Below are 72,089 nucleotides of genomic sequence, written 5' to 3'. Positions count from 1 at the left end.
TATAGACCGATGGATCCGTGCTTTCCTCGTGCCAATATTCTTAGAGTCCATCAAAGAGTGATTACTTTCGGCTAACGTAACCGCAGTATTTTTCAGCGGCACCACCGCGTACCCGTCAAACCATGAGGCTTTCCCGGACTTCATGAAGATTGTGAAGCTGTTGTACCCCGCGGTGATGTGGCAGACAGATGGCTGTAATTCGGCTAACTGTTGCTTGACAGCTGACATATCCGATATGTTTATATCACGTGGTGTATCAGCTGCTTGCAGGTCAAGTGACGATGCCGTTGAAGACACATATGAAACACCCTTTTGGTCACGTGATGATGCTCTTGAACACAAAGAAGAATCACCCGTCTGTACAGTTGAAGAAGATGCTTCTTTCCAATTGAAACTGAGACATTGATGTTCTTCGCAGCTAACTGTTTAACCAATTTTTGATGCAGTCCAATTTTCTGGAATGTCCGCCCCAGTTGAATTTGTCGCAGTGATAGCGCCCTGGTTAAGTTCTGTATTGCGAACGCTGGTCAAACAATTAACAGTTCGTCTTGATATACGAGAAGCCATTGTGAGTTGAATAAACATATGATTCCCAAAAAGCGGAAAGTAGCATGTGTTATCAGCAAACAGAAGAAGGACTGTTTTTTTTTTTTTTGGTTTTTTTTTTGCCGCAAATAATGTTAAAAATTGAATGCAGCATCTGCACTGAATGGAATGCATCTCTACAGGTTTATCAGTTATATGAATGATGCCTAACTGACATAATATTTGATCACATGCTTCAACTTAGTCATCTGATTGGTTCAACATGACAACATATCTAAATTTAGTTACTAGCTTATTAACATATAATGGCTACAATACCATCATGTCTGGGCAGAGAACTATAGTAGACAAAGAGGGGCCCAGCAAGGAACCGGAGAAGGATGCACTGTGTATTACGTAAACTACATTTAACCAATTAAATTATAATAGAAATTCACGAAACGCACTTGTTATATCGGTCTGATAGTAACCATGTGCAAGAGGTGTATTATTCTTGGCTACGTTGGATGCCCAAGAAGGAGGTCAAAGGTCAAACGTTTAAAAATTTGAATCATATAGACCTGGTTTAAAATTTTTATCAAACTTTATATCTTTAATCATTGCACGAACACATTAAATGTCTTGATTTGGGTTTAAAACACAGCGGTCACTCTTCTAGGCTTTTGTGAGACTGGGTGGGATCGATGTAGGAAGGAGTAATGGACTCATATATTATTAAAAAATAATGAAAATGAGGAGACATCAAAGTTTTACTATGGTAATTCACTATCAGAACAATTTTATTTAAAATAAATCGTGCTACTTCAACCATTTAGGTTATTTTAGTTGAGATGTGTGTTGAGTTTTAGTTGAGTCGTATCGCTACAAAGTCTGCAGTGTGGCACTTTATAGCGATCTCTAGTGAAATGAATTCATGACGCAGACACGTGGCATGATGTCCAACCTAGTCACATTTGGTCGTGATTATTTTAGTTGAGATAACGCATCCGATAACACTACACCATACTCACTTTCCGTTCCCTGTGTAAATTTCATATGATTAGTTGAGATATAATCTGACAAGATTTCAAGGACATAAAGTGCATAATACACGGTTGTCTAAAATATGATATAATACTTCCCTAGATTCGCAGCACATCCTCCTCGACATTTTGCCAGGTCAACGCAATGTAGCATATAGTATTATTAGAACCGCACAGTTTGTCAATATATGCACGATTATCGCTACATATAAAACGTTTGTGGTTAAATTTATAGTTTAATTATTAAATTCCAAGGATGAAAATGTAACTTACCTCATTGGTACAACTATTAAGTAAAGTTCTTTTTAACTATTGTGTTAAAACTGGTCGAGCCTCAGAATAGTTATGATAATAGCCATTCTTATACTTATTTATGATAATTATTATAATAGTAATTTCCCTAGTGCAGATTATGAACTAAATTTCACTTCTTCTCTTAATTATAAGACAATATTTGGATTCATTTGATATAGACCTATTCACGTTCCGCAAATTGAGATGCCATAGTGATTAATGTGACAAAATCCATTTTTGTGATATATATATATATATATATATATATATATATATATATATATATATATATATATATATATTCTATATAATTTTACCTTGTTCGTAATGGTTTATAATTTTACATTTATCCGTGACAAGTAAAAACAATTTCTGGCGGAAAACACGTTTATAGAACTGACGCTAAGCAAGATAAAGACAAAATAAAACAGTATTTATACATTATACGTTTATATATCTCGACTCCAAGTCGCCCGATTTTCAAAAGGTCTACTTTCCAAACGTTCCAATTTTATTATTCTTATTGTTTGCAGCTTCTGTTACTGCTGAGTTCGTATCCACATATTTGCTAATAGAGACCAAAATGCTGCGAACCATAAAATATAGTTTCGGTTCTACATACACCCATTTGTAATTTATATTCTAAATTGGGTAGATTCTGTTTATGAATGGTCCTGACAAAAGTGTGACATAATTCAATACTTGACGGTATGTAATTGGCCCTTGACACTGGCTTTTCAGCAGGCAAAGGCTGCTGATAATATAACCCCCAAACATATGATAATGTCAGCAGAGTTTTCGCATTTTAAATGGTCCCTTATTCACGTGAATCGATAGTGATGGAGGACAGATAGAAGTATATATATCTACATTCATTTTTCAGCGTTACAGACAGTAGAAGTGCATAGGCGCCAGTTCATCGCGTACAACAGTTCAAATATTTTTTCTCAGATATTCAATACCTACAGTATTTATGGCATAAAGAATTTCCTTATGGTCTAAAATAGCAAATATCTAAATGAAGCTATATTGATGATAAGAAAGAAAGAGCGTTTGCCCAATCGCAGTGTCCAACGGAAGTGTTTCATTTTCGAATTAAGGGCGGAAAAGAAATTTCCAGTGAACCTAAATTACTCGTTAGACCATCAATATCGGTATTGATGGCACCGTTGTTAACAAAAGTAGCTGCTCCCATGTTGGAAGCGGTAACTAATCCTATTACAAGAAGAGTTTTCAAATCCCTTCGAAATCAAATGAACCGTTTAGTCTCGAATGACACAATGATAAAAAACTTGCCTCTATGGAATTACGAACATTAATTTTGGTCCATTACCAACGCTTGAAGGATCTCCGTCGCTAGTACGAGCACTTGCCGCCAATCCTGATGTGATTTAGGCGGCTGACTTGTAACAAACGTTGAAGGTTTTGACGGATCGCCGGGATTGTCACTTATGGGAATCTCGTAGTGTTAAGGACAATTTGTGCATTTTTTTATAACCAGAAAGCTTTAGACAAGACAGCAAAACCAACGTTCAGTGTAATTAAGAATTTGATGACTGAAAACAAGCGAATTCCACCGTGTGGACGTCAATCACAATATCAAAGGACTTTTTGAATAAACAACGCTTTACAAAAGCAAGTGGAGGAACGTATTCCAAAATGGATGCAAAGGAAAGCGTGTTCGCTTTAATGCATCCTAAGCGATCATTCACACATATCGTAACAAGAACGACTTCTCCTAGTGTATAAGGAAACACTATTCCCGGATCCATCGGTACTTTTGTTCAGCAATGTTTTCCAATACAACAAACAATTTTAACCTATGGAATATCAACAGTTCGTTTTGTGACTGAGCAAAGCCAATGTTCCGTAAGATACATTTGTTGTAATGGATTAAACGTCATCAACTTTTGTATAATCGATGGCAATATTTCCTTTTTTGTGGGGGAGGAGTGAGGAACACAAGAAGGAGGAGTTGTGGAAGATTTACCTAAAACACAGCCGGTTAAAACTCCCACGACAACAACGATTAGTTTGTAGCTACGTTCACACATACACAGACACACACGCAAACACACACACATGCACGCTTGCATGCGCGCACACTCCGGTTCGACAACAAGTGCGTTTCCAACCAGTAATGGAGAAGGAAAACAAACTTAAGAACCTATGAAACCGTACTCTATAAATCATATTTCAGTCTAGCCAAAGAATCTATTTATTTGTCTTGTAGTAATCCACAAATTTCTCGTTGAGGATTCCCCTGTAAGATCAAGAAAGCAATCTGCTTGAATTATGAGAAGAACCTCTCGCAATAGGTTTTTATTGAGACTGCTTTGTGTAGCTGCAAGCAATTAGGAAAGGACGCGTACTCGTGAGTGTAGTCACACTGAAATTAATTTGCTCGCATCGCCAGGCACACCAGTTACTATCGATATATCTCCTACAAATAATACCAATCGGTGCACCTACAATTGTTGATGTTGTTGTGATTCCAGTCACACCAAGACCGGCAATTGCTGCCGCAGCAAGACCGCAAACAGCAGCTACTATCATACACGCACGGTTCTCTTGGCGATTTCATTTCGCAACTGTTGATCCGCTTCGATTATTATTTCATTGCGGTAGTAATGATTGTCCGTTATAGTTCTATTAGTAATACAAACTCGTATTGCACAACAGGCAGACCTTATACAGTCTCATCATTACGCACTTCTACCAGTTATTCCTTTTTTCACTGACACAATTGTCATACATTTAAAACGAAACATCTGCCTATGGAACACTCAAATCTCCCGTGATTGTGCTTTCTTATGGTTTTTCTCATACAAAAACATACCGATTTACATCTTACGATCGTCTTTTTCTAATAACTGTCACTCGACCAAGTGCAACCTTGTAGAATAACAGTCGAGATCTTTTCTTTCTCAGTTGAGTCAATGTTGGTGTAAATTATTCGATGGTAAACGTAACTGGGATGGATACATCGGTGAATGCCGTTTCGCCATTGTAAAACAAGCCCGGAGTGTTTTCGCATCTGGTGCTGAAGTCAAAGCTTCAGCTAATGCTAGCTGGCATCGAGTTGGCATTGGTACATCAGGGTGGATCAAGCCATCAATTTCTATTATTATGTTTTAGTGTATACGATGGCATTGTAATAACACTCTAACGCGGATATTCGTTCAGCGGCGTCGCTAGGGTTGGTGTCACCCAGTGCGGTAAACTCATGGTGTCACCCCTCCAGACTTCCACCATGGATTTCTTCTTCTTAAAATAAGTCCACAGTATAAAAATGACAAGAACAAAAACAAATTAATTGAAGGTCAGAAGGTAAAAGTATTTAAGAACTGTAACAACGTTAAGTTATAATTATTTTATATGTGTGCTCTGTAAAATTTGCAATTTTTCATTTTGGTGGCACCCCTCTGAGATGGTGTCACCCGGTGCGGTCCGCAACCCCCGCACCCCCCAGAGACGCCACTGTATTCGTTGACAAGTGGAACAAAATTGTCATAGTGTTAAAATCCGATGCTAATTGGGCTAGCATCCCATCGGTAAATTCTGCAGCAATATCACCACGGACAGATTCCATTATAAATATACAATGATAAAATCTAGTCTTAAACACAAACGCCAAAGACAATTGAGTATTCTTATGGATAAATATGCATTGCCTCAAAGTGAATTCCATTTGTATCTATCAGTGACATTGCTGCCGTATACGTAAAGGGGTTTTGAAGACGGTGTCAAGTTCGTTTCGTATTATTACTCATTTACCGGACTGCATATTTACAATTGCTGTTATTTGACTCCATCCAATATAATAGCATGGTATAATAAATAAATACGATTCAGACTCGCGCGCTGTTAAGCTGTTAAAATTTTGTTTATAGAAAACATTTACTTTACCAGAAACAATTCGACTATTTTTTTATTTTACTACCATCAATCACCATCTTCACATCTTTGGTTTGTAATGTGCATTCTGTAGATGAACCTACTACACGTGGTGGTGTGGGCACATGTGCGATTTATTCTTGCACGTATTGTTTAATTGCAATAGGAGCATTTTCAACATAGTCTTTGATAAACGCAACCAAAACGTCGCTGTGTCTGTTTCCACCATTGTTAGTGAACTCATCCAAGTTCGTTACAACAAAGTCACCTTGAATGTCTACGTTTGACGTTTTATGTTTTCCAGTTTGATCTTGAAAAATCAGAAGCTCACCTAGATCAACACCAAAAACAACACGACTAGTAAACTCAGACAACTCCGCTTTGGCGGCAAAGATCGACATCAGCACCATGTGGTCGAAATGAATAACGTCCGTAAGTGTTAGTAGACATTGTTGTCTAATATCATGTGTACTTTAATGTGAAAATGATAAGTGTTTGCGAGGTTGGTGAACTCTCCCGTGTACGCAACGCTTTAATTACATGATGACCGCAAATGAGACCATCCAACCATGTTTGTACTGGAAACGTCGGATGAAACAAGGGCTGATGTCATCGCATGGATAAATAATTAACAACTTCAACTGGTTTGCATGTCCATACGAGTCAAAATACAAATTATGCCGAGGCGTTACCACGTATGCGACCCAATGAGTTCCAGGGCGTGTTGATGAGTCCAGATTGACGATGGCAGTTTCACGTGTGCGTGACACCATCGATGCATGTTCAACAATACGAAAATGCTTGGTCAAATTTGTTCAACGCACTTCCTAATGCAGCCCCGACAGCTGACGTAAACACCTTGATATTAAAAATTCAATAAATCTAAATTTCTGAGTGCTGATGATCAAACCTATATTTATCAGTATAGATGAAACATGGATGTCAGCTTCTGTGTAGAGAAAATGATATGAGCCGTGGCATATTCTGGACCAACATGTGTTTGAAACATGTGCTTTCAATTTCGCATCAAAGAGTCAGGTGCTAATTTCAGTGATGAGCGTTCCAGGTTCGAGACTGTTAAAGGACTGAAATTCCATCAAGATAACAATGCTTCTATTTTTTCAGTTACAACTAGGATATGATTATTTTTCCTATATACTAACTTTCATTATCAAGCAGTCCTGGCCACGCAAACCCATATATACTCTATTTTATGTTCACCCATTTCCAGGCTGGTTCCCATTTTTCCATACAATTAGTACCGTGTGTCCTTAAGAGCACACTTGGGATCAGAGCACAATTGATTTTATTATATATTATCTACATTTGTTTCTCAGTGCTGAACTTTCCTTGTGTTCTACTGATAATAAATCATATCCCATTCTAAAGTACCTTCAAAGATGAATTTACAGTGCAGTCCTCGTCCTAGGTACACCGGTATTTCTTTGAGAGGCTGGATTGTAAACAAAGCAATGTGCAATGAAACACAGTTTTCTCTTACTGTTCATCACCAAGGTCTTATTACTCACATTGTACAGTCGCCGAAACACGGACAACCAGACAATAAGCTCATATTCTAAAGAATAACCAATTACCTTTAAATCCATGCGAAGAAAGCCTCAATCTAACTCTGTTGTTATTACGTACTTCTAAAAGTGGGATGGGTGTCAGGTAAAGTTGTGTGAGTTTGCAGCAAGCACATTTGAGAGAATATTGGCATACCTCTGTGCGGCTGTCATGTGATGTGACTGAAATTTCTTTTTATGTGGTATTATGTAAACAATGCACTGCCCAAACAATAGAGAAGATCAAAATGGCTGCTCTCATATGCTCGAAAAACGAACTTGAGCTAATCCACGGTACACGAACTTTAAAAGTTATCGAAATAGGGAAAATTACTTATGTTAGAGTAGTTAATACTAAATTCTGATAATGTAATAAATGAAGAAGAAAAAGAGAAACTAAAACATTTATCAGCTAGATGTTTTTCTCCAAAGTACCTGAGGTCTAGGAAGTGAAAAAGACCACGTGGTGCTTCCAGTCTTTTCGAAAAGTACACATTTGAAGTAAGGCCAAGCTGTATACTGTAACCCAAACTACAACCATCAATCATACACCAAAAACAAAGGCAATTAAAGGCAATTAAAAGATATTTAACAATACCTATAATATAGAAGGTCTTTTTTGAAATAATTAAGGTAATTGTTGAGGAATACCTGGAAAATTCTTTTTCTCAAAATCAATCCATGTGCAAAGTACAAAACAGTAGAGTAGAACCTTCAGGGTAGCTAAAATAAGAAGAGGTGTAACGAAGAAATAGAGACAGTGAAATTTTATTTTTGTACCAATAATGACTATTATGATAATGATGATAAAATGATTGATGACTATATCATAATAAAATAATAATAATAATAACAATACTAATATCATTAATATCATTTTTGTTATAAACAGGAACAAATAAAAACAAATATAATGATGATTAATGAATGTATCATGACCATGTAGACACTAATAATAATAATAATGATAATAATAAGAAGAAGACATCATCATTATCATCGCCATCATCATCAGCATCATCCAAATGATATTTGTTTGAAATACTGACTGCTATTTTCTGTTAAAGTTAAGTATAGGAACGAAATAAATTAAGTTCCTCAAGTAATGAAAAAATTACTATATTATTAATAAGTAGTAAATAATTTTAAAACTTTTACTTAATAATAATGCTGCATAAAGTATTGAGTGAAAGAATCAGGCCTAAGCGTCCCACTCAGATGTGGGAGGTCTCAGGTTTGAACATCGGCTGATTTATATTTATAACAACGGTATTAACATCTGCCTCTCTTGGCGTTAAGAAATTAGTGTTAAGACTGGTCGGCCTTGTGTCAGGATAATGTAACTCGGTGGGACATTATGCCACGTGTCTACAGCATGATGACCCTGGACTAGACATCACTAGAAACTGCCACACTGCAGGCATCATAGCGATATTACTGAAACTGTTAAATCTACACACACACACACACACACACACAGAGTCGTACTGGTATGTGCGACATGATATTTGTGTTGATATGGGGATAGTTCACAATTAGTGACATTTAGATCATAATATCATTACTTTGTAACCTCTGAAAGCTTATATGTACTGTAAATAACTATATTTTAGCATAGCTAAATTGTAGCGAATTTCAGCATGTTAATTACCTAACAAATTACAAAAATAACAAAATTATTTTTAAAAAATTCTGCTAATGGTTTTAAGATAACAAAAGTGATGAAGATCATGAGGACTTGCCTGCAATTCAGATAATAAAATAGTATCAAGCTATAATGAATAAACACGGTGAAACTCCCGTAAATAAAACCCCATCCCGAATACCTTGTCGTACACACATATGTACATAACGTCTTTCTAATGATATATATGACATTACATCAAAAGAGATATAAATTGTCACACACATGCACGTAGATATTTTCTAATGATGCATTTATTAAATTACATCAAAAGAGATATAAATTGTCACACGCACACATATGAACACAGAGAAACAAAGCGGATAATGTGTCAGCTATATCATTATCTGTTTGAAATCACAAATTTATTGAAGAATTGTGCTTTTTGTAACAAACATTGAGTTTAAAATATTCCATGACTTGCATATGTTTGGTAACCATGCAGTTTATGCCAGTCTTAAACTTTCAAATTTGCTGCTCAGTGCCACTTTTTACACTCATGTATGTTGAAATTACACTTGTTAGTCAAATTCATTACCAGTGTATGACCAAAGGCAGGGCCGACATGAGCGGGAGGGGGGAAGGGGCAACCGTTGATATATCCATGGGGACTGGGCGCGTACGGGGCCTGGGCCGAACAGCACTTTTTAATTTTATAGAAGAAAAATTTTGTTTGAACAAGGACTAGGAGACGCACGGGTGTTTCTTACCCCAGGGCCCCTGACTGCTCTCTTCTTTTTTTCTTTTTTTTTTGGGGGGGGGGGCACCAGACAGATGCCCCCGCCCCACTTAGCCAAAGGTGTAGAAATGTTTATGTGTTGGTGTAACCCCCGAAGGTGTGTTGTATGTATTATTTATAAAAAGAATTTTAAACAAAATATTTGTTATTTAGAAAATTTTGATTGGGTATTTCTAATATCCCTAGTGTTTCTACAAGGTTGTTCATCCAGGTTAGGTTTTTCTCACCTACCTAGAATTCCAACCTCATGATTCGTTGTGACCTTTTCTAGAGGTCTCCTATGTCCCATGTGTGCTATATGTGTATGCTATATGTTTGTATGCTATATATATCTTCGTGTAGGGACAGCATTTAGATATCAAATCTTCGACCCAGTTGTCAAATCCTTATTTCATTGATTGTAATGCAATGTTTATTTACAGTTTTGGAATTTCGGCGATGAAAGCGGTGTACTACTTGATAATAAAACAAAGCCTTAGTGTATTATGCGTGAGGTGGGATTCATACCTTTTTTTTATTTCTAGGGTACTTCTCCCGTCTCGAACGGGTCTTCTCTTATTATTTAAGCCAGATTGCTGAAATCAGAGATATGGTACATCTGTATATACAGTTCCGGAGCTGTATATAAGAAATTAGTAGAGGGTTAGAGAGTGCGTTTGCTTGTGACTTTGTGTTTGTGTGTGTATGTTAAGTGTTCTATACGGAGTGTTTTTCCAAACTTTTCCATGGGCCTGTTCACTTCGCGTAGCGTCCTGTGATATAGCCCCATGGCGTCATCGAATGTACTTCTCCATATAATTCCCTGTCCTCCTTCGTTTTTATTTAGTCTAATAATAAATAACTTTTATTTATTTAGTATTAATATCGTTAAAGGGACGTCAAATGGTAAAATTCCCTCTTTTTTTCCCCCCGTCAGTCCCGTCCGATAGCAATAATTGGTCCACAGTCTTTCATCGTCTCTATTATAAAGTTGGTTATCTGGTATAAAAAAAATTGTCCCATAGTTCCCGTCTAGATATAGGATTGCCTGTGTTTTATATGTTTCTGTTTTCTTTATTTCTGTTATTATTTGCGATTGTTGGTCCTTTTTCGATTTGCAATGTATTATTGTGTGTACTTTTGTAAAGGTAGTTTTCTTACACAGTGGGCATAGCGGCGGTATTCTGACCATATGCCGCCTCACTGCTACCTCTCCTGTCAACCATGCATCATGCATGTATTTGAAGCACAGGCTTTGTATTTTTAGGGATCCTAGTTAGACCCAGTTTCCCCACCCTCTTTCCCAATTTACATATAACTTTTCCTTCTCTACTTTTGGTTTAATTTTACAAGTGATATCTTTACTGATCCAATTTTAGGTTTTCCCTCCAGCCGATTCATATAGCTCTTTTTCGTCTCTATATTTGACTAAAAGGTTTTTGATATATCGAAATTTTCTGGGTGTTTCTAGTAATTTGGTTAATTTGTTGTTATGATATATCTCTTTTTTGTTGCTTCATGGAAAACCCCAGCCAATAAATATATAACCCCTCCCATGGCAGTTTTGGCTCATCATTTAATTTGTTAATCCTATTAATACTGTTACTACATTTAATTATAAGTGGGCTTGGTATGGCTAAGCCCCCTCTTTCCCTGGCTCTATATAGTGTCTCTTTATTTACATAGTGGGTTTTAAAATTCCAAATATAGTCCACAATTCGTCTATCTATTTGTTGTAGTATTTCATTTTTAATTTCTATTGAATTCATTATATAGTTAATATTAGCATACATATATGTTTTAGCCACTTGGGCTCGTTCCATGAGGCATAACGGCGTTAGTGCCCAGATATCCACATTTTCATTGATTTTACTTTTCATTTGGTTATAGTTCTCCTTATCTCCATTTTGCCCAAAAAAATCCCTAAGGCTTTAACCTTCTCCTTAATCACTTGTGGTGGTAAACCGTAGCGGATCACTTGCCAGTTCCCTGTTCCTAAGATTTCAGTTTTGTCATGGTTAATTTTGGATCCCGATGTTTCACCAAATTCTTCAAATTCCTTCACAGGGTATTTAAAGGAACTAGGATCCCTGATAAAGTTTGTTCAATCATCTGTATGTAGCAGCATTTTGACCTCCTCTTTTATGTTTGTAACATTAATAAACTCAATTTTTTTGTTTAGTCTTATTTTGATACTCAAGATTTATATTGCTATTACATATAATAGCTTTGACAGGGGCCATCCTTGCCTCACCGATCTTTTTATATCGAATTTCCCTGCGTGAGTTTCATTGACCTGTACTCTGGAAGCTCTCCCATTGTACATGATTTTAGTCCATTTCTGGAAATTATTTTCAAATCCAAATTTTTCCAATACCTTCTGGATATAGTTATGTTCTAATCTGTCAAAGGTCTTTTCTTGATCGAAGAGCACCATGGCGCCCTTCTGTCCAGAGATGTTAATATAATCAATTATCGTTCGTATACTAAGTATATTATTTTGAATATTTCTTCCTTTGATCCCACAAATTTGGTTAACATTAATTATTTTATCCATTCCAATTGTTACGCGTTCCGCTAAAATCCAAGTTAATATCATGTAATCAGTATTTAGGAGGGAGATGGGCCTCCAGTTCTTTAGGTCTTCCCTGTCCCCTTTCCCTTTATAAATTAAAGTAATCATCCCCTCCCTCATACTCTGTGTCATTTCATTATTATTTAATAATATATTATTATATAAACATTCTAGTATTGGCGACAACTCGCTGCAAAATTTGATGTAGAATTCTGCAGTAAGTCCATCTCTCCTTGGAGTTTTTCCTTTGGATAGGTTTTTAATAATGTTTGTGATCTCTTGTGTCGAGATGAAATCATCACATAAGTTTTTATGTTCTGATGATATCATCTCGCATTTAATTCCTTCTAAATATTTATCAATTGTTTTATTATCTATTTTTGGGTTTGGTATAAATTTGTATAATACTCTTCAACATGATTTAAGATTTTTTCTTTGTCTTCGGTTATCTCATTATTACCTACTTTCAGACTCTATAATTTTTTCCCCTCCTCTCCTTAATGCTTCTCTTTTGTATAGTCCATCTGCTTTTTTGTACATTTGACTAAATTTCCCCGCTTTTATTTCCCTCCCTTTCCGTTCATCCTCTAGAATCTTAATTAATTTATCATTTAAATTCTGTTTATTTTCTGGTGTTTGTCATGTTTACCCCGACCCAGAGTAGCCCAGTTTGAAACATGTATAATCAAGGTAATTCTGACGGGTCATTGTTTGATGTCGAACATTGCCGAAGGCTAGCACTAATCCGTTACGTAAGACTGTTGTGGCTAGAATCGAAAAACCGGACATCGGAGTTGCGAGGCGCCCGATAGCCAGTTATCACATAGGTGTCGAAATGTTTCCAAGATCAAAAGAAATTGCCTGAAGAAGTGGGAGTGTCCTAACTTCTTTCCCCTGCAAACAGACAGACAGGTTGAACTGGCCGCTAAGACGATTGGACAGGGGCACAGCGCCACCCATTCAGAATCGAGATGGGGGGAGACCTTGATTTGGGTAGAGTGATATCCCTGCGTTTTCCGGCAAAAGTTAGTTCGCTGAGAGAAATTACCCAGAGAAGAGGTTAGCGTAACTCCGAATAGCCATTCGTTATTGGCGGGAAAATCTTAGAGCGGGAAATTCTAAGTACAGAAAGCTTCAAAGGAAGCTTTGAGGGACAGACCAGTTTCAGTTTGGTCCCGTAGTCTCAGATAGAGAGACGGAGGAAAGGAGAAGAAAGGTGAAGTTGAAGTCTGGGAGCGAAATTGGAGGAGGAGATAATAGAGAAGGAAAGGAGAAGAAAGGAGAAGTTGAAGTCTGGGAACGAAATTGGAGGAGGAGATAGTAGAGAGGGAAACGGAGACAAAGGAGGAGTTAGAGGAACGGAAAGAAGGAAGGAATCAGCGGAAAGAAATAGATGACCAGGTGCAAGGACAAGGGGAAAATCGAACTCACACTGTAAATCACGGGATGAATTAGGCTGTCACTTGGTCGAGGGAAAGACGAGTGATTGGAAGTTATCGTTTTTAAATTATCACATTTATTAAATTGTTATTGATTGAATTTCATCTTCGTGTTCTCTATAATTTAACCGTCGGCATTGCTGACCGGGGGCTCAGAGCTGTAAATCTACATCATCACTAATTTAACTTTCTAACCTAACGAGCCAGGGTGGAACTTTCAATTTAATTTAATTAAATTATATTGGGAGAACCCCACCCCAAAGCGACAGAACGCCACAGTGGGCGCTCCGTCCGAGATTTGAATTAGACATAAATATTATTTTACGATCTAAAAGTTTATTTGTTAGGAAGTATTAGTGAACAGTGTGAGATATTTTCCATCCTATGTATTTTGAATTTTTATGATTTTCTCATCTTGTGTTTGTTATATTTGATATTTGCATGTTTGGTAGATCTTTAATTACTTGCAGTAATTGTGAAGCAAATATCGAGCAAATATCTTACCTGAACGAAATTAGTTGTTGTCGACAGGTAAGTATTTGGCTGGGAACTTGTAATATCTGTCCATTGTTAGTGAGGTCGAGACAAGGTATCACTTCCTATTAGTATAACAATATGGCTACAGAAAGGCAAATGATCAAGGAGTACCGTGCCATGGGGTCGGAAGATCTCGGCTACGAGGGAGATCGCCTGGCAGCATTTATTGAAGAAAGAATCAAGGAATGGAAGGCAGAAAAAGCAGCAGAGAAGGAGCTGGCCAAGATAGCAGCGGACCGAGAGCTGGCCAAGATAGCAGCGGACAGAGAGCTGGAGCTGGCCAGACTGGCTCACACTCTCGAAATGGAGAAGGTCAGGTTAGCGGCTAGGGACACCGACGATCGGGACGACACCAGCACAAGTTCTGGAGGGACTGGACGACCTTTCATCGACCACCGAATGGTCCAGATAAGTATGCCGCGGTTCAGCGATAAGGAGGAATCTATCGACGATTTTCTTGTTCAGTTTGAGAAACTAGCAACGCTCATAAAATTCCTGAACAACATTGGGCGATTAATGTCTCAGCTTTTGCAAGGTGCAGCTCGTGAAGTCTACCACGGCTTAGCTTCAGACGATGCTGACGACTACAATGCGCTCAAAAAGGCCCTTCTCTGCCATTATCGGCTGACCGCCGAAACATATCGCAAACTTTTTCGGGACTCGGCGAAAAAGGCAACGGAGACCCACTCTCAATTCCACACCCGTGTTCGAGGGTTATTTGAGAAGTGGATGAAGATGGCCGAAGTCGAACAATCGTACTACGGGCTACGCGAGGTTATACTCAAGGAACATGCCCTGAGTACTTACCGTCGCGAGTTGACAGTCTTTCTAGCAGAGAGAGAGCACCGGATGCTCGAAGAGATCGCTAGCATGGCTGAGCGATACGAGCAGGCACACTCGAAAAGTGGAGGTTCCGGGGGTGCGGACCGACCCCGACCCACTGAGTCGCGCCGTGTGGTTGAAGTAGAGCCAGCTGTCCGTAACCGTCAGGGCGACGTGAGGGTCGGAGGAGGATCTACAGGTAGGGATGCCAACCATAGACCTGGACAGGCCTCACCCACGAAAGCGGGACTTGCAGCTCGGCGAGGGCCGCCGACGTGTTACAACTGCAAGCGCCCGGGGCATATTGCCAGGGACTGTCCCAAGGGCAGGCAGACCCAGGTGAATGCCGTCGCTAGGAAGGAGCGCGAGCCGGAGGCAAGCTGTAACCCAGCCAACCTCGCCTCTGCTACTGTCAACGGAGAAGGTGCCACAATCTTGTATGACACTGGGTGTAGCGTCCCAGCCCTTGTGGACAAGAAGTACGTTAAGCCCGAGGATTACACAGGGGAGGTAATCGAAGTTCAGTACGCGAACAGCGCGCGTGACTCATTGCCAGTGGCTGTCATTGACCTCGATTCACCGTACGTGAAGGGAAAAATTGAAGCTGCATGCTTGGATGGTTTGTCGCATGACGTCATACTGGGATGTCGTTATGTGTTGCCACAACCGAATCCCGAAACCTGCACACCGATGCCGGTGAGTGCTGTGGAAACCAGGTCCAAGAGTCGACAGACGAAAGCGAAGCCGATGGAAGTTACATCGACACCGGTGGGTAACGTTCTTCCGGCCGAGCTGAGGAAGCTGCAACAGGAAGACGCAACTCTGGCGCAGTTGCACCAACACGCTGCAGCAGGGACGGAGAGAGAAACTCCGAAAGTTCGCATACAAGAAGGGGATCTTGTATCGCTACGCCAGGAATGGTAACGAACACTTTAAGCAAGTCGTCGTACTAAAAGAGAAGCGAGGGGAAGTGTTGAAACTCGCGCACTAGAGTCTCATGGGTGGACACATGGGAATTGCCAAGACGCGTGACCGTCTTGTCAAAGGATTCTACTGGCCAGGGGTCCAGGGAGACGTCAAACGGTTCTGTCTCTCCTGTGTCAAGTGTCAGAGAATGGCAACGAAAACGGATCATCGACCCGTCCCCTTGGGGAGTACACTCCTTATCGATGAACCGTTTAGACGCGTCGCGATGGACTTGATCGGACCGATAAAACCCGCGTCGTCGCACGGAAATCGGTATATCTTAACGGTCGTAGATTACGCTACACGCTATCCGGAGGCCGTTGCGCTGCGTAATATTGATTCGGAAACCGTCGCGGAAGCGCTGTTTGGGATTTGGTCAAGAGCTGGAGTGCCCGACGAGATCCTGACCGACCAAGGGACACAATTCATGAGTCGCGTGATGGCAGAGGTAAACCGACTGATGTCAATTAAGCACCTCACGACTACACCGTATCACCCTCAATGTAACGGACTGGTCGAACGGTTTAACGGGACCCTAAAGAACACGCTCAAGAAGCTGTGCGAAGGCCGCACCAAGGATTGGGATCGGTATATTCCTGCCATACTTTTCGCCTACCGGGAAGTACCTCAAGCGAGTTTAGGGTTCTCTCCCTTTGAACTCCTGTACGGGAGGACCGTACGCGGCCCAATCGCCATACTGAGACAACTGTGGACGGACGATCACGCTGTGGAGGAGGTACGCACCACCTACCAATACGTTGCGGACTTGCGCAACAAACTGGAGGAAGTTTGTTCCCTCGCACAGGAGAACCTCAAGCGAGCGAAGGAGCGTCAGGCGAAGAATTACAACAAACGCGCAAAACCACGCCAGTTTGAAGTAGGGGACAAGGTGTTGTTACTGCTGCCCAAAGAACACAACAAGTTGAAAGTTTCCTGGAGGGGTCCATACGTTGTCACCGAGAAGGTCGGAGGTCAAACATATCGGATACGGCTACCAACGAAGGAGAAATTGTACCATGCCAATCTCCTTAAGAGATACCGGGAAAGAGAGACCGTCAGCGATTTTGTTATCGCCACGATAGTCACCGAGGACGCCGAAGGCGATACGGAAGGTGCCAACACTGTTCCGAGCTGTCCGTTAACGAGGGCTGAGACACCCTCGGACGTGGAGTGCGACCCCATGTTGACTGCGGTACAGCGGGGAGAGATTGATACGTTGCTGGCCGGGTATTCCGATGTGCTTACGGAAATACCCGGGAGAACGTCGCTTGTCGAGTTCGGGTTAAAGCTGGTGGATAACTGGCCAGTCCAGCGGAAACCCTACCCCTTGCCCCACGCAAAACGACAACTCGTAAGGGAGGAGATCGAGCAGATGATTGCTCTGGGAGTGATCGAACCCGCCGACTCTCCGTACAGCTCTCCGGTAGTCCTAGTGCAGAAGAAGGACGGCACCCATCGGTTTTGTGTCGACTACCGGAAGCTAAATCAGGTGACAGAATTTCAAGTCGAAATGCTACCTGACCCGGAACATATTTTCGCTTCTGTCTCGAAAGCGAAATATTTCTCCAAGCTGGATTTGTCCAAGGGCTATTGGCAAATTCCGCTAAGGGAGGAGGATAGGGCAAAGCTAGCTTTTGCTACTCCCGACGGGACCTACCAATGGTTGGTCATGCCGTTCGGGGTACAGAACGCGCCCAGCGTCTTTACTAGGATGATGCGGAAGTTGTTGGAACCCTTGCGCGATAGGGGTGTCCACAACTTCATGGATGACCTCTTATTAGCCACAGCGACGTGGGGTGAACACCTCACTCTGTTAGCTGACGTTTTGGACCGGCTGCGTCAGGCGGGATTGACAGCTCGCCCTTCCAAATATAACCTAGCGTTCCGGACATTGGACTATTTGGGACATACCCTGAGCCAAGGTACGCTGTCCCCAGAGAAGTCGAAGGTGGAGCAGCTGAGAAACGCCGCACGGCCCACCACGAAAACTGAGGTGAGGTCATTTCTGGGATTGGCCGGGTATTACCGGAGGTATGTGTCCAATTTCAGCGCGATTGCGGGACCGTTGTCTGACCTAACCAAGAAACGTGCCCCGACTAAGGTTATTTGGACAGATGCGTGTGAGCATGCTTTCCAAACGCTGAAGGATAGACTTACATCCGACGCAGTTGTCCGTCTACCGGATCTGGCAAAAGACTTCGTTCTTCGCACCGACGCATGTGACACGGGACTGGGAGCAGTACTACTACAGGAATACGATGAGACGCTTTTTCCTGTCGCGCACGGCAGTCGGAAGTTGTCAGCTGCCGAGAAGAACTACTCCGTATCGGAGAGAGAATGCCTCGGAATCGTGTTCGGTATATCACGGTTCGAGCGGTACTTATACGGGCGGAAGTTCATATTGGAGACCGACCACCAACCACTCGCGTATCTCGCGCAGGCGAAATTGTCGAATGGACGATTGATGCGATGGTCGCTGTTCTTACAGCAATACCAGATGCAGATCAGGAACGTGAAAGGAACTGAGAACGTAGGCGCCGATTTCATAAGCAGGAGCGCTGGAATGGTATAGATCGCTGTATATATATATATATATATATATATATATATATATATATATATATATATATATATATATATATATATATATATATATATATATTCATGTTCGCACTCAGTGTGTAGTGTCGCGATAATTTTGTTCTTTATTTCGTGTATTAATGCCATTGCATTTGAAGTAATTTTGAGGGAATAAAATCCCGATTTTATTCTCAAGCGTGGGGGGGGGGTGTGTCATGTTTACCCCGACCCAGAGTAGCCCAGTTTGAAACATGTATAATCAAGGTAATTCTGACGGGTCATTGTTTGATGTCGAACATTGCCGAAGGCTAGCACTAATCCGTTATGTAAGACTGTTGTGGCTAGAATCGAAAAACCGGACATCGGAGTTGCGAGGCGCCCGACAGCCAGTTATCACATAGGTATCGAAATGTTTCCAAGATCAAAAGAAATTGCCTGAAGAAGTGGGAGTGTCCTAACTTCTTTCCCCTGCAAACAGACAGACAGGTTGAACTGGCCGCTAAGACGATTGGACAGGCGCACAGCGCCACCCAATCAGAATCGAGATGGGGGGAGACCTTGATTTGGGTAGAATGATATCCCTGCGTTTTCCGGCAAAAGTTAGTTCGCTGAGATAAATAACCCAGAGAAGAGGTTATCGTAACTCCGAATAGCCATTCGTTATTGGCTGGAAAATCTTAGAGCGGGAAATTCTAAGTACAGAAAGCTTCAAAGGAAGCTTTGAGGGACAGACCAGTTTCAGTTTGGTCCCGTAGTCTCAGATAGAGAGACGGAGGAAAGGAGAAGAAAGGTGAAGTTGAAGTCTGGGAGCGAAATTGGAGGAGGAGATAATAGAGAAGGAAAGGAGAAGAAAGGAGAAGTTGAAGTCTGTGAACGAAATTGGAGGAGGAGATAGTAGAGAGGGAAACGGAGACAAAGGAGGAGTTAGAGGACGGAAAGAAGGAAGGAATCAGCGGAAAGAAATAGATGAGTAGATGCAAGGACAAGGGGAAAATCGAACTCACACTGTAAATCACGGGATGAATTAGGCTGTCACTTGGTCGAGGGAAAGACGAGTGATTGGAAGTTATCGTTTTTTAAATTATCACATTTATTAAATTGTTATTGATTGAATTTCATCTTCGTGTTCTCTATAATTTAACCGTCGGCATTGCTGACCGGGGGCTCAGAGCTGTAAATCTACATCATCACTAATTTAACTTTCTAACCTAACGAGCCAGGGTGGAACTTTCAATTTAATTTAATTAAATTATATTGGGAGAACCCCACCCCAATACGACAGAACGCCACAGTGTTTGATTTGAATTAAATAAAATATTCAATAGTTTCTTTTTCCAATTTAATCCTACAAACTCTCATTTTAGAATAAGTGATCGCTTTCGTTTTAAAATTATTTTTTGAAATATCCCATTCTCTGATTATATCCTGATTCCCTTTTTGTATAAATTTTTTATATCTTCTTTAATTTCTCTAACAAATTCTGGCTCATCTAGTACTTTACTATTTAATTTCCATTTCCCGTGACCCCATCTGTTCTTACTTTAATCTCAAATTCCAAATAAATTAATTTATGATCTGATATTTTAAAATTTAAAATCCCTGCTTCCTTACATATATTTTTACCAAAATTGGTGCCATAAAATTTGTCTAGCCTGCTTCCATTCTCAATTTTATATTCATAAGTAAATTCCCTTCTAATTAGGTTTAGATTTCTATATATATCCGTAAATTTGTGATTGTTTAAAAAAATTCCATTTCCGGTTTCAATCTTAAATCGTTTTTTGTTAACGGCCCAACTCTATCAATATAATCTCCCACCCAGTTAAAATCACCGCCTAAAACAAGGTCTTCCATGGTTTATTTTTCTAGATATTTAGATAGTTTATTTAAAAATTCTATTTTTTTTATATTTATTCGCTGGCACATAGACATTAACAAAAAGAATACCTTCAATAACAATATGCATAAGTCTCCCCCTGAAAAATTCTCCCTCCTCTTTCCTTTCCCATTTCCCCCTTTTTTATTATTGATCACTATGGCTACCCCTCCTTTTATATCATTCCCTACATAGTTATTTAATAAAACAATCCCATTCATTTTCTCTTCACAAAGAGCTATTAAATCCTTCATGAAACCATTCTGTGATTCTTGTAAGAATATGACATCATAATTGGTTATTTTACTTAGATCATATATTTTCTCTTTATTAATTCCATTAACATTTATGGGCAAAAGACGAAAGTTTTTTCCTTCCATTTTTGCCATCCTCTCCAGGTTGCCGCTTTAAAATTTTTGAAACTTATTTATTTATTTAAAATTGTTGAAAACAAATGTGATAATTTAGACCGTAGTAGAGTTAGTTGATTGCTCTCTTCGACCCCGACCAAAGGCAAGGTGCTCTTTTTAGAAATTGTTCATTGCTCTCGGTATTTTATTGTGTCACGTGCACGCTTCCTTCTTATAATGCCCATTAGAATATGTCGTTTTTATGTTGATATCGATCTTGCTAATTCGTCTCATAATTGGCAATCTTTTATCTCTACCCTCCATAATAAAATAAACATGACAAAGTATTTGATATTAAAGCAGCAAACGTGCCAGAACACAAGACATCACACAAAACAAAAGTTGTTTAGGTGGCACGATACAGTTACGTAAATTGGCCCCTGGCAAATTTCTTATCTTAAGGCTATGGTGTGGCTTTATCAGTTATTATTGTTTACTATTTAGAGATATGGATATATTTATGAACTAGGTGTTTCGGGCTTGTATTGTTCTTGAAATTGATGTCAGGCATGTACACCTTTCATAGATACTCTGCAGTATGTTGATAATGAAATACCAATAGTCGGCTAGGAAGAAGAGCTAGCCTCTCATAGCAGTAAACACATGGGTTTGGGGCAAGTAGAATATCTCAAAAACGTTTTGGATGACAACTATTTTCAATTGCAATTGCACTGTGAGCATCAAATGGTGTCAAAAATGACCTTCGGACATACAAATTGCAGGTAGAAATTTGGGATTGGGGTGCATAAACTTCTTCTGCTATGAACTGCCATTGACTTCTTTAGTCAAGTGGATAATATTCTTATGCTTTGTTTTAATATAGGTATCCAAAATTATGGACCTTTTGACCTTACTTGTATATTTGATTTTTTATGATATTTTATACTAGGTCGCTGATTGCGGCATTAAATTTGTACATAAAAACTGGCCCCTGCCGCCTTAAGAAAAACTGATAATTTTATGGGTGCAGTCATCCATATCTATTATACTTTTCTGTTCCATTGTGTATATTTAAATACTTTTATGCAATAGCTTCATTATATTTCCTTCCAGTTTCCATATATCACTTAGTGTTGCATGTAATACTCTTTGGAGAGGGAGGTAACTGTGTTTTGTTCCTCAATGAGAGAACTGTTTGCATCATGACAATGTAGCATATTTTGGGTCCAACTTTCTAAATATGGAAACAAAATGGTGACCATAATGCATTGTCTTGCTCTTTCTGTAGTTGTCAAGGTTTGCACCCCTATTTTTATGAGTATTATTCACATTTCAATACAGACACACAGAAACAATTGCATAACATGTCAACTTGTATTCGTAAAAGTAATTTAACTCCACAGGAGCAGATATACTTCAGAGGAATCATACATAAACATACTGTTGTGAATGTTGAATGTCACCCGTGGAACGGTCTTAGAAATAGTGATGCATATGGCATATTGTTTGCTATGTTTTGGCGAGGAGAATGAAAATTTTAGCACACCGACATAATTTATACCATCATGACCCCACTGTGAAGTTGACATAAGATATTAATATCTCACTCTTGAGTGATATTGGGAAATGTTTCAATGTTATGTATATATCTTGAAATTTCTAGGTTCAGTTAACAAAGGGAGAAAAGCTTACAATTAAGTGGCAGTTTCATGCATTTGACAATACACATAGTTTCTCTTCTGAAATTCTTATGTTTTCACTGAAAGTTAAAAGTACATCAATATCACTTGTTTCTTTTCTTTTTGCAGGTCTCAGGTTGCATGGTAAAAGATTAGGATTAATCGGTTAGTCATGCTGAAAGAAACAATAGCTTGATCTAAGTGCACAAGAGTGTGACTTTGACGGACAGATTTAGCTTCCACAGGAGTTATTTTATGGTACGTGCTTATTAAAGCCAAGTAGGTGAAATGCTTTCTAGCTTGAACTGAAGTTTCCACTGTAAATATTTGTCTATATCATATCTTATTATTTACTATGGTTTTGTAAACTCCAGAAATCATTAAAGTCAGTTGCAAGTGAATTGGGGTCTCAGAAGAAATTTCTTTGCTGAATTGTATTGAGTAATTGTACATGTGTGGTTAGTTTCAGTGGCTATGTATCAATGAATTTATCTGAGATGTCACTTTGTAAGTTTAACATTATCCCACACATCAGTATATCAATATTCCAGCATGGTCTAAAGTTAATTGATTGATCGTTGATCTTTACAGATTAGCTATACTGTTGTTCTGATTACCGCCCCCCCCCCCCCACCGGGCAAATTTATTAACTTAAGGCTATTGTGTGACATTTTCAGCTATTAATGTTTACTATTTAAAGATACGGATATGTTTTGAACTAGGTTTGTCGGGCTTGTGTTGTTCTTGAAATTGATATCAGGCATGTACAACTTCCATAGTTACTCTGCATCTCCAGAATGATAATGAAAGGTAAGGAACTTCTTGTTTTATATCAGTCTAAAAGTACTTCTAAAGCACATTGTTTACTTAAACGTGTGATTTCTTTAAGTTTGCTAGAAGAATTTATAGAAACTTTTCACTTCTGTCACTGACAACTAACATAGCATTTCTGTCATTCCCTCTTAAAATTTATAACTTCCAAATCTCTTCTTGACATTCATGAAACATTGTAAAGAAATTATGATTCTGTCCTGATGCTATGGTGGTAAACAAAGACCAAAAGCATTGTCGTTTGCAAACAATTTGAACTGCAGTCAGTGATAACTCAAAATATAAATAATGCAGTGCTTTTTGCCTCAAAGTAGTCACATTTCTAAAAACGTAATACCATTTTTAGTGTTGCGCACAACAAGTCTTTTTTTTGTACCATTTTAATAGAGAATGCCTTAATATGTGATATCTACACAACGTTTGACACAAACCATTTTCAGCCAAATTTTTAAGGTCGCAGGGCCCAGTTTCGTAAATTGGCCCCTGTCAAATTTATTAACCTAAGGCTATGGTGTGACGTTTTCAGTTATTATTGTTTACTATTTATAGATATGGATATATTTGTGAACTAGGTTTTTTCGGGTTTGTGTTGTTCTTTAAATTGATGTCATGCATGTCACCTTTCATAGTTAATCTGCAGTATGTTGATAGTGAAATACCAATAGTCCGCTTGGAATAAGAGCTAGCCTCCCATAGCAGTAAACACATGGGTTTGGGGCAAGTAGAATATCTCAGAAATGGTTTCGATGACAACTATTTTCAATTGCATCAGCCTGTTTAGTACACATATTTTGGCAGAAGTGTCATCTAGGAAAAGAGCTTGTGTTTGCACTGTGAGCATCACATGGTGCCAAACATGATCTTCGGACATGACAATTGCAGGTAGAAGTTTGGGTTCGAGTGCATAAACTTCTTCTGTTATGAACTGCCATTGACTTCTTTGGTCAAGTGGATAATATTCTTATGATTTGTTTTAATATAGGTATCCAAAAATATGGACCTTTTTGACCTCACTTGTATATTTGATATTTTATGATTTTTTTTTTAAATAATACGTCGCTGATTGCATCATTAAATTTGTACATAAAAACTGGCCCCCGCCCCCTTACACACAAAGCGCTCCCCCGACCGCGGCTGTTTTGAAAGGCACGATTTATAATAAGGGAGAAATCCTTTTTTGCACCATGTTTTATACCTGTGATCTGTATACATAGTTGAACAGTCATGTTTAATGTTCACGGAAAACTCCCTTTGGGGCATTTTGAACAGTTGCTTTCAATAGTTCATTATTTACAAGTTTATCATCTGTGACAACATTTCTTTCGAAGTCAGATATTACTCCATGTATCTTTCCTTAGTTTAATTATGTGAAAGTGTGATTAATTTTTTAAGGTCTAACGTTGAAATTCAGGTGTGATTTAGGGAAGGATGAGGCATGGACAAAGTGGGTAAAGCCCAGCAAAACTAGAGTTTGAAACTTCTGGTTGATGAAGTATAGCAAAAAGGGGATCTTATTATTTATGGAGCATACTACAACCACCATATTCACATTATGCATTCTGGAGTGTATGATATCCATCTACATACACCACCCATCATCAGGACAATGTACAAATGCAGATTTTAATTGCGAAAGAACTTAACATTGTTTAAACATTCTAACTAGTATGTTCATTGCATGTTTGACACTCAATCACAGCAATGCCGATGCAGAAGGATCATGTTGTTTGATGAGTAAAATTCAATATGATCTTCAGGGAAGTTGCAACAGCCGTCTCTGAGGGGTGCAAAGATGAACTCTAATGACACTTGCATCACTTTCATAGCCCCATTGATCTATAACAGCAGCAAAGAATACACCTAATTAAGATAGTATTCCACTCTCCAAAGGAATTAAAGACATAAACTCGGTGTATATTTTTATTGGATGTCTGTGTGGATGTGATTATGCATGTATGTCAATTGGTGGTAATAATTGACAATTTTAGTCTACCATCAATTGTTTGTTTGTAAGTGGACTAAATGCTTCAGAGTAAACATATTTTCTTTCACTCTAATTTTAGTTTGTAATTGTCTATAGTTTTATGTGTTTTACGTCAGTAGATATTATATTCTAAATTGTACGATGTTGCTTTTGTAAGTTACACGTACTGACCCCCCTTGGCACCTCAATATACACAGTTTGGAATCTTAAAATACCCCACCACTGCCTGGGATTTTAGCAGATATGTAGCAAAGGTATCCTCAACATTAAAACTCCTTATCCTTGTAACACATTTTGGCATACTGGAATTAATTATATGGCTACCGATGAGAGTCAGTATTGCACAAGAATAGAGAAATGGCTAAAATAAATTAATAACAATTAAATGAATAAATACGTGAATTCAAAGTCAGCTATTTAATTGTATAAACCTCATTCTGAAGCCAAGGATTAATTTACTTGATGGGAAAAGATGCTGAAATACAACAAAACTGCATAGCCAAATAAATTATTTTAAATACAAGCGATTTCATCAAAATTAATTTAGAAATAGACTAATATTTTATTCGATCATACAATCAGTTACGAAGGTGACCATAGTTCATGATAAATTTATATTAACTGAAGAACTTACTTCAACTAATGATTATTAATAAATGTTTTAAACTCTAGACCTACCATCAGACAGTCGTAATCAGGTGAATAAAATCTGTCACTCTACTTATTTTACAAATGTAGTATAGTAACTAGTCTAAAAATATAAAGAACTACGACAACGACGACGACGACGACGACGATGATGATGATGATGATGAGTTTACTTTCTAAAGAAGAATTTATTTTTAGGTTAGTCGTTGCTGTACAATGTTGATTGACTTTGATGAGTTCTTTTTACTGCATCGTCATACAAGCTAGACATTTCTAAACTTTGGACGCCTGATATATTGTTAGTTGGAAATTAAGTTTGATCAAACAAGTGGCATTGGATAGATGATTTCATCATAACTGGGCCCATAGCAGGGTTACTAGATTTACGGCATCAAATAGTTTTTGCAGCCAGGTAGAGGAAAATTTTGTTATTGATGGGTCTGCAATGAAACAAAAGAGACAAAAAGCCCTAATGATTTAGTTTTCACAAAAAAAGGCTTATATAGCTGCTATATTTCAAGAAAGTGTTGTGGAGTTTGTGAGAATCCAAATGTTTAGAACACCGGCATCCATATATTTCTTCTGCATGAAGTTAGGAACTGATCATTAAGTTTTCAGAGCAGGGGTCTACGATGTTTGAACAATCCGGTTCTTAGAAAGCTTGCAAAATATTTTCATCTTTCGTTCTGTAGAAGAAAATAAAAACGATATTCACCGCATTAGTTGAGCTCATTTTATTTTAAAATTAATAGAAAATAGTATGATGGGGAAAAGACAAGCTCCCTTCCCCAAAGAGTCTGTCCGGTCCACTGGATAGATCTAATTCCTCCTTACTGAACAAACACTCACTTAAGAGATTGCATGCATAACCAGAATCGGACTGGCCCATCAATATACGGGGATATTTCTTAACGGGGTGGGGAGGCTATGTGGCTACTGGAGGTGATAAGATCCGATATAAGCACAGTTTTCCGTTGTGGGACTTGATTGGTGTGACTTATACATAACGTATTTAAAACGTATAAGATAATCCTTCACGATCCCTAGCATACACACACTAAATTAGAGCTGACTCGAATTTCAAACACTCTTATTCAAATATTGTTTGAATGTATTTGATTAAAATATTCATTGATGTTAGTAAGGTACCAAATCCCTCCTCGTTTATGTGTCTACTTGACATTTATTGACATCCCCACTCCAAGCCAAGCCACACTGAAAACAACGAGAGCAAGTTTTTAAAAATTCATTAAATGAAATTTAAGTGGTCTTATGTAAAGATTTTGAGGATTTCAACGAAAATTAAATGAATGCACGTGTCTTTGTCCCTGTTTATCTTCAAACTCAGTGCAAATAGGAACGTTTCGTTAGTACTGGAGCCGGACGGTAAATGACAGGAACTCGATTACATGTTCAATTAAGTGCTGGATGTTATGTCTATTTGATTTAATTTTATCTGATTTAATATATATTTATTTCAATTTAATTGTTTATTTGTCAGTTTTTTATTTTTTTATTTTTCATTACATTCTATTGTAATGTAAATTGTATTCACTGGAGATCATACTTTCTCCAGAAAATAGTTTCACCTTCACTGTTCGTTTTAGTTAAAACCAGGTGTTGACATTGATCCTGACCTTGATTCAAAATTAGTAGCAACCACGTAAATAAGTTCTATTTTTATTTTAAAATGATTGGTTGTTGTCGAGGTTATGATGGGACTACGTAACTTCAGATGTAAACAAGTTTTTTTTTTCTTAGAGTAAAATGATTGGTTTTCGTCAAGGTCATGTTAAGCGTACGTGATATAAACACGTTCACGTGACCCCCTTTTCGATTTCGCAACTTGGGGATTTTCGAAATTTCGTTTTAATACGATATAACCTTTGTTTTGGAGAAATAATCTCAGTTGGGCTATTACACTGGAAAGTGACTGTTATGCCGTTTGGATTTATTTCAAATTATTTGGATTCAAAAGGATTAATTCTTTTTTCCTGGAAGATACGTATGCTCATATGATATTCTTGAACAAGAACAGTTTTTATTAAATTTACTCAAATTTCCCAAACCGGACTGATTATTCTTGTTTCTACAAGGAACTGTAGAGTTCAAAACACTATTATATTATTCAAAGCTTGTTGTTTTCACTCTTTCTTGTGTTACTGTTTATTCGAGCCTAAATACGTAACATAAGAGGGAACAATCCCAGAAATTGCTAACACAGTCGTTAGATTTTAGTAGATTGTTATTTCCATTGCCGTTTAGTGACTTCCAAAATGCGAAATTATACTGGAGTTCATTTTCCTAGGTAAGATGACCGGTAGTGGTGTGGTAATGGTTTGTCGGATCGACTGCAAATATTCCTGATAGAACAAATGTCCGACAACAGCTCACAAACTTTTCTATGCTCTGATTACTACGAAAGATGTTGTCGACTTTGATAAGACCCCTTTTTTATAACACGTTCTTGATCAACTTGCTGTATTACACGTTATGATTTCAAGGGTATATTGAATAGAAATGTCAATATTGGGAGCAATCTGACTAATCAGAACTTTGACATTATTTTTACCTTGGGTGTTCGATGCTATTCTCAACACAGCTTGCATTATTTGCAAACATATTAACTAAAAAAAGGCCTTGCACTAGCTAAACATAGAAGTGGGGGACCACATGATAAATTATATGCATCAAAAACAATTTCAACATTTTGTAACTAATTGGACTATAATTAGACTAACCAAAGGTCTTATGGACTTTTAGGCTTTCAACTCTTTTCTGTTTTTCAACTTCGATTAGGCTTGGTCAGGTTTCATTAACGGATAATTTATCTCCCCATCTGAGAATAATAAATCTGTAACCTGAAGAAATGTTAAAGTATTATATGTATGTATTAGTTGTGCTATTCTTAATATAATCCTAATTCTTAAAATAACCTAATGAAACATTTTAAGTTTATCTTAGGCCAAATAAAAATATACGTGGTCGTAGTTACGTTGGAAAACAAATTATGGTAGTTAGTTCAGGTACAAACTTTTCTCTTGTTGGTCCGGACTTATATAAAAGAAGCTTGAACTTGAAAATAGGTTATTCGCAATAATGAATTTAACTTCGATCGTAGCTGTATCATTTATTATTTTTGTTTATGCGGAATTATTTTTCGAATTATTTTTTAATTTTCCAAATGTATGGCCGACAGGAAAATATGGAACCTGTCAAGTAACCGGAAATACACATACTTTTGTATATGTCCTTAAGCGTATCAATGGGAATTACGTTTACCTTTTAGCGTGCATATTACAAGTGGAAACTTTTTACAATAATATATCTATCGGATTTTGTCCTGTAACTATGATCAGCACTTTTCCCTGTTGTTTAAGATCAATTAGTTCCATTTTTTATAGATTGTTTTAAATATTTAAAAAGTAAAGAGTAAAGAGTCATCGCTGTTTTCTGGTTTTTCGCAAAGGACTGATGTATAGATTTCCTGTATTCTAGTAGACCAGATTGAAGATAGAAGAATTAAAAGTGGTCTGTTTCTGCTTATAGAAACACCCACGTGTCAATTTATCTACTGAGTTATTTTGGTATAGTACTAGCTAATTCATTTAGCCTGGTGTGGACTTTGCAAAACGAGCATAGTCATTAGCTTCCGGCACAACAACCATAGTTGCGCACCAATCCGTTGAGTGATCTACGCCGGATATGACGTCTAATTTCTCCATTGTTTGTAATTCCGAATTAACGTAATCCATTACTGAAATAAGCACATTTGTACATAAACGGAGTGCAAAACGAAAAAGCAACAGCTTTAAGTCTTAGCTTGTAGTCTCAGTCAGCTTTTCTAATAAAGTGAATACTTTGGGATTCACTTTTTATATGTATGGTCTGTACCCATGACCTCCTCTACGGTTCTTGTCTCTTTTATCGCTCGTCTTCTCAGCGGAGACTGCTTGGGGCATTACATATACGTCACTTAGTGTACTTCTATTGAGTAATTTTAGGTAACAAAGTTTTCCTAAGACAGTCAGCCTTTTATATTCATGTCCAAACAAGATTTGGTCAGCTTTCTTGAGCTAAACTTTCTGCATTATTCTGTTTAAATCCTTTCTGATGACAGCAACGTTAGCAACGATGACAATTTTCATAGCATATTCCTGTCATTGACTATGCCATTTGCTATTCAGGATTTGCTATAGAATCAATGCCGCAAAGGCAGACATACTAGTCAGGTTTAACGATGTCATCTACCCTCGAAACATCTTTCTTTAGTTCTGCACATCAATGTGAAATGTCCCATCTTGGAATATTTATTGCATATTACTTTTCCTGAAGAACATATCCGGTTGCAGCATACTATCAGCGCTAGAGTTCAATTTGTCACTTCTTTGTAGTTGACTGGAACTGGGTTATTGAAAAGTAAAATTTTCTCCTCTTAGTGGATTGGAGCTGTGTTTACACGATACTTTCTCTTTAGTTAATCAATCAGCCATTCAGCCATTCATTGACATTTTCATTCTAGTATTAAAAACAGTTCCTTTTTAAAGGAAGATTGTTGTAATTTGTTTGAATTCTCACTTTTCAGTTCATTTTTTATCATTCCACCTTCTTACTTCATTGCCTAACAGTTTCCTAGTAAGCCCACAGCGGACTTCAGAGAAACAATCCTGCTTTCAGATCGGCCTACCAGAGTACAGTTAGAGACGGTGATAATGCAAGTGTGTGTGTGTGTGTGTGTGTGTGTGTGTGTGATTAGGATTTTTAAAGTAGCTTTAACAATTTTTCAGTCATATCGCTACGATGTCTGCAGTGTGGCAGTTTATAGTGATGTCAATGATTGCAATGTTAAGTGTTCAATCCTGTCAAACACCCAGCTTGTAAATTTTGTAACCTGTCTTTATTTCCTGTCCAAATTTGTAAATGTGGAATCAACGTTCAATCATTGTTTATTATTTACATAAACGTCATCATGTATTGTGTACATACGTCGCAGTTTATTGTGTGCCTTTACTTTTAATGTGTTGATGTATGTCATAGTTTTTTGTGCAACTTAATTGGAGTGCACCGTTAACATATTTCAATACTTATTTGTCCAATATACAGTTTTCAAGTCAGACTGTCATACACTTTGTATCCATTTTCTGTACTGTGGTTTGAGATTATATCTCGTACCAATCGGAACACTACCTGCCTATTCCATTCTTTTTCTATACTGATTTTCCCAAAATACATTTTTCAAGTCAGACTGGTGTATACCATTCATTATTTTCCTACATCGATGATTCTAGTATACAAGTCTAAAGCTAAATTGGTACACGTTGTATTTTCGTGTTCTACATTGATGTTTCCAATATATATGAACTAGATTTGTCACCCCTGCTGTGTTTCGAACTCAAGATATTTTACTTTGAATTCTTACGCTATCGTCAACACCATGCTGCCAATATATGCGATATAATACTGTCTACCTGTGAAATCTTGACGGGCGACATTGTTTTGCTTAACTTCAATCTTACTGGTCTAGTAAATATGTCATTTTAAATTTGATTTTAATTTGTGTTGCTCTTGTGGGAGATAGTGATGCACAACAATATGAATGGATTAATGGTTTTCAATTTCCAAATTCAAAAGACCATTAGTCACACACACGCATGTATATATATGTCTGTGCGTGTGTGTCTCTGACCCAGTCCTCTGTTAATATATACTAACGATTTGCTTAATAATTGTGTAGCCAAAGCAAAGTTGATAACTTTTCATGATGTATTGAAAGGTATGTCATTTTGTGTCATTTTCTTTGTACATATTCAAAAATATAAATTCGTAAAAAGTCATTAAAGTTACGACATACAAGGGCTAGAAGTTGGTACTATATATAATTATTCATGTCGCCGACGTATTCATAGATAATATATGTGCCTACGGCCTTGTATGCGTACGATATTAGTCAACTTGACCTAATTGTAGATAATGCATGACCTGTATAATGCGTATTTTCTTAACTTTTTTCCATTACGTTTTCTTAGGCAGGGCACTTGACTGGTACTACTTGGCACGATATAACCATGCATGTGTTTATGTGCTGTTGAACACCAAACAAGGTTGGTTTAATGCTTTCAGTTACACTTTTAACCCGTTTCTGGGTATGTCATACAGCGGAAATGGGGGTTGAGAGACTTTCGCAAGAACACACCGACGCAGCCGACCCAGGCTGACATGAGCGGGTATCGAGCCCGTAACTCTTGGATTAAGAGTCTGCCAGCTGAGCTACCACCAGAGTTGTATAGATTACTATATAGATTACGGCTGTAAATGTGATGAATTAAAACGGTAATTACTATTTTAAAAAATTGTAGCAGCTGATTACAATTCAAATTACTCTGACACACTGAAGCAATAAATTCCAGTTACTATTTTACCAGGGTGATTAGAATAGAATTACATTATTTATATACAGCCTGACGCAGATTATCATTTCTTATTGGTTAATTCACGTTTTGTACAGAGCAATGTTCTTCGCACCAAGAGTTCAGTGTAAGACATTGAATATAATGTTGAAAAACTAATTTCACACAATTTTTAAACAGGTCTCCTCTGTTCTCATTTTTTCTCCTTTATTCCAATCGTGCTGTTATTTTTGTAAGTAACTGTCACTACGACAAATAGTAGTTGTGATTTAAAAGAAATTATTAATTTGCTTTACTGTTCCAAAATTTGTAATCAGTTACAATTATGATTGCTTCCAACAATATCGCGGGTTCTTTGGTATCGCGGTATTCGAGGTTAACACTAATTTGTTTCTTGAATAGCGCTACATATCAATTGTGTGCTCACCTTACATCTGCTGTATGTCCACAAGTTACCAGTTCTAAATCACCAGTTTTATTTCATGTTGGAACTGCTGGCGAGTGCACTTTTGAAAATGCACCAATGAATTTCGCTTTTTTAAAATATGGCCGTACCCCATGTTCTCAGATCAAACCTGTATCTTGTTAAAATTGATATCAATGTCACGAATCGGTTACCCAGTTTATCTCCTTTATAATGTATATTGATTTTATGCAAGAGTCAGGTCACATGATTACCACATTTGTCAAGAAGCGAGATATTGAATATATGGTAACAAATACGAGCCAAAATATGAAAGATGTTCATGTTCTTGTTTTCTGGTGGTTTTCGCAATTGACAGGTGTTGACTTAAAAATTTTGTGGACACGATTTATTACTTTTCTTTGTAAAACATGGGTTATTTTTTAAACAGTATGTGGTTGACACATATTTCCATGTTTATGATGGTGTGCCCATTTTCACCGGCAATCTTGGCGCCACCCGCCGTCACAACTGGTTACATATGCATTGTTTTAATATAAATTAGGAAGTTTCTGTTGTTGGCAGGTACAGGTGACAGAACGAGAGACGTAGAAAGTAGCATCCTATTTTCAAATTGATTTATAATTTGTGCAGCGTATACATCAAGTTCCTAACATTAGGACAAGTATAAGCTATAGTAAAAATATTGTTTCGGTATTACCGCGATATCAGATTAACGCCCCTCGCATAACCTGGAATCTACATGGCTTCCCACAATCATTCTATCTAAGCTGGGAATTAAACGTATGTTAACGTATGTTTATATAGAGAAAAGAACACAAAATATACATATCTCGAAAGTCATTGACTTTATTTGCTTATTCGCCGATCGCTAACTATAAGACCAGCGATAACATAGTACTCAAGTATACAGAATACTTTTTCGCAGAAACTGTTTACAGTTAAAATTTTATATTTCAAGTAATTAATTATTTATCTGACTCATTACTTCATTACTTCAGTACTCTACAACACTGTCTACCGCAGCACGATAAACAAGAAACAATGCCAGACATTGAAGTAAAGTCTTATATTAACAGCCAATATCATAATTACTCTTGCGCTCAGTGTTGGTATACACAATGAAGCTTAAAGCCGTATTTCCTCGCCACAAATTAGATAATGGCATGATATGATTTGTAACTCTTTTGATGAAGAATGAAACGAAAAATATATATAAAATAGCAAACTAATGTCAGGAAAAATGGGAAAAACATGATCACAGTGTCGGGCTAGCAGAAAAAATGTGAACGACCTTGAGTGATTTCTAGCACGTTACTGGTCACGTACGCGAAACAAATATTAACAATCAGGCAAAAAGGTCATCGTGATACATATAACTGTAAGCAGCACACGGATAATTCATTCGAGGGTTCGGAAAGTCCAGTGTAGTGCATGTGCACTCAGTTTCTCACCTCTATCGACAATGCCATCTTTACTTTTATTGTCCCAGGCTGGTTACCTCCGGTCGCTCGTCTCGGTCTCCTTGTCAGAAGAACGTGCTAATAGGTTTCATCAAATCAAATCATATTGTAACTGACAACCCCCAGTCTGACTATATCATTTTCGTTGACAAATTATGTCGATTATGTGCGCGCGCGCGTGTTTGTGCGTGTGATTTGGATTTTAAGGTAGCTTTTAAAAAAATTCAGTCATATCGCTACGATGTCTGCAGCGTGGCAGTTGATAGTGATGTCTAGCACTGGGGCATCATGCCGCAGACATGTAGCATGATGTCCCACCCAGTCACATTATCCTGACACCAGGCCGACCAGTCCTAACACTAACCTCTTAATGCTGAGACCCAAGCGAGGCAGCTGCTAGTGCCATTTTTTTAAGTCTTTGGTATGACTCGGCCGGGGATCGAACCCACGACCTCCCGCATCCAAGGTGGACGCTCTAACAACTAGGCCACCAGATCGGTCGATCGCTTTCCAGCCACCTTCAAAGAGCACTCATAATAAAATTAAAATTATTTATTGAAATAATTCTTTTAAAAAATAAGATAATCAAACGTGTTGATAAAGTACGGAATGCAGGGTTTGGCACCTTGACGAAGACGTCCCAGGGATTTGATACCAGTGGTGATGCGTCTTATGAGATAGATATCCTGTTGAGCAACAAGAAAATAAAGTAAATTTGAGACATATATTAGTTCCAGTGCTGACATCAGACGATTGCTCAGTCTTAAACCTAAAATGACACTTGTTTCACCTAAAAATAAGATGTCACCTCATAGGTTCTATCAGAGTTGAAAGAAAATCAAGGAAACGTCTGAACACAGCGAACGTGTAAAGAGATATTAACAATATATTTCGAATGTATTTGGGGAGAAAATGCAGCCCTTGCCTTCAAGTCGTTCTATTTAATATGGGGTATAGAGTTTGCTTTTCTGTAATTCAAAATTATAGGCCGAATCAGGAAGAACACTGCCTGCCCTACCCCTTCCTAGTCACAAGTTGATAGTGATAATTGACATATAATTAAGCATTAACACACTGTTGAAACACTATCATATATGGATTTTTTTTGTTGCGGGAAGCTGCGATTCCCAATGTCTAGCTGCCTTGTCGCTCGGATACATGACTTACATGGTGAAAAATGCTTTTAAGTTATTAATCTTTCTAAAACAATCACCTTCAGTCACCAACATATTTTGTCTCTTGTTTTAATTTAAATCATGTTTATCGAGTGAGAAAGAAATTGTTGACACACACTGTGATGAAGCAAAGTACAAATATAAATTATTATAGGGATTTCTTTGTATATTTCGCCTGTAATATGAAACCAATGATCTTACCTCTATGAAAGCCTGCAAGGGTCATGTCAAAGTAACTTAATATCTCGTTATCATGGCATACTCTCTCTTAGTCAATAGAACTCTATCTCGTAAATACGACATTGCATTTCTTAATTAAGATAAACTATCTCTTTATTTCGAGTTAGAATCTCGTGAGTTCGAGTTAGCTATCTAGCAATTACGACATTCTTTCAAAGTGTGAAACTTCCAAATATTAGTGAATTTCCAATATAACATTCAACAAACTATGGTCCTAAAACGTATCACGTTCGCCTAAAACACGAAGGACCATCGGAAAGCACATAATTATTTCCGTGCATTGTACGACGTAAGTACTGAACATTTCTAGTCGTCTCGTTCATAAATTGCTGTGCTTTCTTTGTTTTATTGTCTTCCATCTATACTTCTCTGTTCTGCAATGAGCGTTGAATAAATTTTGAGAATTTAAGTTTGCCATGGAGCACATAAACTTACTGAACAGGATGAGATAAATAGATCTTTTGACCTAACATATTTTTTTAAAAATCGAAATTTTCTTTTCGTAAAAAAATTAACATATTTTAGGGACTAAAATGTCATATATGTAACAGAGAAAAAGGCATCGTCGAATGAACATAATGCAGCAAATGCAGTGCTTGAAAAAGACAAATCGTCACGGTGATAAATAAAGCAACTGTCTGTCGAAATCATTCTAGGACCGTCAAATAGTAAAAACAAGAAATATTTGTTGTTTAAAGTCTTGAACTTGAACTCCTTATTTTGCACTATGGTCCTTTAACAGACTGAGCTAACAGATCTTGCTACTTATCTGGCTAATTAGTTTTGCTTTAAAAAAAAAAAGCAGCAGCAACAAAGAGAACAACATAAACCACAAACACCTAGCACAATCTGCTATCAAAAAAAACAACTTGGATGGTTATATATTTTTGTTCGCAATGCTGCTTACATGTGCATTGCAATTTATTTCGTTTACTGGTATGTTATGATACTATGAAAATTAAATCAATCATGCACAAGAAATGCATACACAATACTATAACAGAATAGTTAAGTTTATTCAGGGGCGTAGTAAGGGTAAATGACGCCCAGGGTGACAATGATGGCTGCGCCAAAGATTTTCATGCAATTTAATTTTTATTAGCTATTTTGGCATCCCAAGATCTCTTGTGCCCGGAGTAACCACCCGTCCGCCCCCCCCCCCCCCCCCCACACACACCTCTTTAGTAATCTACTGAGTTTATTGGTGTCTAGTGAGATACTGTTGGATTGCGAACATGCAATTGCGGGGTTTGAATCTTGGAGAATATTGTTCCTAGATATATCTTTCACAACAATGTTAAAGTAAGACGAGAGAGATATTAAACTGTATTTGTAAATGGAACTTTGCAACATTATTCCATGGACGGTAAAGTGTTTGAACTATTGGGCCGTCTAATCACTGAGTAAGATTTAATTTAAGAACATATTGACTTGAAACTTGTAAACAGGCATGCTGAGAACATTGTTGACAACCCATTTCTCAGATGTGTACAACATACCGTAATCGACCGGTATCGGATAATCTAGGGACGTAGTTGGGAAAGTGCACTATTGCAACAGGTACAGCAGGCAGAGTGTATTGATTTGCAATACAGGTATAAAACTCTTGCTTGACAGTAGCGTGGGGCTCTTTACCCCAGGGCATCCTATGTCTATTTTGGTAGTTATATCAAGACTTATAGAAATGATGAAATGGAGCATATGTTCACAGACGTTTTTTGACAGGATATACAGCTCCTTCAAATGTGTCATTAGCGTGCCTTCCCTATTTTTTAAATACAACGATCCATCAAATGTTTACATAAATACTGTCTACAAAGCGTTGGGGAGTTATGCTATGTGCATTTATGCACCGAACACATACACAGCGAGTTTTCATACGAGTTGAGACAAACCAAAAAGGAATAAGTTATTACTAACAAGACGAAAACCGACGGGAAAAAAATGAATAACGGATCTACAGACATTGTTGATCCACCTACAAGTTCTAAAAAGGTATGCGAAATGTTACGGTCTATATCACATACTTTTCTGCTCTCCTGACTGCTTTACCAAGTTTTAGTGTTGGTATGATAATCCTATGTCCGTCGTATGTCCATCGTGTGTACTCAGTCGCGTATCTAATTTGGTTGTTTGGTTGTTTTCCTATGCTCCTTAACAGCTGATCGTCAATACGAATCAAACAGTGAGAATTATTATTATTGTTCATTGACTTTAGAAATTTCCACTTACCACAAATTATATATATATATATATAGTAATGTCTTATATTAGACAGACACCAGCTAGCAACGTCAGTCCTGATTTTAAAATAAAATTAATATCAATCAGTTCTCAAATAATTAATCCACTCCAATAACATAAGTGTACTTTTTCCTGCAGTTATCGGGATTATAGTTTCATACGAAGGCTTATTGCTTCCAACAGTAAAGTTCTTTGCTTCCGTCATAATAAGTACTTTGCAGACTATCATGATGATGTATGAGCTTTTGGTGCAATACAAGCTCGATTGCGTATTTTGTTCGTGTAATTAGGTTTCTGAATACCATGATAACAAATCAGAACTGACGAAGAAGAACTCGTTTGATTGGTCGAGATTATTGGGAACAGGGGATCGAATCAGAGTGAATTCTAATGAGAGTGAGTTCCTACTTCCGGTTGTATCGTCTGATAATATATATGCCCTTTGAATTAAGTCACAGAATGAGAAATTATCCACAGAATGGAATTAATACTTAATTTCCATAGGCGTACATATATAACTCTCGTCTTCTTTATAGTAATAAGTTAATAAGAGCACTGCATCATTGTATACGATGGCAAGTGTGTTTAGATTTCTGGATTCTAGGTGTAAGTTGATAACATGATATAATTCACTGCTCTTTGGTTAGCTTTAGGACGGAGCGTGTGGTGTAGGGAAGGTTAATATTTTATAGTTTACGGATTATGAACACTTAAGTATTAACTTTTACTTTTTAATATTCCATTTCTGAAAACTTTTCCGTACATTTGTCCTCATTTCGTTTAGTATTAATAAAGTAATGAACATTATAATCCTCCGAACAAATTCTTTCTTTGTTTTTAAACCCCTTTCTTTCCGAATTTGCCAGGCTTTCTTGATAGCAGCTATTTAAGTGATGAGAGCATTAGCATGGATGACGTCATTCACAGTAATAATGCAGCCGTATTTATTTTCATGAACAGTTCTTAGGAGGGGATTTTAATGTTATGAAAAGGGGCCTCTTTCAATGCCAGATTAAACAGACTTTAGATTACGATACCACCGGTATACAGTTTTGAGAACATATTGACTTATAAGTCTACTTTATAACAATCACATATGCTTCGCCAACATTTTATACCGTCTACATATGTCCTTCGTTGTCATTCTACATGACAGCTTGCTCATAGATGCAGTTGTTTTCTTTGTCATTTAACAGAAATTGGACTACACATTTTGTTGATAATACTTCGCAATATTAGAAATTCCTCATAGTTTCATTAAAATTATTGTGCTTTTGTTTCCATTTTTTCTTTATTTATATTTTGACATACATTTTTATCAGGAAATTTCAAATTTATTCTATCGTGAAAACAGAGGGCGGACAGACGTCGGATTAAAAATGTCGTATGTCATTGACGTACGAGTCATTAATATGCCAACCGCAGGCAAAGTTTGCCCACTGACGTCATAGGATCGGTAAATCCATTTTAACATCACTAAACATCTCAAGCAACAAATAGACCCTTGTTTTACAAAAATAAATGCTGTAGAAAATCCGCGACTCCAGAATTAAACTTGTAGTTTCAGCAATGGATTTTGACGCACTAGTGCAATATTGCAATTGTTTCTCAAGTTGCTTGTATAGGAACCACATAAACGATTACTTTTGACTTTAACAGAACGATCAAGCTACCTGCGTTCGATTTTGGTAAAAATGTGTTTACAAAACTTAAAACAGCTGTATATCAAGTTCGTTTCCAAAGCTACTTCATTAGTAACATCATAGATTCCCAAGAAAACAGACTGATAAATAATTTTTCAAAGTTAGAATTAGTTTGATCGCTTAGGCAATTTGCAGTTCATGCAATTTACAGTTCAAGTGTATGATTTCTTATAATATCATTACACTCACTTTGTATTTCATCAGTCAAGATATTTCTTATCTAAGCAGATCCTCTATTTATACTCTATAACATATTATATATTTATACTTGCATAATAGATAAAGTATACATTGCTCTCGTTGAATATTGAAAAACGTTTGATTCTGTAGATATACATGTTCTTTCAAGTAAACACTGATAATACCCCCCTGTCCAAGCAAACGAAACAAGAATAATGTACGATAAAATATTTATCAAATACGTGTTATACATTCAATTTAATATGTAAAATACTGATTTTCTTTTCGTATCAAATTTTGTTATGCGGCAAAGAAAAAATCTGCAGGCAGTTATGTTTGCTATATTTCTGAATGTCTCGAACACATTTGTGTATTTCGTAAGTATGAGAGTTTAACATGTATATAATTAAAATGGTTTATGATATAGGAGATGATGCTATTACTGCCGTAATGCTTAAAATGTTATTGTCATTATATGATGTTATTATATGCTGATAGTACTGTAAGACGCACAGGTTCTTACAACAGAGCTAATCAAACAATACATGTGTGAGTCTGGCTTGAGTTCCACGTTTCCCTCTTTTCATGGTCCTTACGACAGCAATTTCAGTCATTTCAAAGGTTTTTTAAACGAATGAATACTAGAAGTGAATATTCTCTTTAATCACATGAGGAATACACATCACGAAACTCAAATTGTACAGTGCATGACTTTTTCTTGCTTCATATTTGTATGACAAATCAGTAATTATTTCCAAGCGGTAATACTGGTACTTTATGCCATGCATCACAGAACACGACCCATGCACCCAATACACAAATTATTTTGGTCTCAAACTGCTAAGCACGTATATGCAAAATATACATAGATCTCCCCATGTTTAAAAATTAAATAGGGTCTATTTTACGAAACTAATCGATGCTACCATAAAGTCATGTGAATACTATATAGTGTGACGTTCGCTCCTAGAAAATGGCTAATTACGTTGTTTGAGAAATATCGCCCCAACAGCAATTCCCGATAATGAAGCAATAATCGCTAAAATCTAACAAAGCTATACACAGAAACGTAGATAAAAATAACACATAGACCATATTTATTACAATACAGTACATTTTACTGGAAATAAAACATAGGGAGTCAGCACACAATGCGATGCTTCAGACTGCGACGAGTGGAAATTATTAGCTGATCCTGAATAAACTAAGATTGTCTTTAACCAAAGGTAAGAGAACATATGGCATTGTTTTTATGGCAGTGTTTTATTACTTGTATTCATATATAGAGAATTCGACTTATAATTTGCTTTGCTTTCATTTTAAGAGGTTTTGAATGTATTCGACACTAAAACACATTATTACAACCCAACTTCACTGCAGCTGATCAGAAGCAAGTAGAAAGAACCAGTGCACGTTAGATACGGAAATAGTGAAAAGCGCAATTAGTTTTGACAGAGGCTAAAATCGATGTAAAATCAAAGCTATTTCCAATCTCAAATTAATCAGTATAATAATTTCATATATTTTTCTCACTTACGCTGTTATATAGTATGCTAGATATATTTTGTGTCAGAACCATCAAAGTTGACATGCCTTCTTTTTGTTATTTATTTGAAAAGTAAACATCGGGTGTGTTTAAAGTGTGAGCACGCCAGTCGTTGCACATTCTACTGCAGGTTTAAGATATGAGGGGTTAACTGGTTTCCCGGCGTTAATTAGCTTCTCACTGAATTTAAACTAAACTCGTTTCATATTCATTTCACATAACTTGATTCTTAATATGATTTACTGTATGTAATTTGCCTTTTGAAACTTCCCTATTAGTGCTGTTAAAACACACTTCTACATTCATGGCTATAAATAGTACTGTATATAGCGTACACTCTCGCGTTTATTAAAAAACAGATAAACTGATTCTAATTGTGGCATAAACTTATGCAAACATTATATTTTGTTTTTTTTTTTAATTTCATTAAATTGAACGTTCATTTATAAAACCGGTTTGGGGGAAGAATCTAAAGAGAATTTATGAACTTTGCATGAGCTGCACGTTATTAACAGCACAAAAACTGTGTAGAAACCTATTCAAGCGACATGCTTCTCCTTTGGACGTAAATTAGATTTGAGAACGATTCGTTTATGACGAGTAATTAGTTGGAGGGGGGGGGAGGGAGGGAGGGAGAGAGAGGAGAAGAGAGAGCGAGCAAAAACATTGTTTCGCTAATATAAAATGGGGCAAAATTCCATCTTCTTTAAATCCATGCATTTAAAAATTCTCAATGTTTCGAAGATGTTTGGAACAGGACGCATAAAACCCTTTAAAAACTCTACTAAATTGACAAGTACAAAATTATTTTGTTTGCTTCAAAACATATTAAAAATGTCCCAGTTTTGTAGGCCATACAAGCAAAGCACCCTCTAAGAATGTATGCAAACCCCAGTCTACCCATCCAAAACCAATTATTAGCTATCAAATGACTTAACTGCAGAAGATACTAATTCATCGTTTAAAGTATATTATACCATAACAAGTAATTTTATAGTTTCCGCAATGGGACCACTCCGATGGCCTAGTAGTTAGAGCATCCACCTCGGAAGCGGGAGGTCGTGGGTTCGAACCCCGGCCGAGTCATACCATAGAATTACAAAAATGGTACTAACAGATGCCTCGCTTGGCGCGCAGTATTAAGAGGTTAGTGTTAGGACTGGTTGGCCTGGTGGCAGGATAATGTGACTGAAAAATTGTTAAAGCTACCTTTAAAACAATCCTAATAACACAACACAATTGCACTTTCCGCAATGATATAAATTCGTTTATCTAAATCAAATATTTAATTGTTTAAAAATTGATTTAAAATTGTTAAAGACGACCACCAGTGCATAAATAATGCATTCTTAAACCCAAAGGATGGAGTTATTCTTGGGTTTTATGGATGGACGTAACGAAACCCCACTACATTTTCGTACTGAAAAATAAATTTCTTGATTTTGATTTTGATAGTGATTTTAAAGTATTTTTATACGTGTGTAATCTTTTATAGTATTATATACTAACTGAAACATCATGTGCTCCATACGTCAACTGTATTTCGCAATAAATTTTTCTGGTGCAATAGCCATATTGAACATACGGGAACAAATAATAAATTGTAATTATTCACCTCTTTCCATGTGACATTCGGATGCTGCTAAATGAAACTTATACAACGTTTTAATCCCCAGAACACGTTTCATTTATTTCCAGGACTATGGAATCGACAACAAAAGTTTCGACGTTGGTGATGAAACTATGGAAGGATACGATGTAAGTTCCCAAACATTTTACAAAATATCAATAAGGGTACGCATAGCCTATAAAAGACATATATCTGTTGTATACAAAAAGAATTCGTTCTCTATTTGATCATGTCAAAAAGCAACTGAAGACGCCATTAGATATTTTATTCATCTCTTCAGTGCGATTTTACGCTATTAGATTTGTTCTCGATTGTTGTTTGTCTTTTTGTCTTTTAATTGTTTTATCAATTAATTTCATCGGTATTTGATATATAAGTACAGTAACATTATATACACATGGATTACGTTTCGAAATTAGTAATATGTCGTTGATCCGTTTCTCATCCCCATTCATACCTTGAATCAGAGCATTGGTGAGAATAGTCATATTTGCGTTAAGCTAAACAAAGTTTATTTATCTCTGTTTTGACTTTCAATATTTTATATTATAAGTGGGATAAGTTATTCCTCCTTCTTTTCTTTGCAGACAAACGTTTATGTTGCGGCTGTTGATCCATGGGCCCTCCCGGAGTTAAAAGTTAATTTCACACCATGGTCAGGTATGATATAACGCCTTGGCCAATGTTACCGCTAGGTACCAATAGCGCAAGACACGAGTTAGCGACGATCCTACAATCTGCATATCAGTCGAATCTAGCTTTTGCTTCTCTGTCTTACGATTCACTTTCTATACAAAACAGTCATTATCAGAAAATAAGGCGATGGTGTAATATCACATGCAAATACATACTTATGCTTCCAAAAGATTTAAGATTGAAGACTCAAAATTGCATTAACGGAGAGAGTGAACCCTCCACATCCTCTCCCAGTGTCTTCGCTTATTGGTTTGCTCTCTGTTCGATCTTCTATTTCCATTAACACTGATAATAAAAAAAGGAGGCGCTTTGGATTTAGGATAAAAGTCTGTTTAAATTAATAAAGTAGAGCACTACAACATTGCAAGGCTAGAATCCCGAACAGCGAAAGTGCGGTCATTCGATTACATCGCTATGATAAGCGAAATGACAGACCAAAACGAGGCAAATGAAACATATCGAGTTAGTTACAGTTAATGTAATTATTATACATTTCTTACCACTGATACTAACCATAAGATTGTTTTTATTGTCCATTTATTTCTATTCCTCTCCATGTTGGTCGGTTTTTTATTTAGAATTAACATCAGAGGTGTGGAGACATTGTCGCATGCGACAGTCTTTTTCACAGAGAGAGAGAGAGAGGGGGCGGGGAGGGAGGGAGAGAGAGAAGGGTGGTTGAAAGGATTCTTATAAGATTTATTCATTTGGAAAACGCTAATTATTCATATATTTATTTTTATTTTGTATATGATTATTACGTGGAAATTCATAATTTATATAATAATAATAATAATAATAAGAAACCATCTTTAACGAGGATAACACATTTGGTCATGGCTGACCCATCTGCCATGTGGTCCTCAGTTTTTGTAATAAAATAATAAAAATAGAAGTTCATGCACATAATATATGTGTGCTGCATGCGTGTGTTTGTGTGCGCGCGCACAAATTTTATCAAACCACCACCACTGTGACATAGGTAATGGTTTATATTTATATGAATCGATGATGTTTGTAATTAGAAACGGGAATGCAACGAGATCTGGAGGGCTGGTGGGTCGGCCACCAAACTGACTGCAGTGTTTGGGATTATCGAATAGCAGTAATCAATTAGGGAAAACGGGCTACTTCAACTGCAGCAATTGCCTCAATGGTGAACATAAGTTGGAAAAACCACGAACGAGCCCGCCTCTGAAATCGTTTACACCGGTGACTGGGCGCGAAACCTTTGTTTGTTATTTCCAGTTTTGTTCTTTACATTATAGGGAACTGAACTTGTCTACAAGGCTAATACAAGGCTGTCAGACTGGGGTTTTGCTAAGATTTATGTCAAAAGTTCAATATATTCAGTGGTTTCATAATATGAAATTTATAGGAAAATTTAATGAATGAGATTTTTTTAATTAGCTTAATTAACTCAAATAAAAATACATAGTATGAACATAATCTTTGCAAAGAAATATACGCCCTAAATTAATTGTCGTGGCTAATTTACTCAGTGAAAGAACATCATTGTTACAATAATAGCAACATATTCGTTTGTACAAATAATTTAAATCGGTATAAGTAAATGCGTACATCATGCTGAAAATTTTGTTTAGTTTCTAAAATGCTGGATAGATTGATAGTTCATAGTATGCATATAGTATGCGTGAAAAGTCAGGCTGAACCAGTTTCCGATATCACTCGCGATGATTTGCCAAACGAACTATCACACTTTGTAGAGTTTTCGTTATTTTTCTTTCTATATTTTTAAAAAGCAACCATTGGTGTACCGAGCTTGGCATATATAACGCTAGATTAACACTAATTTCTCTACTTGGCGCCATATTTTGTACTATTGAGCGATATCCGGACGTGTAGTGTTTAATGTCACGCCATCTTTTCTAACAATGGTCCTAGTACATTTGACATCAGAATATTATTATAGCTGTCACATTCATCAATGAACCAGAATTAATACATGTCGAAATTTAGTACGTGGCTGAACATTTAGAGCCATAACATGTATATATTTCCTGTTTCTGGTTTGACGAAACAATTATACAAAGATTTGGACTTTAGTATTAAAATGGATTGGTATTTTTCACATAGCTAGTCATTATATTTTATTTACATTCAATCATAACAAGTCTAAATCAGTACACCTAACAAAACATCTACTTGCAATTATGACGAAGAGGAACACATTTTAACCATTTGCTTAATTCAAACTTACAGGAAAGAAAAATACATAGCTAAATAAAAAGAACCTTCAATCACTCATTATATATTATATTTACAGAAAGGACAACGACTTTGTGTTAACATTTTTGTAATCGCATAACTTTCTTCTTGCTCTCTCATTATATGTAGTAACTATTTGCCTAACAAAACATACATTTAATTCTCTTTCAAACGTGTTTTTATTTTTATTGGAAGAATTAAACGGTTGTCAGAAGTCAAAGAGGGTGATTTTGCACTACATCTTGAAGATTGCACTCCTCCTGGCTGCATTGTACCTCTTCATTTGTTCCCTCGGCTTCATGGGAGACGCTTTCAAGCTGCTAGGAGGTAACCCCTCTTATCTCTCTCTGTCTCTGTCTCTGTGTGTGTGTATATATATATATATATATATATATATATATATATATATATATATATATATATTCATTCTTATTTATTATGTTGGGCATGTTATGTCAGTTCTTGAAGATATAGATAAATTCTTCTCTTTTATCTTCATCTTCTTTGTATCTTCATTCTCCTTTACACTGTCATTTAGTGTACAGCTAAAAAAAAATGTTTTCAAACTCTGGTATAATTCTACATCAATTTCTCCCTGTTCCTCTCTCCAGGTAAAACTGCTGGTAAAGCGTTTCAGGACAGTAAGATTTTGTCCAATCCTGTTGCGGGCCTTATGATCGGTGTCTTAGCAACAGTACTACTCCAGAGCTCCTCCACAACAACCACCATTATTATCAGCATGGTCGCCGAGGAAGGTGGGAAATTCAACTAAAATATTTACAAATTCTGGGTGGTTATTTACCTATAACAAGTAATGAAATTCACCATAATTATGACTGCCTACACGAAAGCGCATAATTTATTCCTGACCAATAAAGCATCTGACAAACGTTCGGAAATTATGTTGAGGATTTTGTAAAGTATGAATCATACAATTTTGTGACGATGTTGAAAACATTATATTCTTGTAAGGAGGTTATGATATGGGTGGTATGTTACATATCTAAATTTCATATTTAATAAGTCATTTCTTTTGTGCATGTTTTTCATCGGTATAGAAATGTATATAAGTAAATATAAACAATCCTCTATCTCGCGTCAGTCTTCACTCCAATGTTAAAGGAAAGTGTCTTAAGCTGATGGCAATAATGTTTGGCTCAGTGAATGTTTTGTCAATGAATTATGTTGGTGTTGGTGCAGGTTCTATTATTACTTTTATTATTATTAGAATTGACCGCTCCAGTGGCCTAATGGTTAGAGCGTCTGCCTCTGATGCGGGAGGTCGTGGCGCTCAGCATTAAGAGGCTAGTGTTAGGAATCCAAAGCGCGCCCGCACACACACACACACACACACACACACACACACACACACACACACTAACCTCTTAATGCTGAACGCCAAGCGAGGAAGCTGCTAGTACAATTTGTATAGATCTTTGGCAAGACTCGGCCGGGGATCGTACCCACGACCTCCCGCTTCCGAGGCGGACGCTCTAACCACTAAGCCACCGGAGCGGTCGGCTAGTGTTAGGACTGGTCGGCCTGGTGTCAGGATAATGTGACTGGGTGGGACATGATGCTTCGTGTCCGTGACATGATGCCCCACAGCTAAACATCACTATTTATAACAGCCACACTGATGATATCATAGCGATATGACTGAAAAATTGTTAAAGCTAAGATAAAAATCCAAATCACACACACACACATTATTATTATTATTATTATTATTATTATTATTATTATTATTATTATTATTATTGTTGTTGTTTATTTATTTATTTATTTATTTATTTATTTATTTTTGTTATTAAGTAATCACGGTGAAACTGGCTATACCGATAGTGATGGGGGCTAACATCGGGACTTCAATTACTAATACGATTGTATCTCTGGGACAAATTGCGAACAAAGAAGACTTCCGGCGGGCGTTTGCTGGAGCCACAGTCCATGACGTGTTTAACTGGCTTACTGTGCTGGTCCTTCTGCCGATGGAGGTAATTACGGGTAAGGAACTGTTATATATTTCCCTTTATGTGTTATAATTATGTAAACGTCTTTGTTTTAGTAGTAAATTAGATATATTTGTCCTCGTTACTGCCTTCATGTTGTTGGTATTGTTTTGGCTTTAACACCACGTGTAAGCACATGATAGGCTATTCATCACGGAAAGCACATTTGGTGGAGGAAGAACCCGGGGAGACTCCACGACCCAAGGTAAGCTGCTGGTAAGCTTTCTCACATTCTCACGCTGGCGAGCCTAAGACTCAAATCCATGCGGATAAATGAAAGATGTCAATGATCTGCAAGAGTATGCGCCTTAGACCACTCGGCCATCCGAGGCCCCTACTGTCTTCATAAACACTAATAAGCAACCAGAAGTTTCATAAAGAAATAAAATAAGTCTAACTTAACAATTGTTCGTTAGTGACAGGATCTGCTGTAGGCACGCATCTGATAGGTAATTTAGATATCGCATTACTGTGGAAAAGTATGAAAAAAGGTATAGTCAGTCTTTTGGACCTATGGGGATTTCTAAGTACAGCACACAAAGAAAGTTACAATACAATACTTCTAAAATAATCTCAATTTAGATACAAAGGAAAAATTAAATTTAAAATATATTTGTGCTTCCAACTGCACAAGTATGAATTAATCCGGTCCATCTGGTTTGCGAAATGTTCTGTTATGTTGATTATGATGTGCGTGGTTCTAGTAATGGTAAAACTGGATGCAAGTAAGTTGCACAGTTAATGTAAGAGATGTTATAAGTCTATTGTTCATATGTTTACTTATCATGCTAAGTAATATATTTCTTGGATGTAAATACCGGCTACATCTTAAATACTGTCGCGATAGGAGTGTTTTAAGGAGAACTGATATATTTGACCTTGTAATGGTCTTTCCTTCTAAATACATACCGTTAACACACACACTCCTATAACGCACACAAGCAAAACAAAATTTGTCGATCACATGCAAAAGGAAATATTATTCTGAATTTTCTGGCATTTTAGGTTACTTGGAATGGCTGAGTAATTTGCTAGTGGAAAGTCTAAATCTGCAGGCAGACAAGGGGGCAGACCGGGATTTTCTGCAGGTCATCATCGATCCATTTACAAAACTTATTATTCAGGTAATTTGACATGGCATGCTTGATTATCAGGCGTGATGTTCACATCTTCTGCACCAGTCGGGCTTATGGTGACTGCAAGGTATATTTAAGTCAACAGAAAATACGCAAAACGAGAACAGTTGTTAAAATTACATTTCTCATTAAACGTATAATTATTGAAAAGTTACAATAACAAAAATTTGGAACGCAATTTGTATCAAAGCCTTTCGTCGCCTGTATTGGGAAGTTTCCTCTTTATCTAAACCAGTCTTCAAATCAATCATGATTACTGACTTCGCAAAATCTTTACTGTCTTTACCTGTATATAGCATGCAGCAAACAGCGAACAGCATGGACACCGACGGCAAATACTGGTATTTCATGTTCGCTTGAAATCCTAAGTACAACGATTGGCTTACACCCTAATCTTTAGGCAAATTTTGCCCAGGTAGATCTGAGTCCATCCTCTTGCAGCTTGCTGCGTATTCTTCATTGGCGAATACTCTAATAATGCCATAAGAATAGACGTTTTGGTCATATGTTCAGAAAGATTTGCGCGTTTTATTTGCGGATAATATATATATTAATCCACAACAGTCAATTTAACCAACGTAAAAGATGAGGAGAAAGAAGAAAAACATAAAAATAGATAATCATTTTTTGTTTTTATTTAATCGCATCACATTTCAGATCGACAAAAATGTAATTCAAAACATCGCCAAGAGGATGAACGAGTACTTAGACAAGAGTATACTAAAGACGTGCTGTGACAAGACAGAAAGGACCATCAATGAAACAGTATCAGAATCAGTTAATGGAACTCTGGTGAATTCAACCAAGGAACTTCAGGCTTCATGCAAAATATCATGTACGTTTCACGATCAACAACTGTACTGCGGTATTGTTTAATTTATTTCGTTTTACTATTTCCCTTCCCATCTACTTTCTTTCTCTGCTTTTTCCCAAACGAACTATTGACTGCACATGTACAGCTATTTAAGGCAAACAAAAAAGTACAAGGCATTGAAAAACTTATTCAGTCCAGCCATATCCAAAACGAGAAAGGTACCTAATGTAATTAATATCATCTCCTCGGCATTTGTCCGTTTGTCTTATTGCGGTATTGATCGTAAGATTAATAAAGATGATGACGATTGCCTGATACAATTTTGTGACGATGCTGAAAAATTATATTCTTGTAAGGAGTTACTCATCTGGAAGTTATGTCACATATATGAATGTTATGTTTAATACGTCACTTCCTTTATGATTGTGCTTCATTAGTATGGAAGTGTATGTAAAACAATCAAACCAATCCTCTATCTGATGTCTGTCTTCACGCCATTTTACAGGAAATTATCTTAAAGTGATGGCAATAATTCAACGCTCAATGAATATTTTGTAAATTAATAATTTTTTGCTATTGTTGCTGATTCTATTGTTGCTATTGATATTATTATTATTATTATTATTATTATTATTATTATTATTATTATTATTATATCTATAGGTGAGTACTTATTCAGAGACGTGGCAAACGTGTGGAGCGACTCAGCAATTGGTGCAATTTTGCTTGTGCTTGCCTTGGCGATCATGTGTTCTTGCCTGATCGCTATAGTTAAACTCCTCCATTCTCTGCTAAAGGGCCAGATGGCCGTCACCATCAGGAAATTTGTCAACTCTGACTTCCCGGGTAAAATCTGCGGTTACTTTACAGGTTATCTGGCTATTCTAATAGGGGCAGGATTCACTATTCTTATTCAGTCAAGCTCCGTATTTACATCGTCTTTGACCCCTCTGGTAGGAATGGGTGTGATTTCTTTGGATAGGATGTACCCTTTGACACTTGGCTCCAACATTGGAACAACAGCTACAGGAATACTGGCTGCATTAGCACAAGATGTAGACAAAGTCCCTCATGCTTTACAGATAGCATTCTGCCATCTTTTCTTCAACATAACTGGAATCGTAATCTTCTATCCAATCCCATTCTTCAGAATACCGGTAGATGCAGCCAAATTTCTTGGTACAGAAACTTCGAAGTATCGATGGTTTTCTATAGTCTACTTATTATTGATGTTCTTCATAATTCCTGGGGTGGCTTTTGCCTTGTCAGAGGTGTCATGGATAGCCCTCGCAGCCGTGTTTGTTCCAATTCTCGTGATAATCGTGATCGTAACTGTCATGAAATTCATACAGGCCAAGAAACCAGGCATTCTCCCGCGAAAATTTCAAAATTGGAAATGGTTGCCTGAGCCTTTGCGTTCACTTGAGCCATATGACAGAGCCGTGATGAGGGCTACAGGAAACTGTTTTTGCTGCCGAAAGTGTGGTTGTTGTAAAGGTGTTTACGTTGAGCAAGTGCCTTCAAATAAACGTGAACTCAAACAAGATGTCAATGAAGGAGGTGGTGTTGTTACAAAGTTCTAAATCCGATTCGTCAATGTTTTTTTTATATATTACAAGGTTCATTAGGCTGGAAAATCGTATCCTTTTCATTATGTTCTGGTTATAAAAGTATACGTACCGCAAAGTATTAGCCTATGATAATAGCTTGAATGCAAATGTCATTACGTGGTTTAACGCCATTTTTCAGCACAAGATAGGGTATATGCGAAAGAATCGACAAGACCTGGTTACATAACCAATAAAGAGGGAATTAAGTAGAGGTTAGCTTCATCGATAAATATATGGAAAGACTCTTGCAACCACTATTATAATAGGAAGGTTCTACGGGACAAAGTATCTCGCCGCCTTTGAAGTTATAAGCTTGTTCAAAACATTTTTACATGGAGTTGATGCTACTACTAACAACGTTAATGAACGATGTCATGCTTGCTACACCTTGCATTTTCTTTTGGGAAAGCTGGGACAAAAACAGTATGTATTTTCACTGCAGTGGTTGCTTAAAAGGATCAGTATCTTTCTGTGAGAGTGTGTGTGTGTGTGTGTGTGTGTGTGTGTGTGTGTGTCTTGTGATTGGTATGATTACAATGTAGATGGGAGCTTCGGTTTTATACATATTTATCCCGTTCCGAACTGAGAAAAGAATTGACTCTAACCAGGGTCTAAGCAAGCTGAACGAATATTACATGCCCAGATATACCGGCACTGTTCGCATATATTTGCATGTTTTAACGCTCGCGAATAAGGCAATATTGTGACTTTCCTATGGAAGTAATGAATTATTCGTACATATGTTGAAATATGATCAAGACATACACATAGCTGAAATCTCGAATCAGATACTTGCCAAACATGAAAAGTGATCTGAGCTGTTTAAAGGAGAGTGTCGTAGATGAAACATGGATTTACTTTGAAACCGACTCGAGAGAAATTAATACAGTTTGAATCAGAACAATTGAGAAGAGACCACAGTTCTTTATACACATTATTTTACGCTAAAGGTCAGGTCGTCCAGGTATCTGTAGCTGATTCTATTAGTGTCCCTGGATATTTGTATGCCCAGAAAGTGTTGCAAAACGTTACGGAAAACTACCGAAGCGTCCGACGGCCCACTATTCGACTTTGTATTCGTCTACTCGATGGCACCGCACAGGTTGGTGAATCAACTGTCTTGATAAACTTGCTGTAAGAGTGTAGGATCCAAACTTAGCCACAACTTTCATACAGCTATGATTTAGCACGAAGAAAGTTTTGGTTATCATATTATCAACGATTCTCTGAGAGTCAGAATATTTTAAAGCCACCATGTGGTTGGAAGTGCAGTTTTTCAATATACGAAAAAACATACCAAAAGGTGAATTATTCTGGCCAATGCTAACAAATGCTTGAAATCATTCAACTCGTTTCATAAATTTAGGGTTAAATCGATACGTATATATAGTTACATATATTTACTTTGGATTGTTTGTTCGTTATGTTTTTAAACCTTTTTCTTTCATGATATGATATTGCAATGTAACATTGTATGTTAGACTTAGCATTGTTCAAAGAAATAAAAAAGTTCGTTTTCTACTTGACCTGAATTAGTTATATTTTGTTAATTCTCATAAATACTAATACATAGCTAACATATTCTTTATGTATATGGGTTTAATATTAATAGAAGTAAACATATTTGTTTTGGTCTGGACCTAGATTATTGGAATTCCCATATAAATATACCTGGCCTACCTGACATGTTAAATATTATATATTATAATTTTAGTAACAGACCTTCTAATATTTATTCTCGTAAGCATTATGATCCTTCTAGAAGGTTATTTCCATTAGGAAATATTTTATTTTTATAAAATGCTAATTGTGACCTGAGATCAAGAAGTGGACAATATAATCTTGTTACTGGAAAAATTATTCGTTAATAATTAGGGATCTTAGCAGAATGAATCGTGTAATTATTGTGCCCACAAATTCATTTGGGATGGAATTTATCAAATATTCAAATTATTTAATTCAAGTGATTCTTCTCTGGAAATAAAAAGTGCTTTACAAAAATAACATTCCTGTGTATATTGACTTGAGTTTAAGGTGAAATTTCAAATAAGGATTTAATTCTTGGATTACATTATTGTGATCCAACAAAAGACATTTGGCACATCAACATTATACGGGCTAACACAAGCACATATACACCTTCAGCGTTGGATTTAATTTGAATGTTTACTAAAGTTTATTCAGAATTTTAATTACACGAACTTTAATATGTAGTTCTAGTATTATTAGGAATTAAATTCTCAGTATCGTAAGTTCCATTTTTTTCACGGTTTTACTTTTCATTCTTGGAAAATAAATTATTTGTTCAGTGTTACGTAGCCAATAAGTCTTCCCTATATTACGGCATTCGTCCCTGCATTACAACGTTTCCTAACCCTTCAAAGGAAATCATTAAATATCCCAGTAGACTTTCTTAAAACTTCCATTGGAATGAGAAAGGTGACAAAATTAAACGCAACGTTCTAGTCATTGCTTATCGAGATGAAGGACTATAGGTGCCACACATCAAATCTTTTTTTCAAGCACGTAAAATAACGTCCATACAAAATCAATCAATCACTCAATCATCATCTATTGAAAAGAGTTGTTTGTGGTATGATCGGATTTAGATGACCATCCTGAATCTGGTTCAGTTGGATTCATCGAAACCGGAATGGATGATACTACCATTGGATCATCTACTGGAAATGTGTGACTGCAAAAACATTATTTTGAGAAAGAGAAGTTGCAGTCCTCACCCGAATCCCATCAGTTATGGTTAGCCGACTATTTGGGAGCGGGTAGCGGTTGAAAATCCCATCCACGACCATTGTTAAATATTTTCTTTTTCATAATAATGCTTAATAATTATATATGAACGAATATAACATATTAAACATAAATTGAAATAGTCAATGTATATGGCTTCGCGTGGGAAATGCATCAAAATGTGTCGACGATGTGTAAATGAAATCGTGCTGGCCACACGCTGCTGCGGTTCGTAAGCATGGTCGTCCGATTTCATGTACCTAGTGTGGGGTTGGTGTAAAGGCCAAATATGTGTTATGTAAAAATTGTAGCGGTAATAGCCTCCAATGGAATATCTTGAACAACGATAAAAATAAAACTTCTGCCAAAAATGCAGATTGACAAACACAAGTCAGGTTTATTACGCGCTTTAATATGGCAACACTAATATTTTCTTTTTAATGTAATATAACGCTTATCTACATAGCCGAGATAACAATAGTAGATCTCCGAAAGACGAAAGTTTTAAATGTTTTAACCTACTAGATCAAATGAGATTATCAATCTAATTTAAGACAAGCCGAAATCTAACATATTATCGAAGCATTTTGATCTTGATAAAACAGTTCCTCTTGAGGTAAACGTTGTACAAATCTACATTCGTGACGACAAGAATACATTTTCTGCCGACGGTGCTGTTCACGCGTTTTTCCACATGGAGAATCGAACAACCTGGTGCACAACAACGAACCGATCAAACTATTACACTGTATCTCGGGGTACGTGGTCACAATAGCATCTAGGAAATGTGTGATGAATGATATTCGGGCACATGGAATCATCGATCAGTTAAAATCAACCAAAACATGTCTTCACAGGATCAAATTTGTCATACACGGCCAAGACTACTGGTTGATCCGGAATAAACAAGACAAAATACTTCAAGAATATCATCGAGTATAATACATTGTTGTGTTATCCATACCCTCATCACCCGGTTTATTAACTGGAATTGATTAACTTGATTACGAACATGCATATATTTTGACCGCTATAGAATATGACATCCGTTGACGAATGAATTGAACCCCTCTAACTTAACCCCATTGTGGGATGGTTATATAAATTGTGTTTCTCAGCGTGTATCTGAACATTTCGCTGACTTTTTTCTTGGAAACAGCACTAACCGAACATCGGCACGGTAAAGGTTTACATTGGGAATCACGAGTTCTTGAAAATGGGGTTGACACTAGCAGATGTTTCATATTACAAAGCCTAATAAACCGCATGATAACCTTACAGACTATGATGGGTGAAAACAACATGAGCCAAGCAAATAAAAACCTAAGAAAAGAATGACTCAGTTTACCGTACATATCGGTCATGTGTTGTCGCCCGATTTAAAATTCCTAGCCAAACGTACAAATAATTTCCATAACCGTTACGGCGAACGTGACTGCTGATATTACCTCGTTTAATCCTGTATTGATTTGGTTGTTCACAAACGATCCCCTCAGTGGAGAGGTTGATCAATGTATATTGCGAACGGAGCAGTTACATAATAGTTACGCAAAAAAGCACAAAATTACTTGTCCGACAATGAATGACAATGACAAATCATCCGTAAATGAGATTATGAAAATATCCTTTGAAAAAGGTTTCCTTGAGGATGTTTAACGATCCTGTGTTGAATAAGGTCTTAGATAGAGGTCTCTGGAATACCAATTATAGCGTTGACGATATCGTCAGCGTTGTTATCCTGCACGTTTTCTTGGTTGTGGAAAATGCCAGCCATACTTAGAAAGATTCGGACATCCCACTCATAATCACGTTAAGGTGTCCATTACTGGATCTCTTCCACGTGTATATTTGCTATTATTGTTGTTTTTGGTGGCGGTTTAACGCCATTTTTACCAGGTGTAATGGTCCTTTCTGTCTTGTCACAGCACGTCTTTAGAAACACTAGTCTTTCGGTTTGGTTGCTTAATTCAACGGTCTGATATTGCAGCATAGGTGCACCTTCCTAATACCAGGGTTCATACTGTCTTTGAAGGTCTTTGACAGTTTGGGAAAAATGAGGTACCATTTTCAAGGCCTTGAAAGTTTGGGAAAATCAAGCTGATTACTCTGGGGTCTTTACAAGTATTTGAAAATTGAAATAAACCCAAACATTTTAATTTGTTTCCACAATCACAAATAAAATTATCCAATGTTGTTAGATTTAGACGCAGTCGAGTTTTTCTGGTTTCTTTCTTTTGAAGACCCGTTCAGTTTCATTTCATCATTAAACAATATTATATTAGTTTGCATTCTTTGTTTTCTCATATAACATAACTTGTATACAAAATATGTTAGCGAACCTAGGTCTTAAAAATCTATGTTTGTGGTCTTTGAAAGTTTGGGAAAGTCTTTGAATTCGTCATTCTTAAATTCTGTGATACGCTTTTTTATGTCTTTGTGTACCTTTGTTATGTTATGTCGATTATGGACGAAACGTTGTAGCATATTGGAAGACTGCATTTTCTGTCGATGGCCTGTCAGAGGAGCCGTTTGTGGAATAATAACCAACATTTCCAACATGATGGTGTCATACTTTGTTAATACTTTAGGATTGTTCGAACTTTGTCGCCCAATTTTCGGTCATTTCGTTCTGCATAATTGTGTTGACAAGTGGTCTTTCGGTTTGGTTGGTTTGTTTATCAATCGGATTGACAATGTAAGTGCGCTTTCTTGATTTGACTTTACATGGTTTTGTGAGGTCTTGTGTGGCTTTATCGGGCTTAGCAGTATTTAGTTGGACCCTTTTCTTTTAATTGGTTCCGTACCACTGGATTTTATGTTAGCCGTCTGTTTCACAGTTGATTCCATATCACTGGCCTGTTTGTTTACCAGTTGGTTCCGTACCACTGGATTTTGTGATTACCAGTTGGTTCCGTACCACTCGATTATATGATTACCAGTTGATTCCGTATCACTGGCCTGTGTGTTTACCAGTTGGTTCCGTACCACTGGATTTTGTGATTACCAGTTGATTCCGTATCACTGGCCTGTGTATTTACCAGTTGGTTCCGTACCACTGGATTGTATGCTTAACATTTGATTCTGTATCAGTGGCATGTGTGTTTACCAGTTAGTTCCTTACGTTTTACGGTTGCTACGAGTTTCATGCTTGGCGTACTTGGGTCCCGCACCTCACTACTTGACACTTGATTAGTCATTCATGCTTTCTTTTTCCACCACTTCGCTCCATGTTAATGGGTATTGTGTTTCCAAGCTCGTTTAGGCCCACTGACCTGTAATTGTTCTGTTGATACTGGTGATGTTGCATACTGCACCTTAAAACAATGATCCATACTTTTCATAACGTTCAAATTTTGTTCTTTTCTTCATTTTTTCTTTCTTGCTATTATCAAGTTTGTGCCTCATCTCACTACAGTGAACTGTGGTGTTCATAACATTACAATAAGGGTTATTCATTTGCAACGATTGCTACGTAGTAATACACTGAAATGTATGTAAATAACTTTTTCTGGCATTCATTACAGTGTGCCCCTTGCATAGAGGGCCGCGTTGCAAATGGCAATGAAGAGAGCCAGACAATCAAGGTACAAAATCCAAGAGGCAGTGAATAGGCCCATAAAGAAGGCACCATTGTCAACGCCAACGCCAACGCCCGCCAACCCTCAACCTGGATCATCCAGCAAAAGGGGTTTGGATGGACCCAAATCTTCTTAATATTATAACTCAAGAGGTCCCCGACAGGCTCACCACCCAAGTGACACAGGAGATATATGACAAATATGATCAGCTGGTAGCTATGCACAGGCCGTCCACGTAAAATGGTCCACAAACTGGGTTTCAACTTGGACCCTCCGAAGCAACAGACAACGAACCAGCAGCATCCATGGTCCCCCGCGTCATAGTGGAAACCAAGGCTTCACTTACAGGTACAGCGGTGGATACAGATAACGTTGTCCAAATCCTTTCTGCCTCCGGGGGGCATTAACAATCAAAATTTGTAAGCTCGTCGCTCACACCATCAACTCTAATCCCTGATAAAGTTAAGGCAAACAAATGGGCGGACGCATACATAGGTTTTTTACCCTCATGAATAACTTGGGGGATGCTAGTTTCAAATTTCAGTTAGATACGCACAGTACTGGCCCTGAACTTAGCATTGTTCCAAAAATTAGGAACGTCCAAATCACAGTATGACAGTGGATTCTCGCTACATGTATAAAACAGCTGGGAAGGGGGTGTTTTATGGCAAAAATAGACATATCAAATGCTTCCATTTTCTTCATATTTGTCCCATGCAATATCATTGTTTTGGCTTTTTGTGGTGGAGGATGTGTTGTTTTGACAAATTGCTTACCAATGGGTTGTAGTTCCAGTTGCAAGATATTTGAGACCTTTTGCAATTATCTTCAATGTGAACACAAAGTTATCTATAACATACATGACGCATACTTTGGACGAGATTTGATACTAGATGCAACTCGTGTCCAATGCCAGCAGAAGATCGATCTCTTCCTGACTGTATGTGCCGACATCTGCGTTACCATGGCTGCGGATAAAACATTTCTCCCGTCAACAACGATGGCGTAACTCTGAGAATGGAAGTTCGCCTTCCCACAGACAGACTAGAAAAATGTAATAAACTCGTACATTTATATCTTGCTTGAAATAAAATTACTCTCATGGAGTTGCAATCCATCATATGTACTCTTAACTTTTCTTGCGCCGTTGTTTTGCCGGGACAAGCTTTTCTTAGGCGACTCATCAACTTGACAACTGGCATCGCAAAACCATATTAGATTAACAAAAGAGGTAAAGGAAGATTTAAGGGCCTGGCTTAACTTTTTAACCGGTTGTTTTAACGGTAGATCCTTATTATTACCTGACATTTTGGCTGACCTCCGACACGTTGGACTTGTACACAGTTACTTCTGCTCAGTCGGATACAGTGCCATCCGGGTCACACACTATTTCTATGGTATCTGGGATCAGACATGGGCATATCAAAATATAACGCTTCTAGAATTCTACCCCATCGTTCTGGCAGTTGTGGTCTAGGGAGAACACTTATCCAATAAATGTATGTATTTCCACACTGACAATCAAGCCTTAGTTGAAACCATAAACAAACCATCCTCTAATGACACAAAAATCATGAATTGCATTCGCAAATTTGTACTCTTGCCTTAAATTAAATATCTTGGTCAGGGCATAACATAAACGGGGTAAGCTGCTTGGACGCTATATAACATCTGACAATTTGACCGTGTTCTCTCTATCAGTTTCAATAATCAGTATGGCACTTTCAGATGCATTTAAGAAATGCATAAGGTTAGGCAAAAGGGTCTCAGCTTTGTAACCCTTTAATCACTTTTTCTAACATCGTCATTCCGACTTATAACCATGGGCATCGACCGTGCTTTTCTGGGATGTCATTCACTCGACCCGGACTAATATGTGTCTACCTGCCTTTTCGACCGCCAGGAACATACGAGGGTACTCTAACAGCTCCGGAAGACCAACATCGCATTTAAGAAGTACGCGCCTCCGTTTTAAAGTTTCTTCCCAATCCTCCATACATGCAGGATATATACTAACAAAAGGGAGTATGAGGGTGCTCTACTGCCTCGGCAATGCAGAATTCATCGGTTTAATTTTGATCAACATTTATCTTTTCTTTAATGCTGGGCATTTTTGTTCTTTGCCCCGCCCTTCTTTTTGTGGCTGCCAGAAATACAGCAAGCTCTATTTGCTGTATTTCTGTTTATAGCGGTTGCAGCCTCAAAAATGTCTGTATTATATGCTATGTCTCATTGTTCAATTTCTTAGCACGTTTACGCTATAGACTTTGTCCACATAGTTATGTTATGCTGTAAATACATAGCAAATATTTGGTTTACTAATATCATTTATGTTCAATACAAAGTCACAAAAGTGGCCATCATAAAACACAACGTTTGTCTTTGTTTTAATTATGTACCCACATACTTTGACTTTGTAATATTTTCACGACTGACCTAGGGTATTCTGTCCTTTCACTCTCTATCTTCCTCTTGACTCTATCGGTGTCGGAAAGAGTAGGCTGGTGCATGTACATTTCATTTTACAATCTCATCAAACAAGTTAATAATACAAACCATCGTTCTCATTCACGTTCGTTCTGACAATAACTTGCACCCTTCTTCCTCATGTGAATGAACACATCACATAAAGTTTATTCCTGCGTGGCGTAGAGGTCATTTTAACCATTTTAACCATTTTAATAAAGTTCTGCATATTTCGCACGTCCAGGGTGGAATATGACAGTTGTCTCCATTCGTTTTCGATGGTTCAACGATCACGTATACCTCGTGCAGACCATCGTGTAAAAATATATCACCGCTACAAATTTGTATGCTGACCGCAGAGAAATATAGTATAATCAAAAGCATCGATGAGAAACAAAAATGTACTTACAGCGGCGTTATGTCAAAGTAATGATGTGATTTACGTTACCCAGCATTATACACAGATATCAAACGTGATCCACAACAGCTGCGATTCATTAATGGTGTTCAATGGGATTGACGCACACAGGTTAAGAACTATTTACTACACGTTTTATGCTGGCGACATGGATTGGATTAAATTCAAAACTTTTTTCGCATGTGCAATTCAGAAGCGGATTGCCAGCCCCCACGGATTTGTCCACATATGTATGTCCGATCTCGGTAGTCGCTATCGTATCAGATTAGATGGAATATTATTGACGCACGTGCGATAATATAACAAACATGGACTTGATGATCTCAAGAATCTCACTAACTGAACCCCAAACAGAGAAGCAACTCCGGGTAATTCAGGAGTACCTAAATGCGCTTAGAGCATTGTCCTGATTCCAATGTATGTTACAGCAGGTCACAGTTAACTATTTGACGACCGATAACTCAATTTGTGAACATTCACTTTGTATTTAGTGTAGAGTTGTTATTTCTTACGTGATTCCACCACACGAACAAAATGAGAATATCTTCTGGGTGTTCGTTGGTCCAAATTCTCCGATGTTGGGGTGATATCATTCAGGCCGACCGATGTAGGGTTTTTATGACCTAGTCCAACTTTGAAAGGGTGTTGGTCGTCGTATAAGCAGTGATGATCACGTTAGCAAACACATCGGTTCAACAAAATCAAGTGTATGTTTGTAATTTAATACGACAAGAACTTCTACAACTTCGACGTGTTTGATGAGTTTTCCCTTATTATACGCCAATTAAAAGCATCGTCCTGTATCTTTAGCGTATTTCATCTTGAGAGCATAATCAGGCTCTAACTATTTACGCAGCGAACACTCTCCCAGACACTCCAACACGAATCCTGCAAAAACTTGTCTTCCTACATTGAGCTCAAATTGTTCCAATTTGATTCACTCCAGGGTACCAGATCTTGAATACTCTTTGTAATACCACATCAGATTCCCTCCGGCCTTTGGTTTAACGAAAGTTGACAAAATGCGTTGACTTTGAAACGTTGCATTAGTCCTGTCACATGTTGTTGAAATGCCATATTTCGTATACTTGTATCAACTGATATCCGCGAATAATTCTGCACAGATCTACGGTCTTGTCAACGCGATTTCTTGGTCGTCGTCTCGGCATGGTTCGTGATTGGCTTCGGCACACGTGGAATGGGAAAACACAGGGTGGTATACGATCGTGGTTAGTAGAATTCTATATTTTATCTATCTTAGGTATTTTTGAAGGTGTCTATGCACTCGGCGAGACTTTCAGGTGTCAAGTGGCGAATCGAGAATACTTACATTCCCAAGTGTACAGCAAACGAATGCCGAAGTACTTGATTTGCTTTTAGAGTCGACAACATCATAGTACATACGTTTGGTATTGATATCTCCAAACAAACTGTTGTGAGGAAAAAGAGTTTCGACCTTCACGATTTAGTCTTAGACTACCTGCTGAATTTGTTTCTGAATTTCGTATAAGTATTTTAACCAACGTAGTATATTTGAATGGCACAATACCAAGAGAGTTATCGGTCATGGGATTATTTTGGTGCACAAATCCACTGGCCTTGGCGATGTTAGACGCTTCCATTACAGGATCAATACTTTTGTATTCGATAACCTGATGTCAAAGATTTCTACAACAAAGTCGTAGAATGTCAACATTGGCCCAATAGTATTTTATATTTCCTATTAAACGGCAGAAAAACGGGAATTAGGTGTACAACGACATGGAAAAGTCCTGTTTCGCTCACACAGTGGCGGCAAACGAAGTAGTACCGCGTGTAGATTTTCTTCAATGTTGAAAAATTGAGATGATTATTCCTTATCCATTTCAGTTATTCCAAACGTTTCAACAATGACATAACTAAGCAACTCAAGGAACAAGTGAATTTTGTATTGTCCCTATTGTCATATAAATTATCTTGGCTCATTTCATGCCCACGTGCGTGAGTTCGGTTTCCTTCTCTGCAAATGTTTCAGGTGAAACTGTACTTTGTATTCTGAAAGGTTGTTGGCTACCTCTTGCGCTTACTCCAGACAGTTGCCATAACTACTGAAGTTGTAATCGTCTCAATCGTCGATGGGGTCCAATGTCCACTTGGCGCAAAGTTGTTGCGTCCATGAAATGTATTTCCTCAGGAGCAAGGTTCAGTCCAGACATTGACATTCTAAAGGTTTTGAATGCACTCGTTACAAGTTCAATAGAAAATTTTAGGCACGTATATGATGGTAAAGTCGAAGAAGGTACAAATTCTTGTTCTAATTAATCTTGTTGTTGTCGTTGTTTCGGTTGCCTTCGCTGTTATACAAAAAGCGCTAAAAGTAGCATCAATGATCTAAGTTTGCGTCATGACGACAAATATAGCATTGCTTCTATTTAAAGTCATATAGTAGTTCAAATGCTTTTTTCCTTTGTCATTCGATGTCGGTCATAACAAATTTGACTTACCAGTTTGAGTTCTTTTGTGGAACACTGAATCATGCCATTTCCCTCATGCACATGGGGACTTGACGCCAATCAGTGAAGATATTTCACTTATAGTATCAATGTTGCTTCTGGCTATTGCATTCTTTGTTGCATTTTTTACAGTAATGTATCAGTGAATTCTTTTGATATTTGGAATAGCTTAGAAATGATTTTAGTTATGATACCAATGTCTATATGTTCCAGAGATCTCCGCGTTTGTCTTTATCCTGATCTTCTAGGTATAGAGAGTACGCCATTGCCTATTGATTTATATGCATCTAGTTAAGTCCCCACAGCGCGGTATTGGAAATCATTGCTTGTTCCAATAATTTATCTTATTTATTTGTTGTTGGTTGGAATATGTCTCTCTTGATGGTAGGTAGTTTATTGGTTGAAAACACTTTGCAATGTCCGTTACATGAAGCAAGCGCACGTGCACAGCGAGTCACGTACATAGTCTCTATTTCATCCCAACGTCGAACTTGTCGCTGCATTTTGTAAGTTCTACACCTTGACTATAATCTTGGAATCAGCTTATTTCGCAGGTCTGCTACATCAGACACATTCAGGATATTTCAAAATCTTTAGTGCAATTTACAGTAGTTAGCGAAATCAATATTTTGCCAGACACTGTTGTTTAAACTCGTCCAACATAAAATCAAAGAAGTCAGTGAAATATACAGTTAATGTCTTAGCATAGGTTCAAACCATTTCCGAACCAAACGTGAATATACATGCTACATAGGCCAGGAGAATGAGCATTGCGTAACATGGTCCATAAGATAAAAGAAGAGCTCGTGGCACCTTCAAAGGGCCTTTGGAAATAGTTAAACAAGGTGAGTTAAATTTGCGTCAATAAATGTAACTGCCTTGTTATTTTCACTCATCCGATTGTAATCGCCGCAGTCATTGCATTGTTGCTAATGTTTTGTTCTTTGCCGTACATACGCTTTCAGTTGTTCGATAAACCCGCAGAGAGAAAAATTATTTCACTTTAAAAATTGTACACCTCGCAGAACGAAGTTTAAACAGATACCTAAATTTTGTATATTTTGTGTATTTCAAATGTCCAAGATAAGGAAATTATAAATGACATTTATCACGCATATTTAATTAAACGTTTAGCTGTTTCAATCAGCATGTTACTGTAAAATGTATTCAAACACAAGAGAAGTACAACGTTAAAAATATATATTGATATGATCCTTAAATTACCCGTTCCTGTCGCTTTGCTGTATATCCCAGAAACCTAACCGTGAATGGTTTCATGATTTTAAAAAACGTTGGTTTCGTGAAAATACATCAATCATAATGCTCTAAGTAATATATATGTTTCTGTAATCCTTTGCGCAATATCTCTAACGTGTAATGTCTCTTATATTTTTTGTAATATTTTGTAAGTCATGCTGCATTCTACCATTGTAATAATTATGTTGGTATTGTTATGGCTGTTGATATGATGACATCAGAAATAAATGCAATATTGTCTATTTAAGTGCATGCACATTAGCAGTCGTTACCTTTTAAAGACACAATTTATTTAATATCAAGTATAACTGCGAAATAATTACGTTATTCCCTGAAAGTATGTACTTCCACTCGAGAACAAGAGAATCAAAATTATAGCTACGAAAAAGGATCCGTGAAAACTCGTCCCGGGGGCAACTATGAAGTGTTTAAAATTACGCCACTGTTATCAATACTAGTGTCATCCGTTGTGAAAAGTTTTGCAGGTAAATAATTTGTGTGTCACCACAATTGTAATATTTCGTGATAATCCAAGTCATGAAGAAGAAATAATGAGTTTCGAGTTAAATGTTACAAAGGACTGTCACAATCGTGGTAGGTACAGGTACGCACGTAACTAAAACGTGAGGGCAAAGGTTTTGCAAATATTCTCTTGGCAGGACAAGCTAAGTTAAAAAGGCATATTGTTCTTGAAGCAGTATGATCTCTGATTTGTAAAACTGATTTTGCCATATATTTATTTTCTTCATATTTTGCTGCTTATCCCGGAAATCCCAAGAAGGTGAAAACTTACCCGAAGTTTTTGTTTGTATGGTATAACAGTTTGAGAAAATAAAATTATTGCAAAATAGAGCATTTTTAACTTAAAATATTGGATCGGCTAAAATAAATGCCGTATACACAGATAGGTCCTTATGAAAAGGTACAAAAATGTATAGCATGGGTTGGCAATTCTCCTTAATTAAAACCCGGGCTCTTAGCCGTGCAACGTGATTGTGAGGTACAACCTATCACCGTTATGCAATGAGATTGTAATGGTTCACATAGGCTTCAATACAGAAGATGGTGTGAACTTTTATGAACATGAATTATTCCTAACTTTACAACACGTACATACACTGAAAGGTGATAAAACTGGAAAACCTAAAACTGTTCGACCTCACGTGGAACATGTTATTGTTCTCAGTTTGCGAAAATACAGACTTTTACAGGGCATTGTCCCCTTTGAATTATTAAACTGAGGAACGGAGAGCGTGTTCCAATTATTGACCGGAAACGCAATAACTCTTTCGTTATATATGGATTTGTTTTCCTCAATAGTGACTGCCTTCGTCGTAAAGCTTGTATGCATAGATGGACTTGCAGTTCTTCATTTGATCCTTTGTCTATGCTGATTCTTAACAGATGACAAAATGGACAATGACTGCACAGTTCACTTCAGGCGACTACGTCCGAATGTTACTAAAATCTTCAGCAGGCAATTTATAGGGATCAATTTTCTTGTCGCATCTCTCACAATCGCCACCCCCAAGTCAATCGTGATACGTAGTATGAATTTTTCTTTTTCTCGATAATAACTGTCGATTTTGGCTTGGAAATCAAGATTGCGGCGATTGTTGCCGCTTGTTGCATTGTCGTTAATTTTGTACTTTATTGTGATGTCAGAGAAAACTATTTAAGTTATTGAGTTTCCATGCTCCCACTTTTCGCGAGATAACGTGTGGTTTCTCAGCGAGGTGGCATGGTTCCAGAGTATTGCATATTTAATGAAAGAATGAACAAAGAATTAAATGAATATATGAGTTACATTTGCATGACTGATAAATAAGTTAACAAATTAGTGACTCATCCAAAATATTTTTTTTTAAAGAATTAAAATAAACTTGCAAACGAGTTGATGAAAGCATAACAGTTAGTTCTGACCCGCTACTGAAAATGTCGTAAAAAACTTTATCACATTCAAAAATCGATATTTTCTGCCGGCAATTTTATTGTTGCCATAATAATCGTCGATTTGTACAACAATCACTTTACCAATGCGTACGTCATAATTTTAATACGACAATATTGTTAATGAAGAAAATTAGGCTTTCTTTATTCTTTCAAAATTTAATAAATAAATAAATAAATAAATAAGACTCATTTCTTGAGCATAATGTTTGCCAATAAGATCGCCTGACAGCCTAACCTTTTTTATTTTTTTCCAGCAGAATTTATAATCACATAGTTCTTGTAACTTTTCTGAAAGCATTCAGCACTACGTAGTAGTGTTTTTATTTCTCTCAGATATAAAATACTTATATTATGTATCGGTCGCCTCGGGCGCAATCTTTAATCTTTCAGAATGGTCTAGAGCAATTACTCTCTAATAAAAGAGACCCCATAAAACTAGCTTTGATTTTATTACTTGCTATATTCGGTGTTTGTTTAGCACTGTGTATAATTTTATGACTTAATTTGACCAAAACAACATACTTGGTTAATGAGATCCGCGAGAAGTCTTTGTTGTGATGAAACATAACTGTTTTGTTTACAACTATCTTAGGGAAGTACACCTCACTATTTATGATATATAGTTGGTCTCTTTGTATTGTTATTATTATGTTGCAGGCAATATAAGCATTAATATATATGACAAAAGTTGGAGACATTTCTGGGTGTCTAAACAATTTCATAGCTTTTGCCTCCTCAAGCGAAACCTCGCAATTTCTTGTGAGATTAACACATCCCTTGAATGATCATAGGCATGCGCACAGAGAATATGAATATGGTTTATTTTTAAAGCCAATATATTATTACACTTCAAAACATGACGGCTGAGATTGTTAAACCATTCAAGGTTTTTCGAGTAGGTACATGTATGGCTAGTCATAGTGATTCAGTTGTTTTAGAGAGCCTCATCGTAGCAGAAAGTGCCAATAGGTATAAATAAAAAGCAATTCACAATGCATGACCATTACTTACCGATAGTAATAAATTCGATTGTTTCGAGGGTTATATTGCATTCAGACTTTAAATTCTCTGCTATTATAACAACTAAGTTTCTAAAAGACACATTCGGATGATTAGATCCTAACGTTTAGATCGTTTTTTTTAAAATATTATTTATTGACTGAAGATATAGAAATCATGCAAACTAATACCAATGTTTAAAACTAATCGTAGACTTTAATTTTAAATGTAAAGACAAATGAGAGAAGTATGGAGTAAAAACATAACATAATAGAATGTTACGGCATTCAAAGGAGTACAGAGAGATACAAATATACAAATTAAGAGTATTTAAAAACATAAAAAGTAGTTTAACAGTCCAGCGCGCGCGCGCGCGCGAGAGAGAGAGAGAGAGAGAGAGAGATTTGGTTGCAGTGGGGTAGATTATCATTTAATACAATTGTAAATGTTATCGAACGACAAAATGAGCTCCAAGTTGAGAGAAAATTGAAGGTATTGCTGACTGAAATATATAAAATAAGAGACAGAAAGAGAGACAGACGGAGACAGAGACAGATCTTCTTGTCGTTGTTGTTGTTGTTGTTGTAGGGTTTAACGCCATTTTTCAGCACACGATAGGCTATACATGGCCACCAATATTAATGGTGGAGGAAAATCCCGGAAAATCCCCAGAAAGAACCACTGACCCAAGAGAGACATATAGACAGAGACAGAGACATAACTATTGATTGCAAGATAAAATGTTATAACACTATTTATTGGAGATTACAGATCGACAGACACATGAATGGATTCGTAAATGTGTCCGAACAAAATATTCTTGTCTGTAGGATCCCTTCATAAAAAAATGAAAAACAAACAAAAAAAAAACGCTGAGATGGAATGAAAATTAAATTCATCTCAGCATCACGAATAATAATAATAATAATAATACTCTTTATTTTAACATAGATATTCAGTTCAAATTACATACACGTATTAAAGTATAGTGCAACCACAACACATATCAATTTTAGGATTAGCACACCGATTCTCTCACTTGTAAAGATTTTGCAATATAAACAGCAAACGTTTGTAGGATATTAATAGTGTAATTGATTCTCTGGATAAATTTATAAAACTTGGATGTGATTTGCTTTACAATGAACCTAGGGCACACAAGCCTTAAATTAGCATACATGGGACAGTTAACAGCAAAGTGAATCTCATCTTCTATATAGGCACAAAAAGGGCACAGTCTTTCAACACAGGGATTCTTTTTATAACTGTCTATATTTGTGATTATGGAAAAGGTTTCACATCTGAGCATGCATAGCAAGGTAACACTGTACGAAAAACTCGAATAATTCCTATAGAACTGACAACTCAGATCGTTTCTGACTTGAATGAATTTTAATATATCTACATAATTTAACTCTCAATTAGTTATTGTTGAAACATCTTTACAAAGTTGTTGTAAAATAATGAAAAATATTTTCTCATCACCCATACCTTGCTTAACCCAAACTTCTCCCAATCCAAATGAAAACAGTAGAATTTTAACTTTATTTACTCATGTTATGTATATTTCATTTGTATTATTTGTTGACTTTTCTTAATGAGTACATGCTACATGTCTGCGACATGATGCCCCAGTGCTAGACATCACTATAAACTGTCACACTGCAGACATTGTAGCGATATGACTGAAACATTGTTAAAGCTACGTTAAAAATCCAAATCACACACACACACACATACACACACACACACACTCTCTCTCTCTCTTAATGATTATAATATATATATCTGTATTTTTGTACTTGCCTTTCTTCAAAGTCAAGTTAATAGTGTACCTGAACAGTGCTAGTGGATATTCATGCTTTCACGTTCATTTATGTGATAATAAAAGATAATATATTGCTTTCGCCGAAGGGATGAAATATATTTATTACATGGCTATCTACTCTCCTTGAATTACAACATTTTTTTTACGCAGTTTTAGAGCAGCGGATATAAAAAGTAAATTTTTGTATAATGGAAACATGATGGTCATCTCTCTCTCTCTCTCGTAAAATAAGAGAATTCGAGAATAAGCCCTCTATATGTTTATTTATATTACACATATACTCGTCCCAAATTCACATATGGTTTAATATTAATAAGTGAAGCTGTAACTGAGTTTTATAATGAAAGTGTTAGACTGATAGATTGGGTTGAGAGATTTGTCTCTCTTAGTTGCGTTAAACTCAGTAACTGCCTATTTAATTGTATAAGGAGGTGGGCAGAGACTGGAATACTTTACCTCCAAATCTACAAATGGCTCGCTCCACTTTGTAATTTGTGGAAAACACAACTTACGATAATTAATTATTTTATCTGTAAGGGATTAACTTTCTTCAGGTAATATAGAAGAAAGTTTGTTTTGAAAGAAAATCCAAGAAGCCTTCTCCCTATCTTCCAAAAACATGGTTGGTTCTTTAGCAGACAGTTTCTTGTTTTCTGTACATACAGCAATCGTAGAAAATGTAAACAACTTTAATTTTATTTTAAACCTTGACTTAATAATTTGAAAAGAGTAAATATATTTCCACCTTGATGACGTCAAAGATACTTGGTTACTTTTGAGGATACATGAAACAACGTAAACAGAAATATATCGTACTGAACATTTGTTGAATGTTTGATAACATGACATGAAGTAACTTTGTAACTTTGAAAAAGGTGTGAAAAGTATGTTTCTCACCTAGCCAGACCCAATCACAAAGGGTGTGGTGAGGGTGGGGATAAGGTCCGGGCTTCAACCCATACCGGGATTCGAAAAGCTCTTTTTATATAAACAATTATGAAAATAATAAATATACTTTGTCTTGTACTTAGTTGTATTTTAAATCTTTATATGGTATAGTATATGGCTTGTTTTGGAATTAGATTTATTTCCAAATTTTAATATATCCAGGGCCTAGGGGTATCACACGCTCGATGTGGTCAAGGCCTACCTCAACCTCGAAAGGGTCCTACACCTAGCTGCCATGGGAAACATTATACAACGCATTTGAGTGACAATGATCTAATACATATTTCCACCAATTCTTTGATTCCAATTTTACCAGTGTATTTGGGGGGCCCCGTCTGGGCGAGTGGTCAAAGGCACTCTCCGTTACGGATCACTGCCATCTCACCTCTGTGTGCGCGGGTTCGAGTCTCGGATTCGGCTAATGTGGGTATGTGAGAAAGCTTGCCAATAGCTTCTCGTGGGTCGGTGGTTCTTTTTGGGGTTTTCTAGGGTTCTTCCTCCACCATTAATACTGGCTGCCATGTATAGCCTATCGTGTGCTGAAAAATGGCGTTAAGCCCTACAACAACAACAACAACAACAACAAAAACAACCCGTGTATTGGGCGGGGGGGGGGGGCCGGTTTGTGGGTGAATATGTCAACCAATGTATTTTCTGCTAGATTGTTATGAAGTTTTGATTGTTGCTTTGGGATCTGTCAGAAACAGAAAAAGTCTAAAATACTGCTGGAATGTTTAGCCAAATATAGCCATTTCTTTCAACTTGATTCTTATGAAAACTAAATTTCTGTCACTTCATTAGTTCATGCAGGACAGATGGAAAATGAATAATGTTTGATACAGTATGTGTCATGTCTCACTCCCTATGAAGCTCCAGTAGTTTGAACACTCCTAGTATTCTAAGCCTATTTCACAATAATGTTCATGCGAAGGGTTTTTTGGTACGAACATTTGTGTCATACTGAAATTAATGGAAAATTATTTTCAGGAAGAAATCTTCAGAAAAGCAGCATGTACGCCTTATTAACTCTATATCGCTAAAATTATGAAACTTCCATGTCAAAGTTAGCTATGTTGTACATACTCGAAGCACCCAATATTTCACATTAGTGTTTTATGGGCTGATGATAAAAGCATATAAAAAACACCTCAAAGTCTACAACTGTCATCTTGAATATGACATCAAAATAATGAGACATCCTACATGCTTTATATTACAACAATACCATACAGCACATGTAGCCCGTCTTGTGTGCTTTTCTCTGCCAATTATCTTGAGTTACAAACATGCCAGATGCATGATAAATTATGGAGCTAGATACAATTTCATCAAAATATATGAAGTAGTTAAAAGGCGACGGCAGGCAACTGATTATTTTCTTGATTTTGGTTTGGCTTATTTATTTTTATTTTTATTTATTTTTTTTTATTTTTTTTTAATGTTGTTGTTGTTGCTGTTTTTGTTTGTTTGTTTTGGAGGGGATTGTGGGATTGTTTTTGTTTTATACTTTACTTTGGGGACATAGGGTATGACTATGAATATATAAGACACGATCAAGTCAAAATATACAGCAGGCTAAGTTTATTGAACACACCAATCAGTGACTCAAATGTTATACCTGTACATGGATATAGGTTGCTGACTTATACTTTCCCCGGTTGTGACCACTTAGGCTTGAGACTGAAGTCATTGCTGTGGTATCTCTAGTCATGATATATAACTGGTACATATTTGTTTCATTGAAATATCTTCAGTACTTTAAAAGCCATCCTCCAGAAAATGTATAAATCACATACTTACATTTTGCCTTGCCTTGCTACGAACTTAACCAGGTGGCAGGAGACCTGTATATGGAATGTGACACACCGTTTAGTCATGAT

At 37.0% G+C, this 72,089-nt stretch overlaps 1 protein-coding gene across 3 annotated transcripts; it reads left to right on the top strand.

The window, feature by feature from the left end:
* Positions 1–22,679: 22,679 nt before the first annotated feature.
* On the top strand, positions 22,680–53,048 carry LOC149804895 (sodium-dependent phosphate transport protein 2B-like). Of its 3 annotated transcripts, none has more exons than XM_089945714.1 (9): positions 22,680–22,808; positions 43,094–43,153; positions 43,613–43,685; positions 46,146–46,277; positions 46,562–46,705; positions 47,766–47,957; positions 48,968–49,086; positions 49,756–49,933; positions 50,576–53,048. In XM_089945714.1, exons 1-9 carry the CDS (start codon positions 22,806–22,808, stop codon positions 51,493–51,495), a joined length of 1,821 nt encoding a protein of 606 aa, XP_089801840.1. In that variant the 5' UTR covers positions 22,680–22,805; the 3' UTR covers positions 51,496–53,048. The 3 variants fall into 3 exon arrangements, with proteins under 3 accessions (XP_089801840.1, XP_089801834.1, XP_089801826.1); XM_089945708.1 differs by lacking the exon at positions 22,680–22,808 and adding an exon at positions 37,374–37,717 and having other exon boundaries at positions 48,968–49,050; XM_089945700.1 differs by lacking the exon at positions 22,680–22,808 and adding an exon at positions 37,382–37,717.
* Positions 53,049–72,089: the final 19,041 nt, after the last annotated feature.

This window comes from Sinohyriopsis cumingii, chromosome 2, assembly GCF_028554795.1.
Source record: "Sinohyriopsis cumingii isolate HCF-2022 chromosome 2, ASM2855479v2, whole genome shotgun sequence".
In the NCBI taxonomy this organism is placed as follows: domain Eukaryota; kingdom Metazoa; phylum Mollusca; class Bivalvia; order Unionida; family Unionidae; genus Sinohyriopsis; species Sinohyriopsis cumingii.
The sequence above is the reverse complement of the archived record's forward strand: the minus strand, read 5'-3'. Positions and strand labels throughout refer to the sequence as shown.

Bases quoted from the DNA above. Each gene is read 5' to 3' on its own strand.
- LOC149804895 (XM_089945700.1), top strand. From the start codon at position 37,667: ATGAATAACGGATCTACAGACATTGTTGATCCACCTACAAGTTCTAAA. The intron at 46,706-47,765 runs GTGGGAAATTCA...TTTGTTATTAAG, and splicing joins CAGCATGGTCGCCGAGGAAG to TAATCACGGTGAAACTGGCT. The intron at 47,958-48,967 runs GTAAGGAACTGT...CTGGCATTTTAG, and splicing joins GCCGATGGAGGTAATTACGG to GTTACTTGGAATGGCTGAGT.